The sequence below is a fragment of the Eublepharis macularius genome, chromosome 4 (genome assembly GCF_028583425.1).
Source record: "Eublepharis macularius isolate TG4126 chromosome 4, MPM_Emac_v1.0, whole genome shotgun sequence".
Taxonomy (NCBI): domain Eukaryota; kingdom Metazoa; phylum Chordata; class Lepidosauria; order Squamata; family Eublepharidae; genus Eublepharis; species Eublepharis macularius.
The window spans coordinates 177,370,055-177,442,143 of record NC_072793.1 but is presented as its reverse complement, the minus strand read 5'-3'; the positions used below and the strand labels follow the sequence as shown (position 1 = coordinate 177,442,143).

Here is a 72,089-nt window from a genome sequence, read left to right as displayed (position 1 = left end):
TTTCTTGGCAGACTTTTGTTATGGGGTGGTTTGCCATTGCCTTTTCTAGTCATCTCCACTTTACCCCCAGGAAACTGGGTACTCTCTAAAACACAGACAGTGATTGTAGAGCAAGTATCACCCTAGGATTACAGGAAATAAGGCACGTCAAAAATGTATATACCATACTTGATTTCCGTTCTCGCAAATGCATCCAATAACCCATTAAAAAGTATTGTGGGATGGGAAATGAATGTTCCTGTTTTTATTGGAAGATTTGCGTTTGCAAAATTCTGTAGTACATCCTCAACGTATCCATTACATACAAGATTTCTGCTGGTTTTTGTCCTGGACTTGACAAGCCACCCAAAAAGTGATGGGAATGAGGTGGGAGAGATTGCAGTGTACCACTACAGATGGAGATTCAAAATTTCAAATCTTTTGTTGAAAATTTTCTAGAAATGAAAAATTAGCAGAGTAAGGAGGAGTTTACACAAGAACTTCCTCCCTGATGCACTAGTTTTCTTGCTTCTAGGCAGGGTTTCTCTCTGACTATGGGTAACTAGTATTTGCTCAGAACAGGAATTCTGTTGCTGGAATGAAGACATTTCCACTCATGCTGTGAAGAATGGAAATTTTATTAATCAGAAGACATACTTCCATGGTATATAGAAGTATAAGTGGCAGAGAATAGAAATTCAGAGGATGAGAAAGATGCAGAGTGAGAAATATTGGTTGAGGGGTGAAGGAATGCGTAGGAAGGGTGTAACCTCGGTCCCTCTGTTTACTCAACTCCTTTTCTTACTCATGAATTGTTTGATCTTTGTATGAATACATAGAAGTGGGGAGAATTTGATTTCTCAGGTGTTCTTCAGCAAAGGGGTTGAAATCAAGAATCAAAACTGCAAGGAAAATCAGTACATTTCCATCACCAGCCCCTTCCTTGTGGTTCTCTTTAGAGAGTCCCACGCAGCACGTGTGTCGAGAGCTGCCCCACCGGACACAGCAGGATTGTTCAAGAAGGGAAGCAAGTTTGTTGCTACGATTGTGCTCAGTGCCCGGAAGGGAAAGTTGCCATCCAGATGGGTAAGTCAAATGGTATCAAGGTATGAGAGAAAAGCTCCGGGTGTTTCATATTTGCTGCTACTCTGTTTACAAGGAATTTCCTGGGCAAGGAATATACCAATGAATTTGCCAGATTCCACCATCTGGAAAATGGATAGTCAGTGAGAGTCTCCTGGCCTGCTTCCACCTGATGTCAATTTTTATCTTCCCCCACCCATGTTCTAATGTGTAAATCTTATGTCCCCTTAGGACAGCGTTCCTTAACATAGTTTGTGGGTACATTGATAAAATGACTGCTGTGGCCAGCATGGCTGCCATGGGAACTGCTGCCAATCAGAAAATATTTGGAGTTATATCAAACTAAATGTCCTGCTGCGGTAGAGGAGGCTGTTTCTGACTAACCACTTCCAGAAGGCCCAAGAGTGATGTCTGCTGGCCTCTTCTGAAGCACCAACTACTCAACTCTAGTGCAGGAAAACCAGGCCTAGATCGTTGCTTTGGTGAGGAGATACACTGAAGAAGAAGGAATGTGCTTCCACCACATTATTCTCATACTTAACTTCCTCACATGAATCACAATTTTGTAATCAAGACAAATCCTCAGAGACTCTATGCAGACTAGAGACCAAATAACAAGGGAATCTCTGTAATCAGAATGCATATGTAAGACAAAATTAATACGAAGCAATGGAATTTATTTATTTATTTATGTATTTATTTATTTATGTCATCTATAGTCCGCCTTTCTCACTGAGACTCAAGGCTGATTACACAGTATGAGATTAGTACAATCAGTATCAAGGACATTTCATAAACAATGCCGTGGGGTAAATAGATACAAGTTTAAAAGACATAGTATTAGCAAGAATCCAAAATAGAGTAGAAAAAATAGTGAAGCAGAACATAATCAATTCTAGGACTAACATTAGGCAACATGGAGCACTGGTGGTATATAGGAATACATATTTAAAGCAGTAGATAATATGTAAGGCAATATAGTGATGAAGTCTATGGTCCCTAACTCATTGGTGAAGCATCTTGTCTACAATACAGCCCTCTCATTTGAGTAAAAAGCCTTTTTGAATAGTTCGGTTTTGCAATGTTTATGAAAAGCCAGGAGAGTGAGTTCCTCAGTCAGGTCATTCCACAGGATGGGGGCCACCACAGAGAGAGCCCGTGTACGGGCTGCTGCTGACTTCACCTGTGTGCAGCCTGGCACCTGCAGGAGACCCAGTTCACATGAGCGAAGCTTCCCTGGAAGAACATAGGAAGGGAGGCGGTCCTGTAGGTATGCCAGACCAAAGCCATGAAGAACATGGTATGTAATAACTAATACCTTGAACTGAGCACGGTAACTGATGGGTAGCCAATGGAACGACTGCAGGATGGAACTGATGTTCATGCCACTGCTCGCTCCTGATAACAGTCGAGCTGCAGCATTTTGCACTAATTAGAGTCTCTGAGGGCCAAGCTACAAGTGACAAATGACACTTGAATGGCAAGTGTATTTCTCCCTGTTCACTTGCCCTCCACTCAATCCACCTGCCAGACAAGTGTCTTTCGTCATGTGCAGCTTGGCCCCTAGTTAACGTAGAGTGGAACTACAAGTGACAAAAGGCACAGATTGGACACTTGTCAGCTTCCCTCAAGTTTTGATGGGAAATGTAGGCAGCTTGGTGAAATGTTGGACAAGTGACAGTTGAAAAGTCCATTGGACAGCAGACAGAGAGCCAAGCTGCAAGACCAGGATGCCTACATTTCCCATCGAAACTTGAGGGAAGCTGACAAGTATCCAACCTGTGCCTTTTGTCACTTGTAGTTCCACTCTTAGAGCATTACAATAGTCAAGCCTTGATGTTACCATGGCATAGATCCAAGTGGCCAGGTTAGCCGTGTCAAGATAAAACGCCATCTTCCATGCTAGAGTGAGGTTGTAGGAAGTATTTTTAACTTGTTTTTCTGGTAATAATGCTGGATCCAGCATAACCCCAAAGCTCTTAACTGAGTCTGCAAGGGTCAGACGAACTCCATCAAAAGTGGGGAGTAGTAGTACAATGTCTTTCAAGATCTCTGCTTTCTCAACAAGCGTCAGTTTGGTCTTGTCTGGGTTCAATTTCAATTTGTTTTTCAGCCATTTCACCATGGCTGTCAGGCAGCGATCTAAGATTTCTACTGCATCCTGTGGGGATCTGGATAGCAAGACATAGAGCCGGGTGTCATCTGCATATTGAAGACATCCAACTCCATAGCTGCGAATGAGTTTGCCTACAGGTTTTACGTAGAGGTTGAATAACATGGGAGATAAGATTGAACCCTGCGGAACCCTGCAAGATAGTTCTCATTCTAGAGATAGCTGATCTCCAATGGCCACCCTCTGAGTCAGCTCCAAGAAAAACTATTTAAACCAGTACAGGACAAATCACAATAGCAGTTCCCAATGGGGCCATCACTATTTCTGTTAGACTATAACAACTTTGTGTGATAGATTGACAAAGTATTCCTCTCGGATACTAGAGACGGCTTCTGTATCTATGGCAACGGCTCTTTTCTTGCTAAAGTTCACCCAAGCTACACATGATGAATGACACTTGAACAGCAAGTGTATTTCTCCCTGTTCACTTGCCCTCCACTCAATCCACTTGCCGTTCAAGTGTCATTCGTCATGTGTAGCTTGGCCCTCAGTTCCATATTTTTAAGTAGAAGCATGATTAAGCTAGCCCTCAACTCGTTAAATACGGGACAATCTATAAACATATGTTCATTGGTTTCAGTTTTATCATATAGGCATCTGCATGTTGTGTTAGCATATGGTACTTTCTTGTATCTCCCCTCCAATACTGGCGAGGAGACAGAATTCATTCTTGCCAGAGTAAAAGCTTTTTTGAACTTTAGTAGTGTCAAATGATAAAAATATTTGGGCAGGACTATCGGGAGGGCAATACCTAAGTAAAGAGTCCAACACATCCTCTGTGTCTTAATGTAAATACGAGTAATGTCCAACTTCCTGGTACCCATTTTTATTTGCCAAATTATGTATTTGGTCTCTGTAGCCATTACCATATTGTTTGTTATCCCTAGGTATTTCATTTTCCTTCCCAATAGTTGACCTGATTGACTATTATATTTATCTGTCTGGAAGACTACACGTAGCGTGGGCCTTCCTTTGGATTTTACAATCTTTACTTTAAAAAGAAATGCTTTTATCCATGCCTTAGCTTCCATCGAAATGTCACCCAGTTCAGCTCTCAGAGCTATTCCCAAAACACATCTGGGAGCGGTCAATAAACGTCGGGAAAAATCAAGGCAGTATCTCTCGCCAAACCCAAATGTGTTTTCCATGCAAAGGATGCTTCAAAATGGATCCCCAGGTATTTAAATTGGTTAACCTGCTCCTTAGATTGGCTGGCTACATAGCATCTGAGGATATTTTCCCTTTTCCTTTTATTAAATGTCATTTGCTTGCAACTCACTACATTGATAAAAGAGGCTTCTAACTTTATTTTCAGTTCAGTTCTGTCTCTTATAGAGTAGCAAGGGACTTCTGCACATAACCTGGGACAGAATCTCGCCCCTTTCCTTCACGGTAATGGGGGATTCCAGGGAGAAAGTAAGAGGAATGAAGAGAATTTCTTTTAAAAACCCTACTCAGCAGCATCACTAAACTGCTATTATTAGGAATTCTTAAGAATGATAAGTGTATATTTGGAAATGATTGTAACAATTATGAATTATGAATTTCAGATGCAGACCAATGTGAGAAATGCCCAGAAGATGAATATCCAAACCAGAACAGAGATCAGTGCATTCCAAAATCCATAACCTACTTATCCTATGAGGACCCCATGGGAGCAGGCTTGGCTTCTATCGCTGCTTTATGTTTTGTGGCTGCAGTAACAGTGATGGGGATCTTTGGCACACACTGGAACACACCCATTGTCAAAGCCAACAATCGAAGCATCACCTGTGTCCTGCTCTCCTCTCTGCTGCTTGGCTTTCTGTGCTCCTTCCTATTTATCGGCCAGCCTGGGATGGTGACCTGCCTTCTACGGCAAACCCTGTTTGGCATCATCTTCTCCATTGCTGTGTCTTGCATATTGGCCAAAACGGTCACTGTGGTGGTTGCCTTCATGGCCACCAAGCCAGGGAACAGGATGAGGAAGTGGGTGGGAAAGAGACTGGCCATGTCAGTCATCATTCCCTGTTGTTTAATTCAAACTGGTATCTGTGTGCTGTGGCTGGCAACTTCGCCCCCCTTCCCAGAGTTTGATATGCACTCCCAAACCAGCCATATCATCATACAATGCAATGAAGGCTCGGACATCATGTTCTACATAGTACTGGGCTACATGGGTCTTATGGCCACCATCAGTTTTGTGGTGGCCTTCCTAGCCCGGACCTTGCCTGATTCTTTTAATGAAGCCAAGCTGATCACCTTCAGCATGCTGGTCTTCTGCAGTGTTTGGATCTCCTTTGTCCCCACCTATCTGAGCACCAAGGGGAAAGACATGGTGGCCGTGGAGATCTTCTCCATCTTGGCCTCTAGTGGAGGCTTATTGGCTTGTATCTTCTTCCCCAAATGCTACATTATTATATTCAGATCTCAACTGAACACAAGAGAACAGCTAGGAAGGAAAAAAATAACTGGCACATAATTCTTCAAAAAATTTTTTTTTAAAAAATTTGAATCAGTTTCTTCTCTTTCATCTCTCTCCATATTAATGATGCGGGGAAGGCTATATTGATCTAGGATTCTTTAATAGCATGGAGTCCTCTCACTGCAGACCAAACAATTATAGGAAGGGAAAATAAACTACATATGAGGTGAATTAAGTCCACATCTCTGCCCCCACCTCTAATGAGTGTGGCGCCTCCATTGTATTGTCCCTGCGGATGGTCAAGGAAGGAACGACGAAGAGGCAGGAGGACTGCAAAACCAACCTCCTCTCTTTGGGGTCTGCTTACCTGGAATATGCTCTCTTTCTGTCACTTGAGGCTTCCAAAGGGCATCCTACGTCCTGTCTTCCCCTCCTCCATGTGCTCAGGAATCTGAGAATTTATCCATCTATCTCAAGATTTCTAGATTCTTGAATAGATAGGAATGAAACAGATTCTGCTTGTGACGGAACTTAGCAGTACACTAGGAGCATAAGAGAGTGTGAGGAAAGCTAATAATACTTTCATATTTAGAAGTTTTGAGAATGGGTAGCATGCACTATGCTTATTCTAATCTTCTGGCAAGGTTTTCCAGATATAGTCATATTACATCATGCTTGATGGTTTATCTCTCCACTACCCAGTGTGTCCAATAATGAGGGCTGGTTGAGAAAGATTCTACAAATTCCCTCCTGATTTGTTTACTTACTGCATATGTATAGCAAGTGACTTGCTTTAACTATACACTATATAATCCATATTATTAGCTGCAGCTATATACACCTTCTTGGTACTTTATCCACCACTTTTGCCATGTTTGCCATTTATTTTTCTATCAGGCATTTGATTTGAGTCTTTTTGCTGTTGTGCTGTTTCATGCATAGTGCCTTCCAATAAACCAATTAAATAATATCAGCAAGTTCCGAGACTGTCTTTCTGCTAGCAATCAGGACTGCAACCACGGGGATGAAGTCCTGCAATCACAAAGATCTCCTGCTTCAAGGGACCCCATTGCCAACCCAATGAGATAAACATTTATAAACAGTAGCATGAAATCAATGTTACAATCTGAAAAAGTGCCATTGCTCAAATTTCAGAATTATAAAAAGTACAGTAAAAAGAACATGTCACAAGAACATTTTATTTTTTCCTTTTCCTTTCTTTTCTTTTCTTTATAGATGCAGAGGAGTTAGCCGTGTTAGTTTGTGGTAGCAATTTTTTGATTTTTCTTTTATTTATGTCATTTATGGTCCGCCTTTCTCACTGAGACTCGAGGTGGATTATACAGTGTGAGAGCTGTACAGTCAGTATCAAGGACAACTTCATAAACAATGTCGTAGGGTGAATAAACACAAGTTTACAAAGACATAACCTTAGCAAGAATCCAATACAGAGACTAAGAAATACTGAAACAACATAAGCAATTCTACGGCTGACATAGGAACACATATTTAAAGCAACAGCTAGTACGTAAGGCAACAGAGTGGTGAAGTCTATGGGTGAAGTCTGTGGTCCCTAATTCATTAGTGGGCCAGTCACACACTTTCATCCTAGCCTATTTTATAGGGTAATTGTGAGGTTAATATGGCGACAAGACGAATGAGACAAGTGGCTTCTGAGATCTAAGAACATTGGGCTATCCCATGCTGCCTTCCCTCCTATAATGTAATGGGATATAATGTAATCTAAGTTAACCTTACATCTATTGCAACAAAATAAGATAAAGATAAAAAGTCACCAGGTGTTCTACTAAAGGGGGTCCCCTTGTGAGGTTTTGGACTGCGGAGATAAGTGAGACTGCTACACAATACAGTTCATGAAAGCTGGAATATCCATCCTATACATCTTGTGCCTCCTCATTTCACATAGCTCTGAAGAACTACTAGCACCTCCTTTCTTTGAGAGTTTTTCTATGAACTAGATCAACAATATATGATACGATACGATACTGAACAGTTCAAGAAGGTACTGAATTGGCTTAGGAGTCCAGTTCAGATCGGAGCACTGACCGAAGCAGAGGGAAGATTTAAAGCTAACCTCACACCACTTCACTACCCAAAGCAACCACATAGAGATGGTGCTTGCCCTATGGGGGGAAACAAGGACATGGATATGGGTCTCCTTCAATCACTGCCACTTGTTCCATATTGTCCAAAGATGTTTATATCATCTTGACCAGGTTTCCTTGATATCAAAGGATAGAAGAATAAAATGCAGGCCTAGTCATCAAAAGAGTAGTTATAGGATGGAATATATTCTGAGAGCCACACAGCTAATTGAGCCGCATCAGAGGCCTGAAAGAAAGCACTGGTCATGTTTCAGTCTCACATACATCATTGAATTTATTGATTTTTTTAAAAAGTGCACAATGGCATGGTGAAACCTTGATGCCTTGGGAAAGAAGGTTACTTGCCCTGTAATTAATAAAACAGTTTAATTAAAATTCCCTTTTTTACCGACCCACAGCTAGTGAATCATTACTTTGAAAATTAATTGGCAAATTCAGCTCAAGAGCTTATGCTATGCTGCATTCAGTTTATAAAAGCAACCTGTAGCTCAGAGATCTGGGAGACTGAATTGCATCAGGCAGGATCTGTCATATGAAGCGTTCCTACCGCATCCTAGCTCAGAAAAGACATGGGGGCAAAATCCTCTATCTGAGATGATGGTTGTCTGCTTGTATTGGTCAGATGGGTTCCATTGGCCATCTATGGATTTTCTATTTCATTTTCTCAGGTTTGCTGTTTTAGATAACAATTGCAATTTTCCTCTTACTTTGTGTGAATAAAACTTCTGATTCTTAATTTCATATTGTTTTTTCCTACCCATAAAAATACAGATGGGGATTTTGAAAAATTCTCCATAATTAACATTCTCTATTATGCATACATTTTAAAACTTTAGGGCAGAAAAACAGCAGACATTGCATACAAAAATGAATAGCCCATGTTTACAATACAAATGATCTGTAAATCCAAGGACAAAAGTGGAGAAGCAAAATCAACATAGGAAAAAAGAGTCAAAGTTACAAGGCAGACAATTTCCTGGTCCTTTTCTCAGACATGCTAACAGATGTATGTGAGAAAATGAAGGTCCTCAGCTGGAAGTGGATCAATATTTGTCTAGCATTCAGAAGTATGTTGCTGCTGTTATTTCTCCTGCCACTGCTGCCTGATACTTTCAGCAACAGCTCAGAATCTGTAAGCAGTTGGCAGCCAGGAGTTCCACAGCGTTTGCAGAGCTTTGGGGAGGAGATTATCATTGGAGGATCTGTATCCACCGTACTCCTTCAAAGGTTTTCACTCAACTTTACGGTACGTCCAAAGATTTCCTCAGATGGATGGTAAGTAGCTCTTTACTGATTAAAAGGTCTGCAGGAAGCTTTAAGACCATTCTCATGTAATTGACACATGAGAATGCCCAGTGGGGGAGATTGACTGTGAAGGGCCACTTCATGTTCAATACTTGTTACCCAAACAGGAAGTCTACTTAATTAGCTGGGGGAATTAGCTTTAAGGAGGAAGTGAAAGGGGGTAACTGGGATTCTCCATCTGTGCATACCAGGATGATTCCCTCACAGAATTCTCAAATAAACAGGCAGATGTTCAACAGGAAAAGTTTCTTTATTTAAAGAGATATAAAAAGCAATCTAGTAAGCAGAAAACTCACACAGCACACCTACAGAACTAACTAAGAAAAGAAGGGGGGAAATGGGAAAGCAATTCAAGGTAGGGTGATATTTACCAGTTCCTGAAGAGGGGGACGATCTGTGGGAACAGCAGAGAAAATGACCAGGGTAGGGCGTGGGAGAGGGTTCAGACAAAATCTGAGGGTGCATGGAGGAGTCCCAGAATGCACACACAGAGTACATGGCTGGGGGAATCAAATTATAAGGCAAAACATGTCCTGGGGCAAAATTGATGTCTCTGCCTCAGAGAGAATGGCTTGCCGGCTTGAATGGAGGTTAGGACAATATGTTTAAAAGAGGCTTAATGGCTCTGCCTGTGATAGACAAAGATGTGAATGGTGCTTAAACAACCAGCAATTGCCGCACAGGGTTGAATATCTCAAATTAGGGTAGGTGGAAGAGGTGTTGAAGGGACTAGCTAGGACTTCTAGAGAAAACTCTTTGTTCTAACTTAAGTGCTTCACCAGGGTGTCGATCAATTCACCCATGACTCACATTCTAGTTAATTTCCCAGCTCCTGTCCTGTTGGCATCCGTTCTTGCTTGCGAGGCAGTGCCATGTGCTTATGGCATATGAGGCTGAGGGAGGGGTCTGACTACTGATGCTTTTGTTAAGTGCATCATCCAATGATGAGTTCCAGGTGTGAAAGGAAAATCCTATGTCCAACACCTAAATTTGAACTTCCATATTATCTCAGACAAATTTCCTTTATTTTCAGTGGAGTCTGTTCACAGATTCCATGAACAGCAACCGAGAGTAACACAAGGAACCATCCATCCATATGTCCTCCCTTTCATATGTCCATCCAGCCATCTGTGGTGGCCATAATTCTTCCAAAAATAAAGATAGACATTCAAAAATAAAGATAGACATCTCAAAATTGGCTGGATGATCCAGGGAGTGGCAGTGAAGTACATAAAAAGAATAGGAACTTCCTGAGACATGCATTCCACAGACCACCACCCACTTTTTGCTGTGCAATGTACGTTTGTCTGGGAGAAGACCACATAGCAGAGCTTCTCAGCACATCACAAATATGAGTAGAGAGGAAAATGCAACTTTCCACAATTTTCAGGGAAACAATATTTGTGCATGTCAGTGTCTGTAGGGAAGTGCTTGTGCTAAACTCATGGTGCCAAAAACTCATGGTGAGGAATGAAAGTGGCAGATCCCTTAGAGGTTCTTTCTAATCCATCACCTGACAATCAGCCACCATTTCAGAAGAGTTGCTGCTGTGAGACTTATGCCTCGATTTGGCCATGGATTTCATATCAAGCAGAATTCATGGTATGCTTCACCTACGAGACATCCTCTGCTCCTTTTATCTCCTGAGGTCACCTTACAAGGCTCACCTTATGTTCTTCTACAATGGCCATCAATATATTTCTTATTAATATTGGTACTTCAACATTCCAGTCATTAATCAGTCCTCATATTCGGAGTACTGAGACTGAGAAAGAGATGTCACTGAGATTGAAGTAGTATCTGAACTGCTGAAAGGCAAATATTCTGTAGGTGGAGTTTTCCATCAATGACTGAATTTCTGAATTGGAGAGAGTAGCACCAGTTTGAATTCCCCTTCTTGAGGGGTGGGGGGAGGGGGGAGATGATAGTGCGAGAAGGATTTGAACAATATCCTGTGTGTGCCGTTGCCAGAAAAGGCACAATGATACAGGGGTGTGAGCTTACACAAAGTACACATTCCTATATTTAATCAGTCCTTATATTCAGAGTACTGAGACTCAAAAGGAGATGTTACTGAGATTAAAGTAGTAACTGCTAAAAGGCAAATACTCAGTAAATAGGGTTTACCATAAATGACTGAACTCCTGAGTTGGAGCGAGTAGTGCCAGTTCAAATTCTCCTTCCGGAGGGGGGGGGAAGCATGGGTGCTCTAGCAGGGTTTGAACAATATCCTGTGTGTGCTGTTTACTCGTCTTTTAAGGAAAAGCCACAAATGTTTCTTATGATACTGGGGTGTGAGACTACACAAAACTCTCATTACAGGTTAATTACTAAACAGTATCAGCATATCCTAGCCTTTGTTTTTGCCTTTAATGAAATCAAGAATGATTCCAAACTCTTACCCAACACCACTCTGGGATCAGACATCTATGACAATGCTTTCAACTCACTGCGAAGCTCTCAAGGCATTAGGAATCTACTCTTCAGAGGACAAAAGAGACATGTCAATTACAACTGTGACAGGAAGAAGAAATTAATGGCCATTATTGGTGGCTTCACCTCCCGAAACTCCATCCAGATGGCCAACATTTTGACTACATACAAGATTCCACAGGTATGTATGTTTACAGCGACAAAGAAATATAGACATAATAACAGAAATCCTCTCCAGTATCCTGTCTATCTCAGATTGCTAAATTTAGTCCCCAGTTCAGAATCCTGTGGTCAACTCATGACTGCTGGAATGATAGGCCAATATCTTTCCCTAGGTCCATATTATCCATGGCCATTATTTGCCATGAAAAATTGTAGTTCTCCATTGTCCTGCCTTGATAACATCATTAGAACTGATGTATTGTCGAAGGCTTTCACGGCCGGAGAACGATGGTTGTTGGGGGTTTTCCGGGCTGTATTGCCGTGGTCTTGGCATTGTAGTTCCTGACGTTTCGCCAGCAGCTGTGGCTGGCATCTTCAGAGGTGTAGCACCAAAAGACAGAGATCTCTCAGTGTCACAGTGTGGAAAAGATGTAGGTCATTTGTATCTACTCAGGAGGGGTGGGGTTGAGCTGAGTCATTCTGTAAGAGTTTCCCAGGGTGTGGAATGCTAATGGCGGGAGGCTTCACTGTAACCTGAGGAGGTTCTTTTGCATATGGATTGGTGCTTGATGTGCTAATCTTCTCTGCAGGGCTATTGTCGGGTGTGGAGTGTTTTGTTGGCCTGGTGTTTTTCAGAACTGGAGCCCATGCTCTGTTCATTCTTAAGGTTTCTTCTTTCCTGTTGAAGTTTTGCTTATGCTTGTGAATTTCAATGGCTTCCCTGTGCAGTCTGACAAAGTAGTTGGAAGTGTTGTCCAGTATTTTGGTGTCCTGGAATAAGATACTGTGCCCTGTTTGAGTTAGGCTATGTTCAGCCACTGCTGATTTTTCAGGCTGTCCAAGTCTGCAGTGTCTTTCATGTTCTTTTATTCTTGTCTGGATGCTACGCTTTGTGGTCCCGATGTAAACTTGTCCACAGCTGCAGGGTATACGGTATATACGTATACAGGGTATACGGTAGGAGATCTGCCAGATGTCTAGCTAATTCATATGTCGGTGAACCAATGGCACTCACAAAACTCCAATCACCACCCCCGACAGAAAAGAGGCATAATGAAAACATTAGTGGATCGTGCAAGACGGATATGTGAGCCGCGCTTTCTCAATGAGGAAATTAATCATCTAAACCACGCACTTCAGGCAAATGGCTACTCCAGAAATGAAATCCGAAGAGCAATCAAACCCAGGATGAATCAAACAACCAAGGAAAAACAGTCACCTACAGGAAAAGTGTTTTTGCCATATATCAAAGGAATTACTGATCAGATGGGAAAGCTTATGGAAAAGCATAACCTTCAAGCAGTATTCAGACCCACCCGAAAAATACAACAGATGCTACGATCAGCAAAAGACAGCAGAGACCCCCTCACCTCTGCAGGAGTATACCGTATACCCTGCAGCTGTGGACAAGTTTACATCGGGACCACAAAGCGTAGCATCCAGACAAGAATAAAAGAACATGAAAGACACTGCAGACTTGGACAGCCTGAAAAATCAGCAGTGGCTGAACATAGCCTAACTCAAACAGGGCACAGTATCTTATTCCAGGACACCAAAATACTGGACAACACTTCCAACTACTTTGTCAGACTGCACAGGGAAGCCATTGAAATTCACAAGCATAAGCAAAACTTCAACAGGAAAGAAGAAACCTTAAGAATGAACAGAGCATGGGCTCCAGTTCTGAAAAACACCAGGCCAACAAAACACTCCACACCCGACAATAGCCCTGCAGAGAAGATTAGCACATCAAGCACCAATCCATATGCAAAAGAACCTCCTCAGGTTACAGTGAAGCCTCCCTCCATTAGCATTCCACACCCTGGGAAACTCTTACAGAATGACTCAGCTCAACCCCACCCCTCCTGAGTAGATACAAATGACCTACATCTTTTCCACACTGTGACACTGAGAGATCTCTGTCTTTTGGTGCTACACCTCTGAAGATGCCAGCCACAGCTGCTGGCGAAACGTCAGGAACTACAATGCCAAGACCACGGCAATACAGCCCGGAAAACCCCCAACAACCATCATTAGAACTGTTTGCCATTACAAAGTATAGTGTGTCTTAGATAATCAAACAGAACAAATGCACTTATTTATATTTGTATGCATTTGGAAGAAGAAGAGTATTTTCAAAAATAAATGAAGATTTTTATAATGTCTAATAAAGTCATGATCTTTCCTTTTAGGTCAGTTATGGTTCCTTTGACCCTACAATGACTGAAAAAACTCAGTTCCGTTTTCTGTTCCGGATGGTTCCAAATGAAATACTTCAGTGTGTTGGGCTTGTTCATCTCCTTAAGCATTTTGGATGGAATTGGATTGGCCTCATCGTATCAGATGATGACAGTGGAGAAAAATTCCTTCAAAACTTGATTCCAAGGTTCATTCAGAGTAATATTTGCATTGCTTGGAAAGAACTGATTCCAACAGCAAGAAGCTATGCTGAAAATAGGTATCTTGGAAAAATCCTAGGGGCGATAGCACTAAATATCTATTCTAGCACAGTCAAAGTCATTCTTGTTTATGGGAATGATCAGTCAATGCAAGGTTTACGAATAATTCTAAAATATTGTGAAATTGATTACAGATTGCCAATAGAAAAGGTTTGGATTGCAACTTCTCAATGGGATGTCACATCTATTTATGGTGAGAGTAAATTCACACCAAAATCACTTAATGGCAGTTTGTCCTTTGCACTGCAAACAAATAAGGTGCCAGGATTTCAGGACTTCATTGAGACTCTAAATCCATATCAGTCTAAGATTCATTTAATCCAGAATTTCTGGTTCTATGTATTTCGCTGTTCACTGCCTATCTATATACTTTATGGGACCCATACCAAAAACTGCACAGGCAAAGAGAAGCTTGACAGCATCCCCGACACTGTGTTTGAAATGGGAATGTCTGGTCACAGCTATGGCATCTACAATGCTGTCCACGCTGTGGCTCGTGCACTCCAAGCCATGTATTCATCAAAAACTCAGAAGAGAATGATGGGAGAAGGAGAACTTCTCAATGCTCAGCCATGGCAGGTCAGTCACAATTCTTTTTGTCAGAGTTCATCCATTATTAACTGCTTTCTTTGCAAGAGTTTATAGATCCAGATTCTGAGAAAGCTACCCCATGTGAAATGCAGAAACAAAGGTGGACTCAATGGTGTATGGGAGAACAAAATGCACGACTGATGTTCACACATGGGGGATATCTTGGAATTGCATTTATATTCAGCACATATATCCGAAAATGGCCCCAGTCATGCAAGAGCAACATGAGAGACCAACCCTAAGGCCCCTTTTCAAAAGATGAGTCCCTGCATTCTGATTCTGATGGAATATCATGTTTAGGGGATTAAATCAGGCATCTCGATTCTTGATTAAGATGTCAGATTTATAAATTGGCTCCCTCTGGAAATACAGTAAACCCTTAAGTGAAATAATATTCAATTTTTTTCTCCAAAAAGGCTTCATTTTTAAGTTTAGCTATTTGATCAAATAAAACAATCAGGCTACTTCATGTTTCAAAATATTAATAAAATTGCATATAAATGTTGCAGAACAAGTAGATCTATGTCAACCAATTTCAGAAAGGTGAATTCATTTATCTCCTGCTACATTTTTAAATACATAAACTGTTTCTTCCCCAACCTAGCTTTCTTCATTTTTGAGAAATACTCGCTTTAACAATTGTGCTGGAGATGAAATCTTTTTTGATGAAAATGGAGAGCTGGCAGCTGGCTATGATATTGTGAACTTGGTCACATTCCCAAATCAAACTTTACAAAAAATCCAAGTTGGTCGGATAGACTCTAAGGCAACTGCAGGTGAAGAGTTTACTATTAATACAAGTTTGGTGATATGGAGTCACAAATTTCTGCAGGTATGGATAATTTTTTAAAAAACTTCCTGATACATTTTAGAAAAAAGAAGAAGCCCTTTGTTACCTCCCAAGTCCTTGGCAATCCAAGCTATAGACATGTCTCTCAAAACTGTAGACAATTCCTCACCAACCAAGCCATAAAATACCACGCATTGTTTTCAGACATGATCATTGGCCCATATGGTCCATGGACTTTTCTTTACGTGGCTTAAGGAGAGAGAGAAAATGACAAAAATCACATTTCCATCACCAACCCCCTTTCTTGTGGTTATCTTTAGATTGTCCCAAGCAGTACATGTGTTGAGAGCTGCCCCACGGGATACAGCAAGATTGTTCAAGAGGGGAAGCAAGTTTGTTGCTATGCTTGTGCTCAATGCCCGGATGGGAAAGTTGCAGTTGAGATGGGTAAGTAAAAGGATATTAAGTGACAAGAGAAAAACTCCAGGTGTTTTCACTTTAGTGCTACTCTACTTACTAGAACTTCTCTGGGCAATGAATTTACCAATGGAATTGCCAACCTTCACCTTCTGGAAAATGGATGGTCAGGAAAAATCTCATGACTTGCTGCCTCCCGATGTAGATATTCCCATTGGATCTCTTAGGCTTTTGCAAACAGGTTGTTGGTACCATGATAAAATGACTTCCATGGCCAGCATGGGTACTTCTGCCCATCATAAAACATTTAGAGTTTTCAAACCAACTGTCCTCCTGTGATAGAGGCAGCTCTTTCTGAATGATTGCTTCCAGAAGGCCCAAGGATGATGTCTCCTGGGTACTTCTGAAGCACAAGATGTTCAACTATGGAGGGCAAAGGGTAAGAAAAACTCTTTGCTTTGGCGAGGAGGAGCATTGAGGAAGAAGGAAGTGAGCATCCATCTCATTATTCTCACACTTATCTTTTTCACATGACTCACGTTGCTTTAATCGAACCAAACTCTTAGAGAGTCTATGCAGACTAGAGAACAAACTATACATAACAAGGGCATCTCTCTAATTAGAATGCACATGGAAGACATAAATAATACTCAAATATTTGTGTTAGAATGATGGCAAGCAAAAAATGGCATATGCGCAAAAGGATTTGCATTCAAAGTGGCGGCAATCTAAGCAATAAGCTCCAATGGAATGTGAAAAAAAATCACAATAGCAATTCCTAGTGTGGGGTTCCCTAACTCTGGTCCATTCTGCACGGGACACTGTAAGTCAGCAATGCTGACCATTCTTGTCGCTCTATGCTGAAATGTCTGCACTGTATGACCTCGAGGCAATTTGGTGTTTGCTGACAAGTGTAGATGTGTCTGTTTGGATCCGCATTTGGTGTTGGGTTGGAGTTGGCGTCATTTTTTAATTTTTTTTCCTGCATGTGTGATAACATTGAAGTGGTGGAACCCATCCCGTCCCCTTGTATTTGCTGCTTGGGCTATTCCATGCCCACTGGATAGGCAATTCATGACGCAGTTCTGGGGAACAACACATAGTTTTCTTGGTTGTTTCGCTCTCTTTGATTTTTTCAAAGCCAAGCCAGGAAAGGGTTAAAATGCTGCTGCTTCATTCCTTCCCACCAGCTTCCCTGCCATTTTGTTTCACAAAAGGCAATGCAAAACTCTTGGTTTTCCCCTTCTTTGACATTAACAGAAGCATGAAATGTTCCAGGAGGGAGGGAAAAGCAGCCTTAATCCTCTTTGGTTTTTCATCTGGATTTATGGATTAAGAAACATGAACAATAGAAAAAAAGAGGGGTTTTGTGACTTAGAATAAGTGGGACTCTAGAAACGATGTATACTTGTGGAGAAAATCGGAACTCAACTTGTAGTGTAATTTAGGGGGGTTTTTTGTTTTCTTTTTTCTTTTCCTCTTAATTTTGTAGATATATGCATTGTTAGTGTGTCATGTTTAGAATTGTGTTTTTTCTTATTCTCTATGTTTATTGTTTATTATGTTATGGTGTATAGTTTATAGTTTAAATAAAGAAAATTCAAACAAAAAAAAAATTCCCGTCTTGGCTTTTAAACCCAGGAAGAATGAGCAGCAATGTTAGGACTCCTTCCTGGCTTTGAGAAAAAAAAATAAGAGCCTATGTGGATATCTGGGAGGGAGGAAGCAAATGGAGAAGTAGCCTTATAACCCTTACCTTGTGCTACTGATAAAAATGGTAGGAAAGGAGTTCAGAGAGCTGAGGAGGGTGTGAGCGGTTACCAGCAGACAGACGAATCAGCTCCCACTGGAAGGAAGGGGGGAAGAGAAGCAGAATGAGCATTTTTGATTCTTCAGAGACAGAGTACCTCCCAGTAGTGACTGCAGCTTTAAAAAACAGAGAATGTGCGTGGGGGGGGGGGCGGATGGAAAAGACGAGGAAAAATGTTTTTGCTTCCTTTCTTCCCTTGCAGGTGCAGAACTTGGGAAAACATAAGAAGGAGAATAGATTCTGAAAACTCTGTAAAGTCACTATGCAGAATATTCTTTACTGATATTAAACTAGGTTTCTTCTTATAAACTGAGAGCCAAGTTACAAATGCCTTCACTTGGCAAACTACAGTGCAATTACTTTTTGTAAATCAATGGATAAGGTCCCTTACACTTGATAGGAACCAATCAGTAAACACAAGTATGTAACACACGTGTACATTTGGAAAGCCCCGGAAAGCCAAGTGAAGAGCCAAGCTACAAGTGACGCCTGACACAGGTTGGACACTTGTCAGCTTCCCTCAAGTTTTGGTGGGAAATGTAGGCATCCTGAACCTATTGCAACAGTCTAACCACTGCATCAGACGGGATCTGATAGGTCAAGGAAGCCATTATATCCCCTTAATTTGGTCAGAGGGAATATTTTCCAACCCCCAACCCCCCGTCTCTGCTGGCTGCTTGTGCTGGCTTCTTGCAAGTAAACCTTTGCGTGAAGTGCAGTTACTTGAGTTTTATTTTGGAGATAATATGTTCTCAGAGGCCCTTCATTTTTCTCACTGCAAGTCCCAATATCCTCTTGAAGCCATTCCCCTATTTTTAAGTGCCTCATTTTATTTTCCAGTGAGTTATGCCTGCCATAGACAACCAGCACGTCAAAAGAAAAAACACAGGGGGTGGGGGTGGGGGTGGGAGTGTCTGTGGGGAAGAGGCCAGTCAGGATGTTCTGATTCCATCTAAGACTGCAATTCCCATCACTATGGAGACAACAGTGGCCAATTTTGAGGCTCCTAGCTTAGTTTGGGGTGAGTTATGCCTGAGGAAGGTAACTATAGCTTCCAAAGCAAACAGCAGGGATGGGTTATCTAGGGATGGTGTGGGACAGGACGCTCCCAACACTGTCCCAGGATTTCTCTTAACAACCCTTTTCAGAAACATCATTCAACTGGCGCAACGGAAAATAGTACATTCATAAGTGATTGTAACAATTACGAATTTCAGATGCAGACCAATGTGAGAAATGCCCAGAAGATGAATATCCAAACCAGAAAAGAGACCAGTGCATTGCGAAATCCATAACCTACTTATCCTACGAGGACCCCATGGGAGCAGGATTAGCTTCTATCGCTGTTTTACTATTTTTGGCCACGATTATAGTGATGGGGATCTTTGGCACACATTGGAACACACCCATCGTCAAAGCCAACAATCGAAGCATCACCTGTGTCCTGCTCTCCTCTCTGCTGATCAGCTTTCCATGCTCCTTCCTATTCATCAGCCAGCCTGGGACAGTGAACTGCCTTCTACGGCAAACCCTGTTTGGCATCATCTTCTCCCTTGCTGTGTCTTGCATATTGGCCAAAACTGTCACTGTGGTGGTTGCCTTCATGGCCACCAAGCCAGGGAACAGGATGAGGAAGTGGGTGGGGAAGAGACTGGCCATGTCACTCGTCATTCCCTGTTGTTTAATTCAAACTGGCATCTGTGCATTATGGTTGACAATGTCACCCCCTTTCCAAGAGTTTGACATGCATTCCCAAGTGAGTCATATCATCATTCAATGCAATGAAGGCTCAGACATCATGTTCTACATTGTACTGGGCTACATGGGTCTTCTGTCCATCATCAGTTTCATGGTGGCCTTCCTCGCCCGGACATTGCCTGATTCTTTTAATGAAGCCAAGCTGATCACCTTCAGCATGCTGGTCTTCTGCAGTGTTTGGATCTCTTTTGTCCCCACCTATCTGAGCACCAAGGGGAAAGACATGGTGGCCGTGGAGATCTTCTCCATCTTGGCCTCTAGTGGAGGTTTACTGGCTTGTATCTTCTTCCCCAAATGCTACATTATCATGTTCCGATCTCAACTGAACACCAGAGAGCATCTAGGATGGAAAAAATAACTGGCACATAATTCTTCAAAAAAAAAATCAATTTTTGAATCAGTTTCTTCTCTTTCATCTCTCTCCATATTAATGATGAGGGGAAGGCTGTATTGATGCAGGATCCTTTAACGGCATGGAGTCCAATCACTGCAGATCAAACACTAACAGAAAGAGAAATCTCACCCATCTTCAATAATGGACGTACCTTCGGCTGTCATGCCCTCTTCCACAAGCATTTTGGCTGCCTAATTTTAGGGCATACTTTGAGAATGGGAATGGGGATGTTGCCCCTGGGAGGGAAGTTAAACCACATATGAGCAGAATTAAGTCCACATCTCTGCCCCCACCTCTAAAGAGTGCAGTGCTACCCTTGTATTGTCCTTCGGATTCTCAAGGAAGGAAAGACCAGAAGACAGGAGGACTGGGAAATCAGCCTCCTCTTTGGGGTCTGCTTACCTTGAAGATGCTCTCTTTCTGTTGCTTGAGGCTTCCAAAGGGTATCCTATGTCCTGTCTTCCCCCCCTGTATGTCCTCAGGAATCTGAGAATTAATCCATCTATCCCAGAATTTCTGGGTTCTTTAAAAGATAGGAATGAAACAGATTCTGCTTGCGACAGAACTTAGCAGTGTACTAGAAGCATAGGAGAGTGGTAGGGAGGCTAACATTGTTTTCATATTTAGAAGTTTTAAGAATGGCTAGCATGCATTTGTTACTGGATGTGGTCTCCTTGCATAAATATTATTTGTGGGGGAATTAGCAAGCAAGGAGGATGGCTATGCGAAGAGGCCAGTAACTGGGATCAATCACCTATTTTAATGAACTCCCCTCCCCAATAAACTGAGTCTGGTGCTAAATATCAAACAGTAACTTTTATTAAAGAACAAAAGTTCATGGACATACACACCAATTACTTGAGGAAAATAATTACAGAGAGAGAGAGAGTCCTAGGAAACTTAGCCAGAAATTGGGAATAGAGTGAGAGGGAGTAATTATATCTACCTATCCTGAAGAGTAGTCCAGTCCATAGGAGAAAGTAGCTTCAAATGTCCAGCATCCTCAGCCAAGAGAACAAGAGGCTTAGAGCAAACCTCAAGGGAACAGCGTTTGTGGATCCAGGAAGCGTGAGCAAGCATGAATGAAGGAAGAGAGGCTTAGGAAAGAGACCCTAAGGGAGCAGCATCTTGGAAGCTTGCACGGTTTCAATGAGGCTAGGGCTTACCTTTATAGGTAAAATGTGCCCTGAGGTGGAGGAGAACCCACCTAGCAGTTAGAACAAAGACTACAATGATCAGTTCCTGGGTTAAACAAAAGACTTGATTGCTTTGAATGGTGGATGGGACATGTGAATGTAAATGCAAAACTAGTTCTAGCGCTGCACAAAAAGGATAGTTTGCTGAAGAAGTCCACCGGAGCTAAGTTAATGAATTTATGTGGGGAATGCACTGTTCCAGGAACGACTGTATATACTTATGAATGTCATTTGATTAGCTCCTCAATCACAGACAGGAGATCTCATCATGGAAGAAGGGAAAGGAATGTGTTAAGTGGGGATGACTCTGTGAGACCTTTGTTCCTCTGTACTCCTTGGGGGCTGGGATGGACAGTAAGGCCAATCGCTTCTCAAACCCTCCGCATTCCAATGCGGCATTCCTTACATGCCTGGTTCTCCTGGGCAGGATGTAGCAATGGTTAGAGGCTCTCTGGTGGCAATACAGTAGCCATTTTAAACTCCAGAGGCCTGTATACTGTTAGTATCACAAGCAGCCATATAAAAACCGCTGTTAAAAAGGTAGAGGCCGGGCTGACTGCTTACACATTATGCTTGTTCTAATCTTCTGGCAAATTTTTCCCGATATACTCATATTGCATATTTCTCAATGGTTTATCTCTCCACTACCCAGCATGCCCCCTATTGAGAGCTGGTTGAGAAAGATTCTACAAATTCCCACTAGATTTGTTTATTAATTTATATGTATTCCATGTTACTTGCTTTAAATATGTACATAATGTATAAGTAATTAATTCATATGTATTCCATGTTACTTGCTTTAAATATGTACATAATGTATAAGTAATCCATATTATTAGCTATATACATCTTCTTGCTACTTAATCCATCACTTTTGCTATTTATTCTTCTATCAGGCATTTGACTATAATTTTTTTTGCTGTTAGGCCGTTTTATGCATAACAGTGCCTTCCAATAAACCATTAAATTCATATCAGCAACAGTTTCGAAATGTTCTGCTGGCAGTCACATAGCCACCCTGGGATGAAGTCATACAATCCCAAGAGACGTCCTGCTTCAAGAGACCCCATTACCAACCCAATGAGATCAAGTTTTATAAACAGTAGTATAAAATCAATGTTCCAATCTCATTAAGTGCCATTGCTCAAATTTCAGAATTTTAAAAGTACAGTAAAAAAATGTCACAAGTACATTTTTTTTTCTTTATGCCATTTATGGTCTGCCTTTGTGAGAGTGGTACAGTCAGTATCAAGGACAATTTCATGAACAATGCCTTGAGTAAATAAACACAAGTTTACAAAGACATAACCTTAGCAGGAATCCAATGCTGAAACAGAATGTAAGCAATTCTACAGCTGACATAGGAGCACATATTTAAAGCAACAGATAGTACATAAGGCAACATAGTGGTGAAGTCTATGGGCGAAGTCTGTGGTCCCTAACTCATTAGTGGGCCAGTCACACACTTTCAGCCTAACCTATCTTATAGGGTAATTGTGAGGTTAATATGGCAACAAGGCGAATGAGACAAGTGGCTTCTGAGATCTAAGAACATTGGGCTGTCCCATACTGCCTTCTATAATGCAATGGGATATAATGTAATCTAAGTTAACCATACACTTATTGCAACAAAAGAAGATAAAGATAAAAAGCCACCAGGTGTAACACTAAAGAGGGTCTCCTTGTGAGGTTTTGGACAGCAGAGGTGAGTGAGACAGCTACACTATACTTATTTATTTTATTTATTTATGTCATTTATAACCCTTTCTCACTGAGAGTCAAGATGCATTACATAGTGTGAGATTAGTAAAATCAGTGGTAAGGACAAGGGCAGGCATTTCCATACAGTGTCAAGAATATTTCCATAAACAATGACATAAGGTAAATGAATACAGTGTCGAGAACATTTCCTTAAACAATATCATGGGCTAAATGAATATAAGTTTGCAAAGACGTAGTATTAGCAAGGATCCAGTATGGGGTAGACGTGGGCATGAAACAGAAAAAAAATGAGAATTTCGTGTTTCGTCACGATCCATGAATTATGAATTATGAAATTTCATGAAATCGACACATTTGCCAAAACGATTCTTTAGTTTTGTGATTCATCAGAACTTGGGGCATTTCAACAGCTCCCTTCATACCTGGAGATGCCAAACTCACAGGGAGATTTCAGCCACTATTTGTGCCTTTGATCCTTGCCCATCTTGGCTGTTAAAATCAAGTAAAGATCACATAAGTGAACCACTGAGATCTATTTTAAATCAATTACTAACTTAGGGCACCTTCCCCGGCTGCTCAAACAGGCAGTTATCCGTCCGCTAATTCAAAACCATGAGACAAAACTGATGATGCCAATTATCGTCCAGTCTCTAATCTGCCCTTCCTGGGCAAAGCGATACAGAGAGCAGTAGCTGACCAACTCCAGATCTTCTTGGAAAAACCTAGCATTCTAGTGCTTTCCAGTATGCATTCAGAATAGGGCATGGGACAGAAAAAATACTAGTAGCATTAATGGATGATCTCCATCTGAATATAGACAAAGGCCATGCCTCCTTATTGCTTCTCCTGGATCTGTATGCAGCCTTTGACACATGCCACCCTGTTGAGGCATTTAGAAACAGACGTGGGCATCAAAGGATGTACCTTGGACTAGTTTAAATCATTTCTCATGGAACTGACCCAAAGGGTTGTCATTGGAGCTCAGCTATCTTCAGAAAGGGAATTATCTTGTGGGGTCCCGCAAGGCATAATCTTATCTCCCATATTATTCAACCTCTACGTAAGACCTTTAGGAGAACTCATTCGCAGCTATGGAGTTCAATGTCATCAATATGCAGATGACACCCAGCTCTATGTCTTGCTATCCAGATCCCCACAGGATGCAGTAGAAATCTTAAATCACTGCCTTACAGCCATAGTGAAATGGCTGAAAAATAACAAATTAAAATTTAATCCAGACAAAATTGAAGTGATGCTTTTTGGGAAGTCAGAGATCTTGAAAAATATTATACTCCCCATTTTGATGGAGTTTGTTTGACCCTTGCAGACTCAGTTAAGAGCCTAGGGTTATACTGGATCCAGCGCTACTGCTAGAAAAACAAGTTAAGGCAGCTGCAAAAAATGCTTACTACAATCTCACTTTAGCTTCTTATCTCGACACGGCCAACCTGGCCACCTGGATCCATGCTATGGCAACCTCAAAGCTTGAATATTATAATACACTATAAATTGGTCTCCCATCTACGTTAATTAGGAGGCCCCAATTGGTGCAAACTGCTGTGGCTCGACTATTATCAGGAGCGAGCAGAAGCATGAACATCACTCCCATTCTACAGTCACTCCGTTAGCTACCTATCAGTTACCATGCTCAGTTCAAGGTATTGGTTATTACATACAAAGCTCTTCACAGCCTTGGTCCAGCATACCTACAGGACTGCCTCCCTCGCTATGTCCCTCCATGGTAGATTTGCTCATCTGAACAGGGTCACTTGCAGGAGCCAGCCTGTACATGGTGAAATCAATGGCATCCCGTACATGGGCTTTCTCTGTGGTTGCTCCTACCCAATGGAACAGCCTGCCTGAGGGGGTCAAGAGAGCCTCCAACCTCCTGGCTTTCCATAAACACTACAAAACTGAATTATTCAAAAAGGCCTTGTTCTCAGCTAATCAGGCGGTATTGTAGGAAAGGGGTCCCAGATGTTTGCAATTCATGAAAGCAGGAATATCCATCTTACACCTCTTGTGCCTCCTAATTTCACACAGCTCTGAAGAACTACTAACACCTCCTTTCTTTGGGGCTTTTTCTATGAAATAGATCAATAATATATAACAATATATGATAAAGAACAGTTCAGAAAGGTACTGAATTGGCTCAGGAGTCCAATTCAGATCAGGGCACTGACAGAAGACAAGGGAAGATTTAAAGCTAACCTCACACCATTTCACTACCTAAAACAATGATATGGAGATGTTGCTTGCCCTATGGAGGGATATATAGACATCGATATGGGTCTCCTTCTATCACTGCCACTTATTCCATGCTGTCCAAAGATTGTTATGTCATCTTGGTCAGGTTTCCTTGATATCAAAGGACAGAAGAATAAAATGTAGGACTAGTCATCCAAAGGGAGATTATAGGATAGAATATATTTGGAGAGCCACACAGCTAATTGAGCCACATCAGAGGTCCAAAAGAAAGTACGGGCATATTGCAGTCTCACAAACATCATTACATTTTTTGATTTTTTTAAAAAAGTACACAACGTCATGGTGAAACCTTGAGGCCTTGGGAAAGAAGGTTAGTTGCCCTGTAATTAATAAAACACTATAATTAAAATCCTTTTTTAAAAAGACCCACAGCTAGTGGGTCTGTAAAAAATAGCTTATGCTATACTGCATTCAGTTTATAAAAGCCACCTGTACCTCAGAGATCTGGGAGACAGAATTGCATCACCCAGGATTTGTCACATGAAGCTTTCCTACTTCATCTTTAATGCCTCACTCAGAAAAGACATGGGGGCAAAAACCTCTTATATCTGAGATGATGGTTGTCTGCTCATATTGGGTGGATGAGTTTCATTGGCCATCTATGGATTTTCTTTTTCATTTTCTCAGCTTTGCTGCTTTAGAAAACAATTACAATTGCTCTCACGCAAAGAGAATAAAACTTCTGATTCTTAATTTCATGTTGTTTTTTCTTATCCATAAAAAATGCAAATGGGATTTTGAATAAATCTCCGTAATTAACATTCTCTATTATGCATAAATTTGATAACTTTAGGCAAAAACTATATGTACAGAAACACATTACATACAAAAGTGTATGGCCCGTGTCTACAATACAAAAATTTGTGTAAATCTAAGGGCAAAAGTGGAGAAGCCAAACTGACATAGGAAAAAAGAGTCAAAGTTACAAGGCAGACAATTGGCTGGTCCTTTTCTTAGACATGCTAGTAGATGTATGTCAGAAAATGAAGGTCCACAGCTGGAAGTGGATCAATATTTGGCTGGCATTCAGAAGTATGTTGCTGCTGTTATTCCTCCTGCCATTGCTGCCTGATACTTTCAACAACAGGTCAGAATTTGTAAGCAGTGTGCAGCCAGGAGTTCCACAGCATTTGGAGAGCTTTAGAGAGGAAATTATCATTGGAGGATGTGTATCCATTTTTCTCCTTCAAAGGTCTTCACTCAACTTTACAGTCCATCCAAAGATTTCTTCAATTGGATGGTAAGTAGATCTTTACAGTTTCAAAGGTCTGCACGATGTTTTAAAACCATTCTCATGTAATTGACACATGAGAATGCACAGCGGAGAAGACTGACAGTGAAGGGGTATTTCATGTTCAATATTTGTTACCCAAATAGGTCTCCTTAATTAACTGGGGGGAATTAGCTTTAAGGAGGCACTGAGAAGGGGTAACTGGGATTCTCCAGCTGTGCATACCAGGATGATTTCCTTACAGAACTCTCAAATAAACAGGCAGATGTTCAACTGGAAAAGTTTATTTAAAGAGAAATAAAAGGCAATCTAGCAAGCATAAAACTCACACAGCACACATACAGAACTAAGAAAAGAGGGAGAGCAATTCTATGTTGAGTGATATTTACCGGTGCCTGAAGAGGGGGGAAAGTCCATGTGAACAGTAGAGAAAATGACCAGGGTGGTGGGTGAGAAAGGGCTCAGACATAATCTGAGGTGCATGGATGGGTTTCAGAATGCACACACAGAATTACATGGCTGGGGGAATCTAAGGCAAAACATCTCCTGGGGCAAAACTGATGTCTCTACCTCAGAAACGACGGCTAGCCGGCTTGAACAGAGGTTGGGACAATAATTTTAAGAGAGACTTAACGGCTCTGCCTGTTGGAGACAGAGATGTGATTGGTGCTTGAAGAGCCAGCAATTGCCACACAGGGCTCCCTGAATAACTCAGATTAAGATAGGAGGGAGAGGAAGAGAATCAGGTGTTAATGGGTCTCGCTAGGACTTCTAGGGAAAACTCTTGTTTCTAACTTAAGTGCTTCTCCATGGCATCAATCAGTTCACCTATGACTCACATTCTAGTAATTTCCCAGCTCCTGTCCTGTTGGCATCCGTTCTCCCTTGCTACGCAGTGCCATGTGCTCATGGCCTATGAGGTTAAGGGAGGTGTCTGACTACTGATGCTTTTATTAACTGCATGATCCAATGAAAAGTTCCAGGTATGAAAGAAAAATCATATGTCCAACACCAAAGTTAGAACTTCCATATCGTCTCAGACAAATTTCCTTTATTTTCAGTGGAGCATGTTCACAGATTCCTTGAACAGCAACCGAGAGTAACACAAGGAACCATCCACCCGTATGTCCTCCCTTTCATATGTCCATCCAGCCATCTGTGGTGGCCATAATTCTTCCAAAAATAAAGATAAACATCCAAAAGTAAAGCTAGACATCTCAAAATCAACTGGGTGGTCCTGGGAGTTGCAATGCCAAACAATTGGAATTAAAACTTCCTGGGACTCACATTCCCCAGATGACCAACAACTTTTTGCTTTGCAATGAACATTTGCAGGCAGAAACCCGAAAATAATGGTTAGAATCTCAAAATGGGCCACCCTCTTCAGGAGGATGGTAGGAACTGCAGTGTCAAAAAGGAATGTAATTGGAGCATTCTGGCATAGATTTGCTCTGCAGTGTCCCTCTGCTGTTTGCAATGGTAGCCAGGAAAGAGTCAGCAGCACAGACAGGGATGGTTAAAAATATCCAGTTTGTGAAAGAAATAAAAAACACGAGGAGAGCCTTAATAACTTCCATGAACTGTGTTGTATAGTGGTTGGAAAGTAGGGCTAGATTCGAGGAGGTCCAGGTTTGAATCCTCATTCTGTCACAAAGGTTGCAGCTTGATTTGGGCCCAGTCACATCCTCTCAGTAAGTCCTATTTGCAGGGTTGTTATGAGGAAAAAATAGAGGGCACAAGAACACTGGCATTCCTTTCATTTAAACCCCTTAGCTGCTGTAAGGCTCATGCCTCGATTTGGCCAGGGAATTCATATCAAGCAACATCTGTCGTATGCCTCACCTATGAGCCATCCTCTGCTCCTTTTCTCTGCTCCTGAGGTCACCGTACAAGGCGCCCATTTTGTTCTTCTGCAATGGTCATCAATATATTTCCTATTAATATTGATCCATCAACATTCCAGTTATCAATCAGTCCTCATATGAGGAGTGCTAAGACCAAAAAAGAGATGTTACTGAGATTAAAGTAGTATCACAACTGCTAAAAGGCAAATATTCAGTAGATAGGTTTTCCATCAAAAACGAATTCCTGAGTTGGAGAGGGTTGCACCAGTTCAAATTCTCCTTCTTTAGGGGGGAAAAAACATGACAGGTCTGGGAGGATTTCAACAATATCCTGTGTGTGGAGTAAACATGTATTTTAGGGGGAAAGCCACAATTGTTTCTTATGATACAGGAGTGTGTGACTACACAAAATTCTCATTGCAGGTTAATTACTAAACAATATCAGCATCTCCTAGCCTTTGTTTTTGCCTTTAATGAAATCAAGAAGAATTCCAAACTCTTACCCAACACCACACTGGGATCACACATCTATGATAATGCTTTCAACTCACTGAGAAGCTCTCAAGGCATTAGGAACCTACTCTTCAGAGGACAAAACAGGCATGTCAATTACAACTGTGACAGGAAGAAGAAATTAATGGCCATCATTGGTGGATACTCTTCCCCAAACTCCATTCAGATGGCCAACATTTTAACTATATACAAGATTCCACAGGTATGTGTGTTTACAGACATGAAGGAATATAGAAACAGAAATCCTCTCCAGTAACCTGTCTCTCTCAGATCTCATCAGGATCCTGTGGTCAACTCATGACTGCTGGAATGATAGGCCAATATCTTTCTCTAGGTCCATGTTATCCATGGACATTCTTTGCCCTAGCCCCGAAGAAGCCATGAATAATTAGAGTCCTCCATTGACCTGCCTTGATATCATTAAGACTTTTAGATAATAAGGATCATTACAAAGTATAACATGATTTAGATAACCAAACAGAACAAATGGATTTATTTATATTTGTATGTATTTGTAGGAAGAAGCATATTTTCAGAAATAAATGAAGATTTTTATAATGTCTAATAAAGTCACGATCTTTCCTCTTAGGTCAGTTATGGTTCCTTTGACCCTACAATGACTGAAAAAACTCAGTTCCGTTTTCTGTTTCGGATGGTTCCAAATGAAATACTTCAGTGTGTTGGGCTTGTTCATCTCCTTAAGCATTTTGGATGGAATTGGATTGGCCTCATCATATCAGATGATGACAGTGGAGAAAAGTTCCTTCAAAACTTGATTCCCAGGTTCAGACAGAGTAATATTTGCATTGCTTGGAAAGAACTGATTCCGACAGCAAGAAGCTATGCCGAAAATAGGTATCTTGGAGAAATCCTCTGGACGATAGCGCTAAATATCTATTCTAGCACAGTCAAAGTCATTCTTGTTTATGGGAATGATCAGTCAATGAAAGGTTTACGAATAATTCTAAAATATTGTGAAATTGATTACAGATTGCCAATAGAGAAGGTTTGGATTGCAACTTCTCAATGGGATGTCACATCTATTTATGGTGAGAGTAAATTCACACCAAAATCACTTAATGGCAGTTTGTCCTTTGCACTGCGAACGAATAAGGTGCCAGGATTTCAGGACTTCATTGAGACTCTAAATCCATATCAGTCTAAAATTCATTTAATCCAGAAATTCTGGTTCTATGTATTTCACTGTTCACTACCTATCTATATACTTTATGGGACCCCTACCAAAAATTGCACAGGCAAGGAGAAGCTTGACAGCATCCCTGGCACTGCTTTTGAAATGGGAATGTCTGGTCACAGCTATGGCATCTACAATGCTGTCCACGCTGTGGCTCGTGCACTCCAAGCCATGTATTCATCAAAAACTCAGAAGAGAATGATGGGGGAAGGAGAACTTCTCAATGCTCAGCCCTGGCAGGTCAGTCACAATTCTTTTTGTCAGAGTTCATCCATTATGAACTGCTTTCTTTGCAAGAACTTTGCAAGATCCAGACTCTGAGAAAGCTAGTGCATGTGAAATGCAGGAACAAAGGTGGACTCAATGGTGTACAAGAGAACAAAATGAATGACTGAAGCTCACACATGGGGGATATTTTGGAATTGTATTTGTATACAGCACAGATAGCCAAAATGACTCCAGTCATGCATGAGCAGCCTGAGAGAGCAACCTGAATGCTCCTTTTCAAAAGATGAATTCCTGCATTATGATTCTGATGGAATATTATGTACAGGGGATTAAATCAGAGATCTTGATTCTTGATTAAGATGTTAGATCGATAAATTGGCTCCCTCTGGAAATACAGTAAACCCTTACGTGTAATAATATTTATTTTTTTTCTCCAAAAAGGCTTCATTTTTAAGTTTAGTATTTGATCAAATAAAACTATTAGGCTACTTCATATTTTATATTAATAAAAATTGGAAATCTATGTTGCAGAACAAGTGGATCCAGAAAGGTGTATTCATTTATCTCCTGCTACATTTTTAAATATATAAACTGCTTCTTCCCCAACCTAGCTTTCTTCTTTTTTGAGAAATATTCGCTTTAACAACTGTGCTGGAGATGAAATCTTTTTTGATGAAAATGGGGAGCTGGCAGCTGGTTACGATATCATGAACTTGGTCACATTCCCAAATCAAACTTTCCAAAAAATCCAAGTTGGTCGCGTAATATCTAATGCAACTGCAGGTGAAGAGTTTAATATTAACAGAAGTTTGCTGACATGGAATCACAAATTTCTGCAGGTAGAGAGAATATTTTTTAAACTTCCTGATACATTTTAGAAAATAGAAGAAGCTTTTTGTTACCTCCTAGGTCCCTGGCAATCCAAGCCATAGATGTGTCCTCCAAAATTGTAGACAATTCCTCACCAACCGAGCCTTGAAATACCAAGCACTGTTTCCAGACATGATCATTGGCCCATATGGTCCATGAACTTTTCTTTATCTGGCTTGAAGAGAGAGAAAAAAAGGCAAAACCACATTTACATCACCAATTTCTTTTCTTGTGGTTATCTTTAGAGTGTCCCACGCAGCACATGTGTTGAGAGCTGCCCCACGGGATACAGCAAGATTGTTCAAGAGGGGAAGCAAGTTTGTTGCTACGCTTGTGCTCAGTGCCCAGAAGGGAAAGTTGCAGTTGAGATGGGTAAGTAAAAGGATATTAAGTGACAAGAGAAAAGCTCCAGATATTTTCACTTTAATGCTGCTCTAGTTACTAGAACTTCCCTAGTCAATGAATTTACCAATGGATTTACCAACCTCCACCTTCTGGGAAATGGATGGTCAGAAAGAAACTCCTGACTTGCTGCCTCCTGATGTAGATATTCCCATTGGATCTCTTCGGCTTTTGCAGACAGGTTGTTGGTACCATGATAAAATGACTTCCATGGCCAGCGTGGGTGCCAGCGGAACCTCTGTCAATCATAAAACATTTAGAGTTTTCAAACCAAGTGTCCTCCTGTGATGGAGGCAGCTCTTTCTGAATGATTGCTTCCAGGAGGCCCAAGGATGATATCTTCTGGGTACTTCTGAAGCACAAGATGTTCAACTATGGAGGGCAAAAGGTAAGAAAAGCTCTTTGCATTGGCGGGGGGTGCATTGAGGAAGAAGGAAGTGCGCACCCACCATGTTATTCTCACACTTATCTTTTTCACATGACTCACATTGTTATAATCAAACCAAATCCTCAGAGAGTCTATGTGCACTAAAGGACAAACTATACAGAACAAGGTAATCTCTCGAATTAGAATACAGATGGAAGACAAAATTAATACTAAGATATATGCGACAGAGAGAGTGATGGCAAGGAAAAATGGCATGTGCGCAAAGGGATCTGAAATCATATGATCTGCATCCATCGTGGCAAGAATCGAATCAATAAGCTGCAATGGAATGTGAAAAGGCATCGCAATAGCAATTCCCAGTGTGGGGATCCCTAACTCTGGCCCATCCGGCATAGCAAGTCAGCAATGCTGAGCATTCATGCCAATCTATGCTGAAATGTCTTGGGGTCCCATCATTCTGCACTGCATGACCTCGAGGTGATTTGGTACCTGCTGACAAGTGGAAATGTGTCTGTTTGGAGCTGCATTTTGTGGGGGCTGGAACTGATGTCATTTTTTAAAAAAAATTTCACATGTATGGTAACATTGCAGTGTTGCAACCCATCTCTTCCCCGCTCCCTCTGTATTTGCTGATTGGGATGTCCCGTGCTCACTAGAGAGGCAATGGGGGGCATATTTCCAGTGAAAAACTTGTAGTTTTCATACTTGTTTCACTCTAATTTTTTTTAAATGCCATACCAGGAAAGGGTTAAAATGCTGTTGCTTCGTTCCCTCCCAGCAGCTTTCCTGCTGTTTTGTTTCACAAATGGCAGTGCCTGTGGTAGAAAACTATAGCTTCCAAAGCAAACAGAAGGGGCTGGGTTTTCTGTGGATCATGTGGGACAGGATGCTCCCAAGCCCCTTTTTTTCTGCCTCTGTGATTCCCGTGATCATCCTGAACTACTTGCCCAACTTTGAAGCCTCTCTTGAGTTCTGCTATCTGCTACAGACAATCTGAACATTTCTTGCAAGAATAGTGGGCATCATTGGCATGTAACATGGGTGAGGATCTCTCCATTTCCTTCCGTCGTGGCAATGGTTGTTTCCAGGAAGTGATTGAGCAAAGAGGAATTAAGAGAATTTCTTAACAGCCCTTCTCAGTAACATCATTCAACTGGCACAACAGAAAACAGTACAATTATAAATGATTGTAACAATTATGAATTTCAGATGCAGACCAATGTGAGAAATGCCCAGAAGATGAATATCCAAACCAGAAGAGAGATAAGTGTGTTCCCAAATCCATCACCTACTTATCTTATGAGGACCCCGTGGGAGCAGGCTTGGCTTCAATTGCTGTTTTATGTTTTGTGGTCACAGTTCTAGTGATGGGGATCTTTGCCACACACTGGAATACACCCATCGTCAAAGCCAACAATCGAAGCATCACCTGTGTCCTGCTCTCCTCTCTGCTGCTCGGCTTTCCATGCTCCTTCCTATTCGTTGGCCAACCGGGGCCAGTGACCTGCCTTCTCCGACAAACATTGTTTGGCATCATCTTCTCCGTTGCTGTGTCTTGCATATTGGCCAAAACTGTCACTGTGGTGGTTGCCTTTATGGCCACCAAGCCAGGGAACAGAATGAGGAAGTGGGTGGGGAAGAGACTGGCCATGTCAGTCATCATTCCCTGTTCTTTAATTCAAACTGGCATTTGTGTGCTGTGGTTGGCAACTTTGCCTCCCTTCCCAGAGTTTGACACACACTCCCAAACGAGTCACATCATCATACAATGCAATGAAGGTTCGGACATCATGTTCTACATTGTACTGGGCTACATGGGTCTTCTGGCCACCATTAGTTTCATGGTGGCTTTCCTAGCCCGGATGTTGCCTGATTCTTTCAATGAAGCCAAGCTGATCACCTTCAGCATGCTGGTCTTCTGCAGTGTTTGGATCTCCTTTGTCCCCACCTATCTGAGCACCAAAGGGAAAGACATGGTGGCTGTGGAGATCTTCTCCATCTTGGCCTCTAGTGGAGGCTTATTGGCTTGTATCTTCTTCCCCAAATGCTACATTATTATATTCAGAACTCACCTGAACACCAGAGAGCAGCTAGTTAGGAAAAAAAGAACTGGCATATAATTCTTCAGATTTCTTTATTCAATTCCTTCTCTTTCTTCTATCTCCTAATTAACAATGAAGGAAAATCTATGTAGATGCAGAATCATTGATTGTTATGGAGTCCTATCGCTGCAGACCAAACACTAACAGCAAGAGAAACCTTATCCATCTTCAATAACAAATGTACCTTCTAGTATCATAACCTTCCTTTCCCCAGTGTTTTGGCTGGCATATTTTGGAGGGATATGGGAAGATGTTATGGGTATATATATGTTGCCCTTGGGTGGGCAAGTAATGACTACATAGTGCCATCATTGTATTGTCACTGTGGATGGTCAATGGTGGAAAGTCCAGGAGGAAGGATGACTGGGAAACCAGCCTCCTCTCTTTGGGGTCTCCCTGCCATGGAGATGCTGTCTTGCTGTCTCTTGAGCCTTTCAAAGGCTTGTCCTATTCCTTGTCCTCCCGTCTCCTAGAACTCAGGAGTCTGAGAATCCCACAAACCATTCCAATTTTTCTGGATTCTTGATTAAATAGTTATGAAATGGCTTTTTCTCCCTATGGAATTTACCTCTATAGTAGCAACGTAAGAGGTTGGTAGGCTAATAAATTTTTCATATTTAGAAGTTTTGAGAACAGGTAACATGCACTACGTTTGTTCTAATCTTTTGGCAAGGTTTTCCAGATATATTCATATTGCATAGTGCTTGATGGTTTATCTCTCCACTACCCAGTGTGCCTCCTACTGAGTGCTGGTTGAGAAAAATTCTACAAATTCCCACCTGATACATTTATTTTCCACATCTGTATTCCATGTTACCTGCTTTAACTATATACATAATGTATATGTAATCCATATTATTAGCTGTAGCTATATAAACCCTCCTGGTAATTTATCCTCTACTTTTGCCATTTATTCTTCTGTTGCATCTGACGAAGAGGACTGTGATTCTCAAAATCTTATGCTACAGTAAAGTTGGTTAGTCTTAAAGGTGCTACTGGACTCTTTTCGATCTTGCTCCTACAGACTAACACAGCTAACTCCTCCAGTTCTTCTGTCTGGAATTTGATTTGAACAGAGCCTTCCAATAAACCATTTAATTCATATCAGCAATCGTTTCAAGATTATCTTTCTGCTAGCAGTTACATACCCACCACAGGGACAAAGTCCTCCAATCAAAGGTACCTCCTCCTTAAAGAGACCCCATTGCCATCCCGAATGTTTTAAAGCAGTAGCATAAAATCAACCTTACAATCTCATTAATCTGCCGTTGCTCAAATTTCAGAATTATAAAAACTATAGTAAAAAGAACCTGATAGAAGTACATCTGCAGAGGATAGAGATTTCTGGAGACACGTCAGAAACTGTTTATTGCCAAGGCTTTTGGAGAAGGAGAAGGGAAAGGTGAGAAGGAGGTATAGATAACACAACCGAGATAATTGTTGTGAATATTCTAATGAAAACATCCTCAATACAATTCTGTGAGACGGGCTAGGCCAAGACTGACTGGCCCACAATCACAAATGGAGTTTCACAGCACAGTGAGAAGAGCCATTAAGGAGCATCCAGTGGGCCTAGAGTTGCCAACTTCATCTCAGGAAATTCCTGGGGGGTTGGGGATGGAGCTTGAGCGGGGGACCTTTAGGGAGGAAAAGGATCTCAGTGGGGTATAATGAAATATAGGCTACCCTTACAAAGCAGCCATTTTCTATAGGCAAAGTGATTTAGAAATGCTCACAGGCTCAGTAAGGTTGGGAATCCTGGACTCCAGCATCTCTTATGATAATTGGTTAGCTGGTGATGTGCTGTAATTCACATGCTAACCACAGCATATGTACATTGGAGATGGGAGACTGTAATAATCTGACACTAACAGTTCAACTACTAGTTACATTTTGCAAATTATTGTTATTAGTTGTTAGCCAAATAGCCCATCTCTTTGAAGTACCTACCTAGTAATATGTTGAGGAAAACCTATTAATACTGCTATTCAGTGTGACATCACCAAGTTCCAGCCTATGACATCACTGTGTTAGAGGTCAGACCTGCCCTCATGTTATTAAGAAGGCTTATGAATATGGAATATCATGTCCCTATTCTCATGTGATTTAAGCCAAAGCAGGCTGACTGACTAAGATGGAAAACTACTAGAATGTGAGCATGAGGTCATACTAGCTTCAGCCCCCATCTCAGAGTTGTGCAGAACTGAATTACAGAAGCTTTTCTGTTAATCTCATCATCCAACCTGCCAATCTTCCCTGATCTGATTTCCCCACCTGAGTCACATCCAGCCATCATGAGTCATTAATTCTCTTTTTACACCTTTAGTGCCTCACAGGAAGGCACAATCAAGCCCTTCCAGTCCTATTGTCCCACCCAGGGGTCATTTTGTGGAAAAAGAGCTGGAGGAACTCATTAGCATAACTCATTAGCATAACTCATTAGCATATGCCATGCCCCTTGACATCACTGGAAATGTATCATTGGCTTAACTGATTTGCATATGCCACACCCCCTGACATCATCTATCCTGGCTGTTTTGGACCCAATCCTGGCCATTCAGGGGCAAAATTGGGCCCAAAATGGTTGAAAAGGGCCCAAAATGGTCAGGATTGGGCCGCTGCTGAATGGGAGAGTGATCCACCACCTGACAGAGGCCTGATCTGGTCCATTTCGGCCCCAATCCAGGCTGAAACGGGCCCAAAATGGTCGAGGGTCAGGGGGCGGAGCCACCTGACATGTGACCTCTTGGGGGAACTGCCAGAACTGTGTTCCTGTGCATTCCCCCTCAAAATTAGCCCTGGTCCCACCTCAGGAAACAGCCAACAAACTGTCTTTGGGAGCAAGATGTCAGTTTTGCCTCAAGATACGTTTTGCTCTTTATTTAGGCTGTCCTGCCATGTGCTCAATGTGTCCTGGAACTTCGTACACATGCACCTTCAGACTGCATGTCTGAGTCCTCTGTCTCCCATTCAAGTACTGACCCTGCTTAGCTTCCAAGATCTGATGACATAATGTAATGTAACGTAACGTAACATAACATGTGATGCAAGGCAAGGCAGTATAATGTAATGTAATGTAACAGGACCATAAATTATTGCAACAAAAGAAGAAAAAGATAAAAAGACACCAGGAACAGAACAAAAGTCCATAAACAGAACACATGTACACATACACACACACATAACCTATTGAGGCATATATGCACTGCTGGCTAAGGAGAGTCAGTGGTCTTCAAAGCATGTAACTCTGCTTAGCATTGAACCACGATTAATTAAAGAAAACATACAGGCCAACAAATTCCTTTAAAAGTAAAATCAGACTCCTCTACCTCCTGAGGTTCCTTGGGTGACTTACATGTGAAATTACCACCTCATTCGGTAGCAGACTGAATTCTTCTGAGATGCTTCAAAATATCAGTGACAGAACTTCAAGAATGTGATCTATCCCTGAGTCAGAGGAATTCAGAAGAAAGGACCTGGGAAAGGGTTGGCATTGGCAACTGGTATCTTTGGGGCAGGTGTATGACCTGGTCTTTAACTTGCCCCCAGTTTTTGGATTGTGGGGGTTAGAGAGATAGTTACACCATAGAGTTCATGAAAGTTGGAATATCCATCTTATCCATCTTGTGCCTCCTGATTTCACATAGCACTGAAGAACTACTAGCATCGCCTTTCTTGGAGGTCTTTTCCGATGAATTAGATTAATAGTATACTGTACCATAAGATACCAGAATGGTTCAGGAAGGTACTGCATTGGCTCAGGGGTCCATTTCAGATCAGGGCAATGACAGAAGTAGAGGCAACTGTCTGGAGCAGGAGACGAAGGTGGAAGAGGTGATGGGGGAGCACCCCTGGCATCTGATGAGGCAGCCAGAGGTGCCAGTGGAGAGAACCAAAGTGGAGGTGATGGGAGAGAGCCCCTGGCAGCTGAGGAGGCAGTAGGCGACACCAACAGAGGCAACAATGGGGGAAAGCCCAGGAGCCCGAACAGCTGCAAGGATGGCAGAGGGAGGGGCCACAAGCGCTGCAGCCCTGCGAGGCCATGGCAACACTGCTGTTGCCCTTAATGGCTTCTAAGTGGCCATTGGGAGAAACTGCAGAGGGGAGAGCCAGCCACCTCAGCATTTGTCATGGTCCAGCCAGCCCCACCCTGCAGAGTCGGCCCTATTGGGCCGAGGGCAGGAGAAAAGTGGGAACAAACACCCTTGAGAATCCTGTGTTGAACCAAGGCTGCTTCAGTTCAGGCTGGGAGGAAGGCATGGGCCAGAGCCTGAGGGAGGGGTAGGTGCTACTCCAAGAATCCCCTACCTTGTGGGCCCACCAGGTGGGGGGGGTAGAGAGGCCTCTCATGCACCCCCAGGGGGTTCTGATTTGTCCTGGTGGTGGTGGGCTACGCCACCTGTATCCCCAAGGCAATACCCCTCCACACCATGCAGATGGCAGGGGTGGGCAAGGCAAGGCTCTCCTGCATTTCTTTTCTGTGGTGGGTTTGCCCTCAGAAGGCCTCACCAACAAAGGACCCTCTTTGGGGCAGTATTAATGTGCTAGCACTGCCAGACTCTGGAGATATGCCAGATCTTCATGTCAGCCTGCCAAATGCAGACAGACAGCCTGGTGGAGCGCTTCAACCAGACTCTGAAGGAGGCACTCCACAAGGTGGGATGAGATCATCCAAACATGTGAGACCTCTACCTCAATCCCTTCCTCTTCGCCCTGCAGAAAATCCTGCAAGCATCAACAGAGCTGGTGTACAATGACCCTTAGAACACCTGGACCTGCTGGAAAACCAATGAGTGATTGGCTTGGAGGCCCCCACCATACCAGCCAGCGAATACATGCAGCATGCAAAGAACACCTGAAATAGACACAGGGAGAGGCAATGTGCCAACTGGCCAAGGCCCAGGGGCAACAGAAGGTGGCTTACAACTCGTGCAGTCAGTATGGACCTTAGCAATGGGAGACCAATTTCTAGTCCATTGGTTGGCCTGTCCTGGAGCCAGAGAGGATGTGTAGCAGGGCCCCATGAGGTGATGTGTGCTCTCAGGCCCCTCAACTACAAGATGAAGTGTGGACCCCGAGAGTGAAACAGCAAGACGCTACACATGAAGCTGCTTAAGAGCCCTTGAAGCTGCTTAAGGGCCCCTGGAGAAATGCCAGCTAGCAGAGGTCTTGCTGGAACTCCCAGGAGGGGAGCTTCCCTGGACCAGTGAAGCCCCCAAGGTGGAAGCCCCCTAGCTGGACCCCCCACCTGACCCATGAGCAACAGATGAAGCTTGAGGGTCTCTGGTGCCACACCTCAAACATTTTTTTCTGACAGCCAGCAGAGACGGCCCTGATTCAACACACCATCCCCACTGAACCAGGCCAGGTGGCTTGTTCCACATGGGAGCCTGTCCCCTGAAAGCAGTGGGAGGTTGTTGCTTGTGAGACCAAGGAAATATTATGATTGGGGTGATCGAACTGTCCTGCAGCACATAGAGGAGCCCCATCATCTTTGTGCCAAAGCCTGACAGGATCCCAAATTCTGCATCAATTACCATGAACTTAACAAAGTGGCACGCTTTGACACGTATCCCCTCCCAATGGCGGAAATCCTACTCAATCACCTGGGTGCCGCCTGGAACCTCTTGGCTCTCAATCTGACAAAAGGATACTGGCAGGTGCCAGTACAACTGGAAGAGAGAGAGAAGACCACTTTTGCTACACCACAGGGGCTCTTCTAATTTAGACAAATGCCCTTCGGCCTGCATGTGAGGACCGACTTGAAGTTGAAGGAATTTTTTGCCTACCTTGCACGGTCAGGAGAGGGAGGTAATTGGCTTTGGTGGGTTGAGTTTACTCCCCTTTTGCAGGTTAGAAGTTGGGGGAAATGAGTGGGCCGGTGACCACCCTTGGCATATCCCCATTGGTGGGAATTGGGGTCTGTCAGGCCCAGTTGTGAGGACAGGTGCCCTGGTAGGGAACCCTTGGACAAGCCAGTCCCCCCCACATCAGCTTCATGGCCGGGTGAGGGAACTTTAAGGGGTGAACATCTTTGTCAAGCTGGCCGAGTCCCAGCCATACGATGGATGGCTCACACCTGGGGCAGCTGGTGGATTGTCCAAACAGGTCAGGGCAGAGGTCCAGGAGTGAGCCCAGGGCCTGATCTGTACCTCTAGTTAGGCCCTTGCCATGTTGACAGGTATGTTGTTCTATTTTAATAAAGAGGCAGTTTAATTCGCAACAATTGTGTCTGCCTATTCATTCGGACTTGGGGGGGGGAGGAATTTATATCTTGACCAGGCTTAATTAATATCAAAGAACAGGGGAATAAAATGCAGGTCTAGTTACGGAAATGGAAGTTATGGAATTGAAAGCAATTGAGCCACATCAGAGGCCTGAAAGAAAGCCGTGGCCATATTGAAGTCTCACAAACATCATTTGCAAATTTTGAGAAAAACAAAGTACGCAATGGGGTGATGAGGCCTTAGGCAAGAAGGTGATTTGCCCTGTAATTATTAAAAACACTATAATTAAACTCCCTTTTTGTGGACCAGCAGCTAGTGAGTGATGACTTTGAAAATCAAGAGGCAAATGAGCTCCAGAGCTTGTGCTATACAATGTTCAGTCTATAAAACCAACCTGTTATCTCAGAGATCTGGGAGACTGAATTGCATCAGGCAGGATCTGTCACATGTATCTTACCTACTTCATCCTTTATGTTTAAATTGGAGAAGACAGGGGGGCAAAAACTCTGAGTTGATTGTTGTCTGCTGGTACTGGACAGTTGGGTTCTATTGGCTGTCTATGGCTTTTCTTTTTCATTTTTGGGCTTTAAATAATCATTACAATTTTTCTTTTCCTTTGTGTATAAAACTTTTGATTCTCTAATTTCATATAATTTTTCCTACCCATAAACATTACAGGCGGGGGCTGGTACATACATTAGTAAATGACATTCTATATGATGCATCTACTACATATATTTACGGCAGACACCATATGTATAAAAATGGCACACATTGCATACCAAAGTGTATAGCTTGTGTTTAACAATACGAAAGTATCTATATAGCCAAGGGCAAAAGCAGTATAGGAACAAAGAGTAAAAATTACAAGGCAGTCAATTGCCTAGTCCTTTTCTCAGACATGCTAGCAGATGTACGCGAGAAAATGTACGTCCGCAGCTGGAAGTGGGTCAATATTTGGCTGACATTCAGAAATATGTTGCTGCTCTTATTCCTCCTGCCACTGCTGCCTTATACTTCCAGCAACAATTCAGAATCTGTAAGCCGTTGGCAGCCAGGAGTTCCCCAGCATTTGCAGAGTTTTGGAGAGGAGATTATCATTGGAGGAGGTATATCCACTATACTCCTTCAAATTTTTTTACTCAACTTTACAGAACCACCCCAGTATGGTCCAAGAGGATGGCAAGTATTATTATTTAAAAGGTCTGCATGAAGTTTTAAAATCATTCTCATGTAATTGACAGAGGAGGAGACTCTGATTGCCAAGGGCTCCTTCATGTCCAGTCCTTGCTAATTGTGCCATCAAATGATTTCCAAGCATGAAACAAAAATCATATGCCTAACACCAAAATTAGAACTTCCGTATTGTCTCTGAATTTTTTCCCTTCATTTTCAGTGCAGTCTGTTCACAGAATCCATGGATAGTAATCTCGAATAATATAAGGAACGATCCCTCTGACAATCCGTATGGCCATCTGTTTACATGCCCATCCTTCCATCTGTGGCAGGCATAATTCTTCCAAAAATAAATCTAGACATCTCAAAATGGGAGAAGGGGAGTGTCTTAATAACTTCTATTAACTCTCAGAGCCTGTGTTGTATAGTGGTTAGAATCTGGGACTAGGATCAAGGAGATCCAGCTTTGAATCCTTCTTCTGTCACAGAAGACTGCTGCCTGAGTTTGGCCCATTTACTCTCAGCCAGTCCTACTTCATGGGGGTTATTATGAGGAAGAAATGGAGTGCACGAAAACAGTGTAATTCCTTCATTTAAAACCCTGAGCTTCGTGGTCTGATGTGTTAATGCAAATCCATTCATTTCTGCAAGACATTTGATCATCCTAAAGATGGTGGCCAACCTCGAATGCCCTGACTTTATGTTCTGAGGTGTTATGCCTGTCACAAATGGAGCAGTTTAGCTTCAATGGGAAACAGCAAGGGAGAGGCATTATTGCAATAACCTGTGCGGAGATGTTATGGATTATATTTTATAACTCCTGGCTTTATTTGACACATGTATGCTAAAGACAATGTTTACTTGCATGGCACATTGCATCGGGGGTATTAGAGATAATCTGGGCTAGGATGCCCCAATTCCCATCGCCATTCGTGACATGATGGCTGAGAGTTATGCCTGCCATGAACAACTTTTGCTTCCATTGGGGGAGGTCAGGTTCTGGTGATAACATTTGGGCTGTGATATTTCGACTCCCTTCTCATCTGGCACTACAATTCCCATGACCATCTTGATGCCAGTGGTCAGTTTAGAAATTCCTGGCTATAGTTGCAGATGTTATGCTTGCCAAAGTCAACTTCTCCTTCCATTTCAAATACCTTTGTGGGACTTCTGGCACTGGCCGGCAACATTTCTATTCCTTCTTCTTTTGGACACTACCACTCCCATCCTCACTCTGAAGTAAGGGGCCAGAATTGGAGCTCTTCCTTTTATTTTTGGTTGTGATCTACCTGTCAGAGCAAACCAGGGATTCAGTTAAAAATGCAGGGGGAAGGGGTTGGGGATTGCTGCTCATGATAGAGTGATTCCCTTTGTGTTTGTCATAGCAACTCTCACAGTCATCCTGGAGCCAGCTGACAATTTTAAAACCGCTGACTTGCTTTTGATTATTTTTGTGTACCACAGAAAAATGGATGTGCTGACAGATGGATAGATTTCATTATTATAATAGATAATAGTTCTATATGTGAACCAACACAAATTCAGTAGAACTCGAAATTATTTTCAGTGTAACATGTTCTCAGTATACCTGTATTGAACTGGGTATGAGTTTTCTTGATATCTGAGGAATCTGAAGAAGCAAAAGCTCATACCCTACCACAAATTTTGTTAGTCTTATTGGTGCTGCTGGACTCTTCCTCTGGTCTACTGCTACAGACAAACACGGCTACCCATCTTGATCAGTACTAAACTTGTCAGTGTGTGGAGGACAGCATGGCTGATTCCGTACACGTTGGATAATGCACTTTCAATGCACTTTATCAATTGTTTGAGGTAGATTTGTGTGCTCCACTGTGCACCAAAGATCCCCATCACTAGAACTGTAACCACAAAACATAAAACAGCAATAGAAGCCAAGCCTGCTCCTATGGGGTCCTCGTAAGATGAGTCGGGGATGGATTTTGGGACAGACTGATTCTTTTTCTTGTTTGGATATTTGTCTTCTGGGCATTTCTCACATTGATCTGCATCTGAAATTCATAATTGTTACAATCATTTATAAATGTACTGTTTTCTATTGTGCCAGTTGAATGATGTTGCACACAACAAAATCCATTCCAAATGATCTATAAAGAGAATTGGAAGTGGATTATCCAACATGTGCGGAATCACTCCTTGTCTGTTAAACTCACCATATTAAGCAGAGTCCTTCATATGCCTGACCTCTGAACAATCCTCTGGTTCTTTTCTCTCCTCCTGAGGTCACTTTACAAGGCTCCCATTTTGTTCTTCTATAATGGCCATATTTATATGGATCTATCCACATTCCTATTATTAATCAGTCCAGATATTTGGAGCACTGAGACTCAGAAAGGAAAAAAATATTTTGGGGAAGTAAAGAACATATTTTCACAAAAGGAAAATTTTCTGGAGATGGAATTTTCCATCAATGACTGAACTCCTGAGTTGGAGCGAGTAGTGCCAGTTCAAATTCTCCTTCTTGAGGGAGGGGGAAAGCATGGGTGCTCTAGCAGGATTTCAACCATATCTTGTGCGTGCTGTTGCCGTAACTAATATTTTAGAGGGAAAGCCACAATTGTTTGTGACTACACAAAATTCTCATTGCAGGATAATAAGTAAATACTATCAGCATATCCTAGCCTTTGTTTTTGCCGTTAATGAAATCAAGAAGGATTCCGAACTCTTACCCAACACCACACTGAGATCAGACATCTACGACAATGCTTTCAGCTCACTGAGAAGCTCTCAAGCCCTTCTGGATCTACTCTTCAGAGAAAAGCCGACTTATGTCAATTACCACTGTGACAGGAAGAAGAAAGTAATGGCCGTCATTGGTGGCTTCACCTCCCAAAACTCCATCCAGATGGCCAACATTTTAACTACATACAAGATTGCACAGGTATGCAAGTTTATAGAGATGAAAGAATATAGGCATAGCTACAGAAATCCTCTCCAGTAACCTGTCTCTCTCAGCTCACTATGTTCAGGATCTTGCGGTCAGCTCTTGAATGCTGGAATGATACACCAATATCTTTCCCTAGGTCCATATTATTCTTGGGGAAATTCTTAAATTCTTCAGTGTACCAGTTTTGAGGTTCCCTTCTTTCTTAATCTGAATAATTAACAACTTCAAAACTGATGATCTCGGAAGTAAAGTTCATTTTCTAATAAACCTGATGCACGTCGCAGACAGCAAAGTGCATACCAGAGTTTTGTAACATCCTATTTTATACTTTTCAAAAGAAGGGGACAGAAGTAATCATTTTGTTTACAGAACAAGAAACTATTTCAGGAATATATAAACAGTCAAGTGAAAGTTACATGAAGTTCAAACATGATGGATTGACAGATTAAGTTCATATCTGCTTTAGGTCAAATACCATAAACTAACTATTTAGGCTCCCGTGATAGACATGTCTGGGAAAGGATATACCCAAGGCTGAGAGAGAGGCGCAGGAAAGAAAAACATCTGAGCCTTGAAGGCTTGTTATGTTGCCATGTTTAACTTGGCCTTCATCTTGTTCTGACGAAGTACAGGAAGAACAGAGATATGCACAATGTGTGAGAGTGTATGTTAACCAGAAAGACTTTGGTTAATCCAGGACATAGCAAAGGTGGGTGATATTAAGAAAGAGTAGGGAACATCAAAACCCCCTAACTGTTATTCAGGGCCATGCTTTGTCCTAAGCCTGAAGGAGATATTTACAATTGAGGTTCTCCATTGCCTTGCCTTCATAACATGATTAGAACGTTTAGATAATAAAGATCATTACAAAGTGCAACATTTCTTAGATGATCAAATGGACTTAGCATGCTTTTGGAGGAAGAAGCGTATTTTCGAAAATAAATGAAGATTTTTGGCATATCTCATAATGTCATGATCTTTCTTCTTAGGTCACTTATGGCTTCCTTGACCCTGCAATGAATGAAAAAACTCAGTTCCCTTTTCTCTTCCGGATGGCTCCAAATGAAGCACTTCAGCATGTTGGGATTGTTCATCTCCTCAAGCATTTTGGATGGAATTGGATTGGCCTCCTCACAGCAGATGATGACAGTGGAGAGACGTTCCTTCAAAACTTGCTACCAAGGTTGTTCCGGAGTAATATTTGCATTGCTTTGAAAGAAATTATTCCCACAGTGAGAAGTTACATGGAAAATATAAATCTTGCTAAAATCTTGGGGAGGATAGCTCTAAACATCTGGTTTAGCAAGCTCAATGTCATTCTTGTCTATGGGGATGATCAGTCTATGGAAGGTTTAAAAATAATTATACAAAACTATGAAATCTATAATGGGCTGCCATTAGAGAGAGTTTGGATTACAACAGCTCAATGGGATGTTACAGCTATTTTATCTGGGAGTAAATTCACACCAAAATCTCTCAATGGCAGTTTGTCCTTTGCACTGCACACGAACAAGGTGCCAGGATTTCAGGACTTCCTTGAGACCCTAAATCCGTATCAATCTATGATTTTTTTGATCCAGAAATTTTGGTATCATGTATTTCTCTGTTCACTACCACTGTATCAACTTTATGGGCCCCGAAACAAAAACTGTACTGGAGGAGAGAAGCTTGAGAGCGTTCCTGGAACTGTGTTTGAAATGGGAATGTCTGGTCAGAGCTATGGCATCTACAATGCTGTTCATGCTGTTGCGCAGGCTCTCCATGCCATGCATTCATTGAGAACCCAGCAAAGAGTGATGGGAAAAGGAGGTCTTCTCAATGTTCAGCCATGGCAGGTCAGTCACAGTTCATCCAGTATGTACTGCTTTGTGTGCAGGAACTCAAATGCCATTTCATAGATTAAACTCGATAAGATAAAGGTACCATGTGCAATGCAAAAAGAAAGATGGCCACAATGATGTGTGGGAGAAAGAAATCCATATCTGTTGCTTGCACTTGGAAGACATCTTGAATTTGCATTTATATAAAGGGCATATATCCAGGATGGATCCAATAATGCATGAGCAGCATAAGAGAGAAACCTGAATCCTCCTTTTCAAAAGGTGACTCCTTCCATTATTATTTTGGTGAAATTTCACATTCAGGGAATCAAATCACAGATCCCAGTTCTTGATTAGAATATCAGATCTATGAGGTAGCTTCCTCTGGAAATTCTATAAACACATAATTCATACTAGATAATATTAATACAATCAATATTGTAGCGCAAGGGATTCCATGTCAATAAACTCCAGAAAGTTATATTCACTTATTTCCTGCTACATCTTTTACATATATAAACTGTTTCTCCTCCAACCTAGCTTTGTTCATTTTTAAGAAATGTTCACTTTAACAATTCTGCTGGAGATGAAATCTTTTTTGATGAAAATGGGGACCTGGCCGCTGGCTATGATATTGTGAACTTGGTTACATTCCCAAACCAATCTTTCCAAAAAATCCAAGTTGGTCAGATAGAATACAAGGCAACTACAGGTGAAGAATTTACTATTAATAGAAGTTCGCTGATATGGAATCACAAATTTCAGCAGGTATGAATAATATTTTTTTAAATACATGACACTTTTTTAGAAAATCGGAGAAGCTTTTTGTTACCTCCTAGGTCCTTGAAAATCCAAGCCTTAGATATGTCTTCTAAAGTGGTCTACCACTTCTTCTCCTCTGAAACCATAAAATAAGGCAGAGAAAGAGCAGTTTCTTATGTCACTTGTTGGTATTGCCTGAATTCCCTCCTGTATTTCTGTATACTTATATAAAGATATAATATTTCAGTATAATGTAAATATCTAACACTCCCTATTTGTTTATCAAAGTGGCATGGACAACGGCCGAATCCACATTACCTCCGCGCGTCCCCGTGTTGCACTAAATGTCCGCGAAACACCTGGAAGTATAGCGTCTTTCAAGCGCGATTTCTGAAATCGCGCTTGAAAGACGCTATACTTCCGGATTTGGTTTCGCTTTCTCAGCCATGCCGGACGCTCCTCTCGGCAGGTCCGGGAGGAAACGACCGGGCACCCTGACCGGGCGGCTGATCTGCAAGGATTAGCCCCCAGGACTCCCCGTTAGGGAGGCAGGGTCCGGGACGCTGTGGGAAGAACCTCCCGGAATCAATGCGGGGGGGGGGAATTGCCCATTTGTCCCTATGGAGGTCGGCAGACGTGCGCGGCGCCTTGAGTGCCGCCGGGCAACGAGAAACGGCAAATAAAAGAAACGGGCGGAAGCCTGTAAACAAGCGAATCCCTTCTGTTCTACAAGCGTTTGTGAAGGAGAGGTTGATCTGAAGAAGACTCGCTCTTCCCCTTCGGTGAGTTCCAGGATCTGGCTGGCGCCCCCCCCCAAATGGCAGCAAAGAAGCAAAGTCCCGCTCTCGGTAAGTCAATCTCGGCTACCTTACAGAAGGGAGAGTCGCTCGAAGAGTTGGTGTGCAGGGCGGTGGTGGAAGCCATAAAACCCTTTGTTGACAAGCTGAACGAAACTGATCAAAGGGTGGGCTCAATTGAAAGCGAAGTGAAAACCATTAAGGAAGTAGCGGGGGGGCAGAGAAGTCTGCTCTGGAAAGTGCGTCACTTGTGAAGGCTACGAAAAAAGAGCTGAAGTTGGTGGAGAACCAGCTGATTGGGCTACAGGTGGAACGAATGCAGACAACTTTGCGTCTCCAAAATGTGAAAGAGGAGGAAAATGAGGATCTGCGGGATTTGGTCTCGGAACTACTGGCGACACCCGCGAGGACAACTAAAGAAGAGGTTAAAAGCGCCATTTTGGAGGTCCGTCGGGCTTCTTCAAAATATGCAACAAAGCGACAGTTGCCTCGCGAGATCATTATTGACTTTTCATTTAAAAAGATTCGGGACACTATCCTATATAACTCATACAATGCGGATTTGGACTTTATGGGTCTTAAAGTCAAGATTTTAAAGGACGTTCCATTTCTAGTCCGGAAAAGACGTTTTAAGTACAAAAAGTTCGCAGCTCTTCTGAGGGACCATGGAATAAAGTATAAATGGTTACTTCCGGAAGGAATATGGTTTAGACATAAAGATCAAGCCTATAAGATACTATCAGAAGATCAACTAAAGGATTTTGAGGATAAAAACCCGGAATTCCAGTGTACCAAGAACGAAGAAAAGGAGAAGCCTGAGTGGGGGGGGGAGGAGAGCACCGCAGCTGCGGTTGCACAGAGAGAATTGCGTCCGGGACCCAGAAGGGGGAGGAAAGTTTAATTAGAATTTGAAATGTGTAATCTGTATGATTAACCACCCCATCATCATTTTATTGAGCTATTTTTTTCTATTATGGCAGTATGAAGGGAAAACATTGAAGTGTAGTGTTGAATGTAGTTTATCCTTCCCTTTATGTCCCCTTTTCCCCACCCCTTCCCTTTCTCTTCATCCTTTTCCTTTCCTTGTGATAGTCTTGTGTAGTGTTATTGTAGTGTTGTGTAGTATACTGAAAAATAAAAAATTTATAAAAAAAAAAAAGAAAGAAAGACGCTATACTTCCGGGTGTTTCGCGGACATTTAGTGCAACACCGGGATGTGCAGAGGTAATGTGGATCTGGCCAATATCTCTCTTAATCATACTAACTAGGTGTGTGCATTTCGAAAATCACAAGCTGGAAGAAACATGAAAATAAATGTTTTGGGGTATAATTGGCACTGAATTAATCACTGAATGAGATTCATAAAATTATAATTACCAGATTAAAAAAAAAAAACCTTGCTAGCCAGCTGGCACTACAGTGCTGCTTGGCCATAGTTTTTCTTGCCAGTTTCCAGCCATAAGAGTCAATGGAGAGAAGTGTTTTGTACAGAAACCCTGTTACTTTGGGGGTTTGGAAACTGAATCCCTTCATTGAAAGTGATTGAAACTTACATGGGTTGTTGGAATAGTGAGATGATTGCGTTCTCCAAGAATTTAGTGGAGTGTTCTTTAAAGACCGCTTCCGCCAACTGTGATAATAGGTTCCCCACTGGAAAAAATGGCCTGAAAATCTGGAGCCTGAAAAACAACACCAAGAATTGAATTATGAACTGGTTACATCCTAGCCCCAAACTAGCAATCACAGGGGTGGGAGGGGATACATTCCTTAACCCAGACCAAAACTGCAACAGAAATTTTCTAGATGTACACCTCTAATAACATCCTATGTGTTGTGAATTTAAATTAATTGGGTTTCTTATTTTATACCTTTATCAAGTATTACATGGTCACATGGATAATAGGAACCCTTGGAAGGACTCTATCAGGTAGTGATATCTAGTATCCCAGAGGAAAAAGTGCCATCTTGCCTCCGACAATACACAGAGTGAATGCAGAGTAAATATCAGCCTAAGATTATAGGAAATAAGGCACCTCAAAGCAGGATATGCCATCTCGATTTCACTTCTCACAAACAATATACCCTTTCCCATAATGCATAAAAAAGTCACAAGGAATGGGTACTGACTGTTTCTGTTTCTATCGGAAGATTTGCATTTGAATAATTCCATAGTAGACCAACAATGTATCCGTTGTATAAAGGAATCCAGAGACCACATTATTTTGCTGTTCTTTTTTGTCCTGGACTCCACAAGCCACCGAGAATGGAATGAGGTGGGAGAGATGGTATTTACCACTACAGATGGAGGCTCATAATTTCAAATATTCCCCTGTTTGAAAATTCTCTAGAAATTGAAAACTAGCAAAATAACTCGCAGTCACCAGAGTGGAGGTAGGGGAATTCACTCCTGATCCCCATATTCAAAACCACAACAAAATTTTCTAGATGCACCCCTATAAAAGTACATATATGCTGTGAGTTTACATTCATTGGATTTTTGACTTTATAAGTTTATCAAACATTACATGGTCACAGGGATAACAGGAATGCTTGGAAGGAGCCAACACATAAAGATCTCGAATATCCTTGAGGAAAAAGCACCTTCTTGCGCCCTACAATACACAGAGTGAATATAGAGCAACTATCTCCCTAAAATTACAAGAAACGGCACATAAGCGCTGGATATGACATCTTGGATTTTTCTTCTCACAAATTCATACACCCTTCCCATAACACATTAGAAAGTAACAAGGAATGTGTGCTTCTATTGGAAGATTTGCATTTGCAAAATTCCGTAATAGGTCCATAATGTATAAATTCTGTACAAAAATTCTGCTTTTTTTTTGTTCTGAGCTCTACAAGCCTCCAAATGGAGAAATGAATGAGGTGGGAGAGATTGCACTGTACCACTACAGTTGGAGACTCAAAATTTCAAATGTTCCTCTGTTTGAAAATTCTCTAGAAATGAAAAACCAGTACAATAAGTAGCGAGTCATGATGAAACAACTTTCTCGCAGACGTGTTAGTTCTCTTGCTTGCAAGCAGTGTTTGCCTCTAAATTTGGGAAAGATTCCAAAGCGGTATTTTCTCAGAAGAGGAAAGATATTTCTATTCAGAATGTGAAGAATGGAGATTTTATTAATCAGAAGACATACAGCCATGGTAAATAGAAGTGGCAGAGAATGGAAATTCAGAAGATGAGAAAAATGCGCAATGAGGGATTTTTATTGAGGGAAGGAATGCATATAAAGGGTGTAACTTTGGTTAACCAGCTCCTTTTCTTTCTCTTATCAGTTGTTTGATCTTTGAATGCATGTATCTATGTATACAACTGGGGAGAATGTAACTTTATTCCTTCCTTCCTTCCTTCATTCATTCAATTTTTAGTCCGCCCTCCCCGCTAGGCGGGCTCAGGGCGGAATACAACCTTTCCATAAACAATAAAATATTACATTTAAACATTATATAAATAGGCACTAAAAGATATCATACAGTACAACATCCTCCTTAAAACATATCATACAATAAAACATCCTCCTCAGATGGCGACGATAGAATAGTAGCCATGAAGTGCTGCATTTCAGTCTGGCCCATAGGTCCACAGACAGGGTGGTGGAGAGGTGTTTTATATTTTATGTGGCTGCGAGGCCCAGCCTAACCTCCACTATATGCCTGGCAGAACATCTCTGTCTTACAGGCCCGCCGGAATGATAACAAATCCTGCCGGGCCCAAGTGTCATCAGACAGAGAGTTCCACCAGGTTGGTGCCAGGACCGAAATGCCCTAGTTCTGGTCACAGCCAGTCGGGCCTCCTTTGGGCCAGGAACCACCAAAAGTTGCTTATTTGTTGAACAAAGTGTCCTCTGGGGTACATACAGGGAGAGGTGGTCCCGTAGATATCTGATGTGTTCTTGGGCAAAGGAGTTGGAATCAAGAATCATAGCTGTAAGGGGCAAGCAGCACATTTCCATCACCAACCTCCTTCCTTGTGCTAATTTTTAGAGCGTCCCACGCAGCACATGTGTTGAGAGTTGCCCCTCCGGACACAGCAGGATTGTTCAAGAGGGGAAGCAAGTTTGTTGCTATGATTGTGCTCGATGCCCGGAAGGGAAAGTTGCAGTCCAGATGGGTAAGTCAAAGGATATTATGTTGCAAGAGAAAAGCTCTAGACATTTCACATTTTTCAATTTTTTAACATTTTATTTATGTCATTTATGGTCCACCTTTCTCACTGAGACTCAAGGCAGATTACACAGTGTGAGAGTAGTACAGTCAGTATCAAGGACAATTTCATAAAAGATGTCGTAGGGTAAATAAACACAACTTTACAAAGACATAACATTAGCAAGAATCCAATACAGAGCTGAAGAAATCTTGAAACAGAACATAAGCAAGTCTAGCAATACAGAAGTTAAAGAAAGGCTGACCGGGAACGTAAGCAATTCTAGGGCTGACATAGGAACACATATTTAAAGCAACAGATATGTAAGGCAACATCATGGTGAAGTCTGTGGGTGAAGTCTATGGTCCCTAACTCATTAGCAGAGCATCTGAGACCCCTCCCTACAATATAAAACCCTTTTTGAATGATTCAGATTTGCATCGTTTGTGGAAAGCTAGGAGAGTGGGGGGTCTCCTGACCTCACCAGGAAGGCTGTTCCACAAGGTTGGGGCCACCACAGAGAAAGCCCATGCATGGGCTGCTGCTGATTTCGCCCATGTGCAGGGTGAAACCTGCAGGAGACCCTGTTCAGATGAGCAAAGTTGCTGTGGAGGAACATAGGGAGGGAGGCGGTCCCATAGATATGCTGGAGCAAGGCCTTGAAGAGCTTTGTATATGATAACCAATTCCTTGAACTGAGCATGGTAACTGATAGGTAGCCAATGGAGTGACTGTGGAATGGGGGTGATGTACATGCTCCTGCTTGCTCCTGATGACAGTCACATCGCAGCGTTTTGCACCAATTGGAGTCTTCTAGTTAACTTAGATGGGAGATCTGCGTATAGCGCATTACAGTAGTCAAGTCTTCATGTTACCATAGCATGGATCCAGGTGGCCAGGTCGGCCGTGTCAAGGTCAGAAGCCATCTTCCAGGCTAGAGAAAGCATTTTTTGCAGCCGCCTTAACTTGTCCACTTAGGACAGCATTCTTTAACGTATTGTCGAAAGCTTTCACGGCCAGAGAACGATGGTTGTTGTGGGTTTTCCGGGCTGTATTGCCATGGTCTTGGCATTGTAGTTCCTGACGTTTCGCCAGCAGCTGCTGGCGAAACGTCAGGAACTACAATGCCAAGACCACGGCAATACAGCCCGGAAAACCCACAACAACCATTCTTTAACGTAGTTCAGCCCATGGGAACTCTTGGGCTTTTCAGGACAGCCTGCGGGTACCATGATAAAATGACTGTCGTGGCCAGCATGGCTGCCAAGGGAACTGCTGCCAGTCATAAAACATTTGGAGTTTTCAGTCCAAATGTCCTCTTGTGATGAAGGTGGCTGTTTGTGACCAATTGCTTCCAGAAGGCCCAATGGTGATGTCAACTGGGCTCTTCTGAAGCACTGATTGCTCAACTGTGGTGGAGGAAATCCAGGAACCTCTCTTTCCTTTGGCAAGGAGATGCATTCAGGAAGAAGGAAGCAAGCCCCTACCACGATACCCTCACACTTACCTTTTTCACAGGAACTACATTTTTGTAATCAAGTCGAATCCTCAGTTTATATAGACTAGAGGCCAAACTACATGTAAAAAAGGGAATCTCTGTAATCAGAATGCATATGCAGGACAAAATTAATACCAAGTAATGGGATTACTTGATGACAAGTAAGAGTGACATGTGCACAAAAGGACTGGAAAGAATACCAGTTCCATCCAAAGCGGCTGCAAGCTAAGCAATGGAATCCAAGGGAATGCGAAAAGGAATCACAATAGCAATTCCCAATGGCGGCTTGCTGTTATACTAACTCTTCACTGATATTGAACCAGGTTTTCTTTCATAAACTCAGTAGTAGGCTTGTTATGGGGAGGAGATTCTCCTTTGGCAAAATTAAGTTCCTTAAATATAGATATAGATTGCTCTTCTCTATTATTCTCATTTGAAAAGAAATACATGTGCCCTATTGTAACTTCAGCCCTGCCAATTGTTTTATGTTATACTGGCCTCCGTACACCAACCTGGAAGCTCCCCCTGCTTGCCATATTTAACAATAGTTTGAATACTGAAGAAGCAGTTCTTCCTCCCGCCAAAAGTGCTGCACGAATACCTTACATTGTTCTCCTCAACTCCATATTATTCTCACAACCATCCTGTGAGGTAGATCTGGCTGTGAGGGTCTCACAGGCCCAAAGTAGGGAACCAACTTAACATGGCAGAATGGGGAGTGGGACTCCAGTCTGGATCTCCTTGTCCCTTACCTCTCGATCCGCGATTTAACTACAGTGATCCAGGCATCGGTCACCTCTAGGCTGGATTACTGTAATGCACTCTATGCAGGGCTTCCCTTGAGTCTGACCCAGAGATTGCAGCTGGTTCAAAATGCAGTGGTGTGTGTCATTGTGGGAGAGTTGAGTGGCACACATATAACTCCTATACCTTGCCAGCTGCGTTGGCTGCCAGTGGAGTACCGAATCAGATTCAAGATTTTGGTATTAATCTATAAAGCCCTATGGGGACTGGGACCAGCGTATCTGCGGGACCGCCTTTCCCCGTATGTGCCCCAGAGGATGCTCTGATCAGGAAATTAACAATTATTGGTGGTCCTTGGCCCCAGCGAGGCCCACCTGATCTAGACCAGAGCCACGGCCTTTTCAGTCTTGGCTCCAGCCTGCTGGAACTCTCTGTCTAGTGAGACCAGGGCCCAGCAGGATATACTATCTTTCTGCCAGGCCTGTAAGACAGTGATGTTCCACCAGGCATATGGTTGATCTTAGGCTAGGCCTCCGCCAGCCCAGACAGAGCAGAAATGAAGATCTGAACCCTCCCTATCAGAGTCATCCACTATCAAGCTTCCAACTGGCAGATTAATTGCCTCCAATTAGCGACTTGATTGCTGCTGTATTGTATATTAACTTTTATAGTGCACTGTTAGGATGTTTGTTTGATTTTAAACTGTTTCATGGTGCAAGTTACATGAAATGGACAACAGATGTATATTTAGAAATGATGGTAACAATTATGAATTTCAGATGCAGACCAATGTGAGAAGTGCCCAGAAGAGGAATATCCAAACCAGAAAAGGGATATGTGCATTCCCAAATTAATAACCTACCTATCCTACGAGGACCCCATGGGAGCAGGCTTGGCTTCTATCGCTGTTTTATTTTTTGTGGTCACAGTGATAGTGATGGGGACCTTTTGCGCACACTGGAACACACCAATTGTCAAAGCCAACAATCGAACCATCACTTGTGTCCTGCTCTCCTCTCTGCTGCTCGGCTTTCTGTGCTCCTTCCTATTCATTGGCCAGCCTGCGACAGTGACCTGCCTCCTCCGGCAAACCCTGTTTGGCATCATCTTCACCATTGCTGTGTCTTGCATATTGGCCAAAACCATCACTGTGGTGGTTGCCTTCATGGCCACCAAGCCAGGGAATAGGATGAGGAAGTGGGTAGGAAAGAGACTGGCCATGTCAGTCATTATTCCCTGTTCTTTAATTCAAACTGGCATTTGTGTGCTGTGGCTGGCAACTTCTCCCCCCTACCCAGAGTTTGACATGCACTCCCAAGTGGGTCATATCATCATACAGTGCAATGAAGGCTCAGACATCATGTTCTACATTGTTCTGGGCTACATGGGTCTTTTGGCCAGCATCAGTTTCATGGTGGCCTTCCTAGCACGGACCTTGCCCGATTCCTTCAATGAAGCCAAGCTGATCACCTTCAGCATGCTGGTCTTCTGCAGTGTTTGGCTCTCCTTTGTCCCCACCTATCTGAGCACCAAGGGGAAAGACATGGTGGCCGTGGAGATCTTCTCCATTTTGGCCTCTAGTGGAGGCTTATTGGCTTGTATCTTCTTCCCCAAATGCCACATCATTATATTCAGATCTCAACTGAACACCAGAGAGCAGATAGGAAGGACAAAATAACTAGCATTTTACCCTTCAAATCTTTTTAGTCAGTTCTTTTCTCTTTCTTCTATCTGATTTGGGAAGAATCTATACAGATGCAGAATCATGGGATGGCATTCATCCTTAACAATGTGGACCATGCACCAAGAACAAGGGAAATTTCACCTATCTTCCTTAATGAACGTACCTTCTGCCTCCACAACCTTTCTTCAAGCATTTTGACTGGCATATTTTGGGGGGATACTGGAAGAAGTTATGGGTATGGAGTTGTTGCCCCTGGGTGGGAAAGTAAACAATATATGTTGTAAACAATATATATGGGAAATCACTTGGAGTGATTGTGGTGCCACCATGATATTGGCCCTTAGGATGGTTGATGTAAGAATGATCAGGCGGAAGGACGACTGGGAATCCAGCCTCCTCTCTTTGGGGTCTGCCTGCTTTCAAGATACTTTCTTGCTGCCTTTTGAGTCTTCCAAAGGGTATCCTATGCCTTGTCCTTCCTCCATCCTAATTCTGAGGAATCTAGGAGTCCCACAAGCCGTCCCTACCTTTCTGGATTCTTGAATAGATAGGTATGAAGTGGCTTCTGCTTACTATCAAACTTAACTTTATCGTAGGAGTATAAGAGAGTGGTAGGGAGGCTAATAAAATGTTCATAGTTAAAAGTTTTGAAAATGGCTAACATGCAGTCTACTTGCTGTCATCTTCTGGTAAGCTTTTTCAGATATTTTCATACAGCATGGCGCTCAGAGGTTAACCTGTCCACTCCCCAGTGTGTCCACTACTGAGGACTGGTTCAGAAAGAGTCTGTAAATTCCCACCTCATTTGCTTATTTACTGCATATGTATTCCATTATGTGTATACATAATGTATTTGTAGTCCATATTATTTACTGTAACTATGTATATCTTCTTGTTGCTATTTTATCCCCCCCCCTTTTTTGCAATTTATACTTGTATCATGCACTTGATTTGAGTCTTTTTGCTGTTGTTGTATTTTATGCATCGTCTCTTCTAATAAACCGTTTAATTCATTTCAGCAACAATTTTGAGACTATCTTTCTGCTAGCAGTCACATAGCCATCACAGGGGGAAAGTACTAGAAAAGCAGAGGCCTTCTGCTTCAACAGATCCCACTGAGATAAATATTTGAAAACAGTAGAATGAAGTCAATCTTACAATCTCATTAAGCTCATCATTTCCCGAAGTTTGGAATTGTAAAACATACAGAAGTACATGTGCAGGATAGAGATTTAAGAATGGACACATATCAGAAACTGTTTATTCCCAGGGCTTTGGGGAGAAGAGAATGAAAGGGCAAAAGTAAGTATATAACTAGCACATCATGGACAACTGTTGTATATATACTGATGAAAACATCCTTATAACAATTATGTGAGACAGGCTAAGCTAAGACTGACTGGCCCCGAGTCACCAAGGGAGCTTCATGGCAGAGTGAGAAGAGCCATTAAGGAACATCTCGTGGGCTGCCAAATGTTTTGGGAAATTCCAGAGGGTGGAGTCTGAGGATGGCAAGTGTAGGGGAGGAAAATGAGGTCTCAGTGGGGTATAATGAAATACAGGCTACCCTTACAAAGCAGCCATCTTCTACTGGGGAAGTGATCTAGAATAGAGGTGGGCACGATCCCCCCCAAAATACCAATCAAGCCGTTCGTGGCTCCAGGCCACCGCCGAACCCAGGTCACCAATTCTAACTGATCAAGTCCCATTTCTGATCTGGAATCGGGAATCAGGGAGGCCAAAGACGAACGGCGCGGGCGGCCTCCCAGCCTCCTGTGCGGCCTTTTGCTTTTCCCACAAGCCGGCTGCCCCTTGTCCTGCGGGAAAGGCAAAAGTCAGTGTGGGTGGCTGGGAGGCCACCCACGCCATTCGTCTTTCCCCAGGACAAAGGGCACATGGGCTTTTTTTTTTTTTAAAGCAGGGACAGAATCTTCCACTCCTCACCACCCAATTTTAAAAGCAAGCAGCCAGTCTTCCAAAAGCATATTTTAAACACACACACAGAACCATGAATGAGGTTTTCCCACAAAATACAGTGTTTTAAAAGCAGGTTAAAAACAGAGTGACAGACAGATAAACACCTCCTACAAAGCCCCATTTTTTAAAAAAGTGAAAACCTTTGTGCCCATGGCTTCAGCAAACCGCCTTCACCCTCCCTCCCCTGGGTTGCTGCTCTGTGGTTGGAAGGAAGCCTGCTAATCAAGGAAAGCTGGGCTTCCATTCGTGTTTCGAGGGCGACAGAAGGAGGGCAAACACAGCTCAGACATTCCCTTGGCTCCATTGCCCCGGAAATAAATTACTAGCACCAGAGTGTCTCCAATTCCAAACAGAAACCGATCCATCCGATCAAGTCCCGAACAAGCAAACCTCCAACTGCTGGATCGGTTGCCGTGGATGGAACCGATTAGCTGTGTCACGATGGCGCAAACGCCATTATCGGGGGGGGGGGGGTTCACATCATGATTCCGATCGTGCCCATCTGTAATCTAGGAGCAGTCTCAGGCTTAACAACTTTGGGAACCCTGAACGGCAACATCTTTGTGATAATTCCACTCTCCAACTAAATCAGCGAAAGATTCGTAATGTGATTATGAGCCAACCTTATTTTCTTAGTTAGCTGGCAATGTGCCATAATCTACATATATTGCATGCTAACCACTAAACATGTACATTGAAGATGGGAGGCCATAAGAATGTGACATTAACACTTAAACTACAAGTTACATTTTGCAAGCTATTTTCTTGCTTTTTTAAAAAAATACTGCCTTTAGTTATTAGCTATATAGCCCATATTTTTGAAGATATCTACCTAGGAATATGTGGAGGTAAACTTATTAATACTGCTATTCAGTGTGACATCACCAAGTTCCACCCTATGACATCACTGGGCCCATCCATAGTATCATCAGACGTGACACAATGAATCTCTGGTGTCAGGTTTTGGGTGATGGGAACTAGCCAACCCTAATTTGCCACTCAGTGTACTGATGCCCTCTACCGTAGACTATTTGGTGACATGTCACTCCACAATTGCCTTCAAGTATCATTCAATAACCACAAGGTCCTGGTTGCATGATGATGGTATTTTGGAATGGCAACTAGGAAGCCTGGTGACATGTCACTCCACAATTGCCTTCAAGTATCATTCAATAACCACAAGGTCCTGGTTGCAAGATGATGGTATTTTGGAATGGCAACTAGGAAGCCTGGTGACATGTCACTCCACAATTGCCTTCAAGTATCATTCAATAACCACAAGGTCCTGGTTGCATGATGATGGTATTTTGGAATGGCAACTAGGAAGCCTGGTGACATGTCACTCCACAATTGCCTTCAAGTATCATTCAATAACCACAAGGTCCTGGTTGCGTGATGATGGTATTTTGGAATGGCAACTAGGAAGCCTGGTGACATGTCACTCCACAATTGCCTTCAAGTATCATTCAATAACCACAAGGTCCTGGTTGCATGATGATGGTATTTTGGAATGGCAACTAGGAAGCCTGGTGACATGTCACTCCACAATTGCCTTCAAGTATCATTCAATAACCACAAGGTCCTGGTTGCATGATGATGGTATTTTGGAATGGCAACTAGGAAGCCTGGTGACATGTCACTCCACAATTGCCTTCAAGTATCATTCAATAACCACAAGGTCCTGGTTGCATGATGATGGTATTTTGGAATGGCAACTAGGAAGCCTGGTGACATGTCACTCCACAATTGCCTTCAAGTATCATTCAATAACCACAAGGTCCTGGTTGCATGATGATGGTATTTTGGAAAGGCAACTGGGAAGCCTGGTGACATGTCACTCCACAATTGCCTTCAAGTATCATTCAATAACCACAAGGTCCTGGTTGCGTGATGATGGTATTTTGGAATGGCAACTAGGAAGCCTGGTGACATGTCACTCCACAATTGCCTTCAAGTATCATTCAATAACCACAAGGTCCTGGTTGCGTGATGATGGTATTTTGGAATGGCAACTAGGAAGCCTGGTGACATGTCACTCCACAATTGCCTTCAAGTATCATTCAATAACCACAAGGTCCTGGTTGCATGATGATGGTATTTTGGAATGGCAACTAGGAAGCCTGGTGACATGTCACTCCACAATTGCCTTCAAGTATCATTCAATAACCACAAGGTCCTGGTTGCGTGAGGATGGTATTTTGGAAAGGCAACTGGGAAGCCTTGGGAGCAAGTCTTACAGTCTCTTTCCCAAACATAACCCTGCTTAGAATGGCATGCTTAATAATGCAGGAATATGCAGAACCATGAACCTCAAGCTCCTAAATGGAATTCCCATAGAAGGGTGTGAATGAGTTCTCCAGAAGTAGCCAGAGTCTTTATAATGGTCAGCAGTGCCCCCTTTATCTGTGAAATCAAGAAATCACCTTTTGGCTCAACCTCAGTAATAGTGTCTAAGCCCATCTAGTGTGTGAGTGAAGTTATTCTTTGAGCGTTGGTCTAAGATTGGGGAGAACAGAGTTCAAATCCTCACCTAGCCATGAAGTTTAATATGTGACCTTCAGCCAGTCATACACTCTCAGCCTAGCCTACCTTTCAGCCTAGCACCTGGCCATGTTAAATTGCATTATTCAAGTATGCCCACTTTTTCACTGTGTTCAGATCTTGTTGAATACTATCTCTATCTTCAAGGGTATTTGCCACTCTTCCTGGGTGTCAATAATATAATATACTATAATAATATATGTGTGTACGTGCTGTCAAGTCGCAATCAATTTATAATGGCCACTACAAGGGGCTGTCAGGGCAAGTGAGAAGCAGAGGTGGTCTGCCAGTGCCTTCTTGTGCAGTCTTCCTGGGTGGTCCCCCTTCCAAGGACTTACCCTGCTTAGCTTCTGAGATCTGACAAATTCAAAGTTCTTCAAACAGTGTAACTCTGCTTAGAATTGAACTATGACTAATTAAAGAAAATATACAGGCCAACAAATTCCCTAAAAAGTAAAATCAAGTTCTTCTACCACCTGAAGTTTATTGGGTGACTGACATGTGGCATTGCCATCTCATTCTGTAGCAGATGTACATCTCTTCTGAGATCTTTCAAAGTATCAGGAATGGAATACCCAATTTTCTGGATAGCTAGAATGTGGTCTACCACTGTGTCAGAGGAATTCAGAAGAAAGGGCCGGGGAATGGGTTGGCATTGGCAACTGGTATCTTTGGGGCAGTTGTGTGACCTGCTCTGTAACCTGCCACCAGTTGTTGGACTGAGGAGGTAAGAGAGAGAGCTATACCTTAGAGTTCATGAAAGCTGGAATGTCCGTCTTATACATCTTGTGCCTCCTGATTTCACACCCCGCTGAAGAATGTCGAGCATCTCTTTCTTTGAGAGCTTTTACCATAAATGAGTTCAATACGATACCAGAATGGTTCAGGAAGGTGCTGAATAGGCTCAGGAGTCCAATTCAGGACACTGACAGAAGCAGAGGGAAGATTAAGACTAACCTCTCACCATTTCCCCAACTAAAACGACCACATGGAACTGTTGCTTGCTCTATGGGGGGAAACATGCAAATTGATATGGGTTTCCCTCAGTCACTGCAACTTGTTCCATGTTGTCCAAATATTTTGATATCACTTTGACCAGGTTTCCTTGATATCAAAGGATAGGGGAATAAAATGCAGGCCTAGGCACCAAAATTGAGTTTATGGGATTGAATGTCTTCTGAAAGCCACACAGCTAATTGAGCCACATCAGAGGCCTGAAGGAAAGCATCGGCCATGTTGCAGTCTCACAACTTTTGAGAAAAACAAGATACATGGCGGAATGGTGAAACCTTGAGGCCTTGGGAAAGAAGGTTACTTGCCCTGTAATGAATAAAAAACACTATCATTAAAATCCGTTTTTAAAGCCTCACATCTAGTGAATGATTTCTTTGAAAATCAAGAGGCAGAAGCAGCTCAAGAATATGTGCTGTCTGCATTCAGCCTATGAAAGCTGTACCTCAGAGATCTGGGATATTCAATTCCATTTAGGCAGGATCTCTCATAGGTTAGTTTCCTACTTTATCCTTTATGCCCACATGGGGGCAAAAACTTTTTAAAGTTGAGGGTTGTCTGCTGGTATTGGGCAGATGGATTCCACTGGCTGCCCATGGATTTTCGTTTTCATGTTCTCGTCTTTGCTCCTTTAAATAATAATTACAGCATCTCCTTTTCCTTCGTGTGAATAAAATTTCTGATTCTTAATTTCATATGGTTTTTTTTCCTGCCCATAAAAAATACAAATGGGGATTTTGAGTATACCTCAGTAATTAACATTGTCTATTATGCATATATTTTATATCTTTAAGGCAGAAACCATATATACAACAACAGCAGATGTTGCATACAAAAGTGTATGTCCTGTTTTTACAATACAAAAGTATCTATAAATCCAAGGGCAAAAGTGGAGAAGCAAAATTGACATAGAAACAAAGAGTAACAAGACAGACAATTGGCTGGTCCTTTTCTCAGACATGCTAGCAGATGCATGTGAGAAAATGAAGATCCGCAGCTGGAAGTGGATCAGTATTTGGCTGGCATTCAGATGTATGTTGCTGCTGTTCTTCCTCCTTCCATTGCTGCCATATAATTTCAGCAAGAATTCAGAATCCGCAAGCAGTTGGCAGCCAGGAGTTCCACAGGTTTTGGAGAGCTTTGGAGAGGAAATTATTATTGGAGGAAGTGTATCCACTGCATTCCTTAGAATGTTTTTACTCAACTTTACAGAACCACCAAAGTATGGCTTAGTAGGGTGGTAAGTAGATCTTTTTTGTTTAAAGGATCTTAATGAATTTTAAAAAACAATTCTCATGTAACTGACACATGAGAATGCACAGGAGAGGAGAGACTGGTTGTGAATAGCTACTTCATGTTCAGCCCTTGCTAATTCCTTCGTCAAATGATGATTTCCAAGTGTAAAATGAAAGCCGTATGTCTAACACCAAAATTAGAACTTCCACATTGTCTCAGATAATTTTCAGTAGAGTCTGTTCACACAATACATGGATAGTAATCTATAATAACATGAGGAACCATCCACCTGTCAATCAGTGTGACCGTCCCTTCATATGTCCATCCATTCATCTGTGGCAGGCATAATTCTTCTGTAAATAAAGCTTGACATCTCAAAATGGGAGGTGGGTGCCTTAATATCCTCCATGAAATATCAAAACCTGTGTTGTATAGTGGTTAGAATCTAGGAGTAGGATCAAGGAGATCCAGGTTTGAATCTCCCTTCTGTCACAGAAGGTGGCAGGCTGATTTAGGCCCAGTCACTCTCAGCCAGTTCCACTTCACAAGGTTGTTATGAGGAAAAATGGAGGACACGAGAACGATGTAATTCCCTCATTTAAAACCCTGAGGTTTGTGCCCCATTTGTTCAGGATTCAAATGACACAAAAGTACCTGTAGGTAGGTAGGTTAGTCGGTCGGTCGGTCAGTCAGTAAGTAGAGTTTATTGTCTGTGTCCAAAGTCTGTTACAATCCAGATTCCAGACACATAAAACAGTCCGATGTGCTCTGATGTGTTACTGCAATTCCATTCATCTCTGCAAGTCCCTTGATCATGCTAAACATGGTGGCCAATCTTGTCCACCCTGTCTTTATATTTTGATGTGTTATGTCTGTCACAAATGGAGTATATTAGCTTCAATGGGAAATAGCAAGGAGGGATGTTATTGTAATAACCTGCTCAGACATGTTATGGCTTTCTTCTGTCTTGACAATGCAACCATCACTCTGAAGCTGGTGGCATATTTTATCACCCCCGGCTTTATTTGAGTTATGCATGCTAAAGAGAATGTTGCACAGAGCTTCGGGAGTATTGGAGATAATCTGGGCCAAGATGCTGAGATTCCCCTTATTTTCGAACTGCAACTCCCATCACCATACTGGACATGATGGCTGAAAGTTATGTCTGCCATAGACAACTTTTGTTTCCATTCTGGGGCAGGGGGCAGATTCTGTGGTTTATATGCAACATGATATTTCGATTCCCTCCTCATCTGGCACTAGAATTCCCATGACCATGTGGATGCCAATGGCCAATTTTGAGGCTCTTGGCTATAGCTGCAGATGTTATGCTAGCCAAAGTAAACTTCTACTTCCATTGCATATACCTTTGTGGGGCTTCTGGCCATGGGCTGCAACATTTCTATTCCTTGTGGTTTCGGCACTGCAACAACCACCATCGTTCTAAAGTTAGAGGACAGTTTTGAGACTCTACCCTTTATTTTCAAATGAGTTTTACCTGCCAGAGTAAACCGTGGCTTCAATTGAAAATGCAGGGGGAAGGGGTTGAGGATTTCTGCTCCATGATATTATGATTCCCTCTGTGTTTGGCACAGCACCATTTGGGAGAGTTGCTACTCTGAGACTTATGCCTTGATTTGACCAGGGAATTCATATCAAGCAGAGTCCTTCCTATGCCTGACCTATGAGCAATCCTCTGGTCCATTCCTCTCCTCCTGAGGTGACCATAAAAGACTCTCATTTTGTTCTTCTGCAATGGCCACCAATATATTTCTTATTTATATTGCTCCATTAACATTCCAATCATTAATCAGCCCTCATATTCAGAGCACTGAGACTGAGAAAGAGATCTTACTGACATTAAAATAATATCTCAACTGCTAAAAGGCAAATATTCTGGAGATGTCCCATCAATAAATGAATTGCTCACTTGGAGAGAGAAGTGCCAGTTCACATTCTCCTTCTTGAGGGAGAAAGAAAAGATGACCGCTCTAGCAGAATTTCAACAATCCTGTTGCCATGACTAGTATTTTAGGGGGAAAGAGACAAATGTTTCTTATAATACAGGGGTGTGAAACTACACAAAACTCTCATTGCAGGATAATGACAAAATATTATCAGCATATCCTAGCCTTTGATTTTGCCTTTAATGAAATCAAGAAGGATTCCAAACTCTTACCCAACACTACTCTGGGATCAGACATCTATGACAACGCTTTCAACTCGCTGAGAAGCTCTCAGGGCATTAGGAATCTACTCTTCAGAGGACGAAAGAACGATGTCAATTATGACTGTGAGAGGAAGAATAAACTAATGGCTATCATTGGGGGCTTCGTGTCCCAAAACTCCATCCAGATGGCCAACATTTTAACTACATACAAGATTCCACAGGTATGTGCGCTCGTAGACATGCAGAAATATTGACATAAGAACAGAAATCCACTCAAGTAATCTGTCTGTCTCAGATCGTTAAGTTCAGTCCACTGTTCATGATCCTGCGGTCAACTCATGAATTGTAAAATGATAAAATTATCCCCGTCCATTCTTTGCCCCAGCCCTGAATGAGCCATAAACTATTGGACTTCTCTGAGCCAAACTACAAGTGACGTCTTACACAGGTTGGACACTAGTTGGCTTCCCTCAAGTTTTGATGGGGAATGTAGGCATCCTGGTCTTGCAGCTGTAATGGAGAGCCAAGCTGTAAAACCAGGGCGCCTACATTTCCCATCAAAACTTGAGGGAAGCCGACTAGTGTCCAACCTGTGTAAGACGTCACTTGTAGTTTGGCTCTCTATTGCCCTGCCTTGAAAGCATGATTAGAACTTTTAGATAATAAAGATCTTAGAAAAGTATAACATTTCTTAGCTAACCAAATGGAACAAATAGACTTATGAAATTTTGTATATATTTGGATGAAGAAGCATATTTTCAAAAATAAATGAAGATTTTTGTCATGTCTCATAAAGTCATGATATTTCATCTTAGGTCAGTTATGGTTCCTTTCATACTACAATGAATGATAAAACTCTGTTCCCTTATTTATTCCGGATGACTCCATCTGAAACACCTCAGTGTGTTGGGATTGTTCATCTCCTGAAGCATTTTGGATGGAATTGGATTGGCCTCCTCACATCAGATGACGACAGTGGAGAAAACTTCCTTCAAAATCTGATACCAAGGTTGTTCCGGAGTAATATTTGCATTGCTTTGAAAGAAATTATTCTGACTCCAAAAAGTTACACAGAAAACCTCTATCTTGGTAAAATCTTGGGGAAGATAGCTCTAAAAATTTGGTTTAACAAACTCAACGTCATTCTTGTCTATGGGAATGATCAGTCTATGGAAGGTTTACGAATAATTATACAAGATTATGAAATTCGTCTGCGGCTGCCAATAGAGCGAGTTTGGATTATAACTTCTCAATGGGATGTCACATCTATTTTCGTAGAGAGTAAATTCACACCAAAATCCCTCAATGGCAGTTTGTCCTTTGCACTGCACACGAACAAGGTGCCAGGATTTCAGGACTTCATTGAGACCCTAAATCCGTATCAATCTAAAATTTATTTGATTCAGCTGTTCTGGATCCATGTATTTCTCTGTTCATTGCCACATTATAACCTTTATGGGCCCCCAAACAAAAACTGTACTGGAGAGGAGAAGCTCAAGAGCGTTCCTGGAACTGTGTTTGAAATGGGAATGTCTGGTCAGAGCTATGGCATCTACAATGCTGTCCATGCTGTGGCACATGCTCTCCACGCCATGCATTCATCAAAAACGCAGCAGAGAGTGATGGGGAAAGGGGGTCTTCTCAATGCTCAGCCATGGCAGGTCAGTCACAGTTCTTTTTGTCACAGTCCAACCATTATGAACTGCTTTTTGTGCAAGAACTCTGCTGTTTCAAATACCGATACTGCCATGAGTTCTTCAGGAGGCCTTGGGTAACCCACTCCTCTCATGTCCAGCTCCCCAGCTGTATTATAGGGATAATGATAATATTGACTTTGTTCAGCATTGTGAGGGGGGCACTAATCTGTCTAGAAGAGTAATATATAACCACAGTCATTACTATATTGCATATTATGAACTGTTTTATGCTCAAGAACTCAAATGCTATTTTATAGATTCAAACTCTGTGTAAAAAAGCTGTTCCATGTGCAAAGGTGGTCACAATGGTTTGTGAAAGGGAAAAAATGTATACCTGGATATCTTAGATTTGCTTTTATATAGAGGGCATATGTCTCTATTAGGATGACAAATCTATTGAGGAGGTTCCCTCTGGAAATTCAGTACAACCTTAAGTATACTAGTATATATATTTTTTCTCATTCACAGTTTTCATATCTGATAATATTAATAAAATAGCAAATCGATATTGCAGAACAAGTGGTTCCATGTGAACAAATTCCAGAAAAATATATTCATTTATTTCCCCTCTACACTTTTTTCATACGGAAACTATTTCTCCTCCAATGTAGCTTTGTTCATTTTTGAGAAATGTTCGTTTTAACAATTCTGCTGGGGATGAAATCTTTTTTGATGAAAATGGGGACCTGGCAGCTGGCTATGATATCATGAACTTGGTCACATTCCCCAATCAATCTTTCCAAAAAATCCAGGTTGGTCGGGTGGAATCTCTGGCAACTGCAGGTGAAGAGTTCAGTATTAATAGGAGTTTGATTATATGGAATCACAAATTTCAGCAGGTATGGATAATAATTTTTAAAATGCATATTTTTTTTTAAAAAAAGAGGAGAAGCTTTATGTTACCACCTGGGCTCTTGGAAATCCAAACCATAGATATTTCCTCCAAAGCACCTGGTTTTTCTGTGATGATTTCACAGGCGACTGGACACATTTATTCCCTCCATTCAGAGAAATCAGCACAGAGGTATCAAAGGGAACTCTCAAAATGACCTCAATAAGGAAGGATGCCAGAAGCAAACTTCCCAGCAGAAAGTTAATTTGCACTTCTGTGCTGTTTGGCCATTGCTTTGCTTCAGTTTCCAGCGACAGGAGTTAGTGGGGAGAAGTGCTCTGCACAGAAACCCAGCTACTTTGGGGGTTTGGAAAGTGAATCCCTTCATTGTAAGTGATTGAAACACAGATGGTTGTTTGATTAGTGGGATGACTTTGACCCCTGTGAGTTTGGTGGTGTTATCTTGAAATACAGCTTCCACCAGCTGCGAATACTTGGCCCCCATTGGGGAAAAAGCCCCCCAAATCTGGAGCCGGAAAAATTGTATGCCAAATTGAATCATTCATGATGTATATGTTGTGATCCATTGCATTTCTTACTTTATACCTTTATCAAACATTACTTGGTCACACAGATAGCAGGAACCCTTGGAAAGAGCTTACACGTAGTGACATCTAGTACCCTTGAGGAAAAAACATCTTGCTCCCTGCAATGCAGAGTGAATGCAGAGCAAGTATCACTCTAGGATTACGAGAAATAAGGCATGTTAGAACTGCATATGCCATCTTTGATTTCACTCCTTACAAATGCATCCAGCCTTTTCAATAACGCATTAAAAAAAGTAACGTGGGATGGGCACTGCGAATGGTTCTGTTTCTGTTGGCAGATCTCCATTTGCAAAATTCTATAGTATGTCCATAACGTATCCATTGGATACAAGAATACAGAGACCATATTATTCTTCTGGGGTTTTTTTGTCCTGAGCTCTACAAGCTACCAAGAAGAGATGAGAATGAGGTGAGAGAAATTGCTCTGTACCACTACAGACAGAAAGACACAGTTTCAAATATTCCTGTGCATAAAAAATCTCTAGAAATGAAAATCCAGGACAGTAAGAAGCAGGTTACATACCAACTTTCTCCCTGATATGTTAGCTTTCTTGCTTACAGGCAGTGTTTGTCTCTCAATATGGAAAAGATTCCAAACTGATATTTCTTCAGAACAGGAATTCTGATGCAGGAATAAAAATATTTCTAGCTCATGATGTGAAGAATGGAAATTTGCCTTGGCTTTTAATAATCAGAACACAGACTGCCACGGTAAATAGATGTGCGAGTGCCAGAGAGTGGACATTCAGAGGATGTCTAAGATGCACAATGAGCCCCAAGCTTTTGGGGGCTTTTCCCCAATGGGGGCCAAGTATTCAAAGCTGGTGGAAGCTGTATTTCAAGAGGGAAGGAGAGATCTTCCCGGACCCTCCGTTTACCCAGCTGCTTTTCTTTCTCTTATCAGTTGTTTGATTTTGTGTATATACACGAGGGGAGAATATAATTTCCGCTCAGTTTTGGCAAAGGGGTTGGAATCAAGAATCATAGCTGTAAGGGACAAGGATCATATTTCCATCACCAACACCTTCATTTTGCCTTTTTCTCAGAGTGTCCCACGTAGCACGTGTGTCGAGAGCTGCCCCACCGGACACAGCAGGATTGTTCAAGAGGAGAAGCAAGTTTGTTGCTACGATTGTGCTCAGTGCCCGGAAGGGAAAGTTGCAGTCCAGATGGGTAAGTAAGAGGATATCAAGATGCAAGAAAAAAGCTCCAGATGTTTCCAATTTGGTGCTACTCCAGTTACTAGGATTTGTCTGTGCAATAAACATACTAATGGATTTGCCAACCTCCACCTTCTGAAAAATGGATTTTCAGTGAGAGCCTCATGGGCTGTTTCAACCTGGGCCATTTCGTCATGTTGTTAAAGCAACGGGCTATTTACTCAACACTGGTGTGGGGTTTTTTTACAGAATCCAGATGCCTCCGATTTCAAAGCGGAAGCAGGCTGATCAGACGAAAGAAAAACAGCTTGCTTCCGCTTTGAAATCAGAGACATCTGGAATCTGTAAAAAACCCAGCCAGCATTGAGTAAGTAGCCCGTTGCTTTAACAACATGTGGAAACGGCCCTTATGTGAATTTTCAACTTTCCCAACCCATTTGCTGATATATAAACAGTATCCTCCATTAAAACAGCGTTCTTTAACTTAGTTCAGCCCATGGGAACTCTTGGGATTTTGAGGACGGGTTGTGGGTACCATGATAAAATGACTGCCCTGGCCAAAATGGTTGCCATAGGAACTGCTGCCAATCATAAAATGTTTGGAGTTTTCAAACCGAGTGTTCTCTTGTGATGGAGGCGGCTGTTTCTGATCTGTTGCTTCCAGAAGGCACACGGGTGATGTCTCCTGGGCTCTTATGGGCTCTTATGAAGCACCAGGTGTCCAACTGAGGTGGAGGAAAGCGAGGAAAGGCTGTTTGTTTTGGCGAGAAAATGCATCGAGAAACAAAGAAAATGAGCACCCACCATATACTTACAGATTTTTTTTTTCACATGAATCACGTTGCTGTAATCAAAATCCTCAGAGAGTCTAGAAACCAAACTAAATGTAACAAGGGGATCTCTCTAATCACAATGCACATGGAAGACAAAATTAATACTAAACATATGCATCAGAGTGAAGGCTAGAAATAGTGACATGTGTGTGAAAGGATTAGGAAGAATACCAGTTCAATCCAAAGTGGCTGCAGTCTAAGCTGTCAGGTCCAAAGGAGTCTGAAGAAACATCACTGTGGCAATTTCCAATATGGGCTTTGCTAATTCTGTTATACTAATGCACTTTTACAACTTAGGGTCCACTATTGACCAAGTATTCATCACTGATATTAAACAAGGTTTCCTTACATAAACTAAGCAGCAGGGTTGTTACTGGGAGGGGAATTTCATTTGGCAAAATTCAGTTCCTTAATTATAGTCATAGATTCTTCTTATCATCTTTTACTAGAGCCATTTATCTACTATTCCTATCTGTTCGCGTTGGCCTTTGTTAAGTCAACATTTGCTTCCATTGTAATTAGCAAAGTTTTATTTGGGAGGTAATCTGCTCTAGGTCAGTATGATTCCCTTCATTTTTTTTACTGCAAGTTCCACTATCCTCTTGAAGGACTTCTGCACATTCTGAAGGACTTCTCCATTCCCTTCCTTCGTGACAATGGAGGATTGCAGGGAGAAACTGAGTAAGGAGGAATGAAGAGAATTTCTCTTAACAACCCTTCTCAGCAGCATCGTTCAACTGGCACAACGGAAAACAGTACATTTGGAAATGATTGTAACAATTATGAATTTCAGATGCAGACCAATGTGAGAAATGCCCAGAAGATGAATATCCAAACCAGAAAAGGGATCAGTGCGTTCCAAAATCGATAACCTACTTATCCTATGAGGACCTCATGGGAGCAGGCTTGGCTTCTGTTGCTGTTTTGTGTTTTGTGGCCACAGTTCTAGTGATGGTGATCTTTGGTGTACACTGGAACACACCTCTTGTCAAAGCCAACAATCAAAGCATCACCTGTGTCCTGCTCTCCTCTTTGCTGCTTGGCTTTTTGTGCTCTTTCCTATTCATCGGCCAGCCTGGGACGGTGACCTGCCTCCTCCGGCAAACGTTGTTTGGCATCATCTTCACCATTGCTGTGTCTTGCATATTGGCCAAAACCATCACTGTGGTGGTTGCCTTCATGGCCACCAAGCCAGGGAACAGGATGAGGAAGTGGGTGGGGAACAGACTGGCCATGTCTGTCATCATTCCATGTTGTTCAATTCAAACTTGGATCTGTGCACTGTGGTTGGCAACTTCGCCCCCCTTCCCAGAGTCTGACATGCACTCCCAAATCAGTTATATAATCATTCAATGCAATGAAGGCTCGGACATCATGTTCTACCTTGTACTGGGCTACATGGGTCTTCTGGCCACCATCAGTTTCATGGTGGCCTTCCTAGCCCGGACATTGCCTGATTCTTTCAATGAAGCCAAGCTGATCACCTTCAGCATGCTGGTCTTCTGCAGTGTTTGGCTCTCCTTTGTCCCCACCTATCTGAGCACCAAGGGGAAAGACATGGTGGCCGTGGAGATCTTCTCCATCTTGGCCTCTAGTGGAGGCTTATTGGCTTGTATCTTCTTCCCCAAATGCTTCATTATTTTATTCAGATCTCAACTGAACACCAGAGAGCAGCTGGGAAGAAAAAATAAATAAGTGAAACAATACTCTTCAGATTTGTTTTTTAAAATATTTCATTCAACTCCTTTCCTTTCATGCCTCTCCTTACTAATGATGAGGGAAAAAATCTTTACTGATACAGCGTCATTGCATTGAATGAAGCCCTAACTCTGTGAATCAAACACTGGCAGGAAAAGAAAGCTCACCTGTGTTCAATTGTGAATGTGTCTTCTACAGTCATCAGGTGGAAAGTGCCATCTTATCGCTAATGGCCACCCCTGCTGGGGTTTTCATGGAAAGAGACTCACAAATGTGGTTTGGCTTTGCTTTCCTCTGAAACTCTGGTCTTCCTTCAAAATTTCCCATCCAGTTACTAAACAACGCTTACCTAGTTAGCTTCCGAGATCAGGCTTGTCTGGGCTATTCAAACCAAGGTTTTACCGGTGTTTTGGCTGACATATTTTGAGGGGGATATGGAAAGATGTTATAGGTAAACATGGCCACGAACCGCATTACAAACCAAAAAAACCCATGAACCGCCTGATTTTCTGTTCGCGAATCAGCGGTTCGTGAGGGTCCATGACCAATGAACCAACATTCGTTGGAAGCCTAGTTCATTGCATTCAGCCATGGTTCATGAAGCCAGACAGTCAGGCACCATCAATCAATTCCCTTGGAAACGGAGCTGGGGGAATGCCTGAACTCTGTCTGCAATCCTTCTGTCAC

General features: G+C 42.2%; 2 protein-coding genes across 2 annotated transcripts; both read left to right on the top strand.

Moving 5' to 3' along the window:
- The first annotated feature begins 40,971 nt into the window (after positions 1–40,971).
- On the top strand, positions 40,972–55,633 carry LOC129327935 (vomeronasal type-2 receptor 26-like). The gene is made up of 5 exons (XM_054976682.1): positions 40,972–40,997; positions 43,875–44,085; positions 45,162–45,404; positions 51,554–51,680; positions 54,735–55,633. The coding sequence occupies exons 1-5, from the start codon at positions 40,972–40,974 to the stop codon at positions 55,631–55,633; spliced, it is 1,506 nt and encodes a 501-aa protein (XP_054832657.1).
- Positions 55,634–70,508: 14,875 nt separating this feature from the next.
- On the top strand, positions 70,509–71,399 carry LOC129327933 (vomeronasal type-2 receptor 26-like; the record flags this gene model as incomplete). The annotated part of the gene is made up of 1 exon (XM_054976680.1): positions 70,509–71,399. A coding segment is annotated over one exon (891 nt), but the record flags the coding sequence as incomplete, so codon positions are not given.
- Between the last annotated feature and the right edge of the window lie 690 nt (positions 71,400–72,089).

Bases quoted from the DNA above. Each gene is read 5' to 3' on its own strand.
- LOC129327935 (XM_054976682.1), top strand. From the start codon at position 40,972: ATGCTAGCAGATGTACGCGAGAAAAT. The intron at 45,405-51,553 runs GTGAGAAGTTAC...GCTAATTTTTAG, and splicing joins TGAAAGAAATTATTCCCACA to AGCGTCCCACGCAGCACATG. The intron at 51,681-54,734 runs GTAAGTCAAAGG...TATGAATTTCAG, and splicing joins GAAAGTTGCAGTCCAGATGG to ATGCAGACCAATGTGAGAAG.